The sequence below is a fragment of the Ostrea edulis genome, chromosome 8 (assembly GCF_947568905.1).
Source record: "Ostrea edulis chromosome 8, xbOstEdul1.1, whole genome shotgun sequence".
In the NCBI taxonomy this organism is placed as follows: domain Eukaryota; kingdom Metazoa; phylum Mollusca; class Bivalvia; order Ostreida; family Ostreidae; genus Ostrea; species Ostrea edulis.
In genome coordinates, this window is record NC_079171.1 from 73,511,991 (window position 1) to 73,584,079 (window position 72,089).

A 72,089-nucleotide genomic window follows, 5' to 3' on the forward strand; every position below is an offset into this window, starting at 1 on the left:
TAATGTAAATCGTTACATTAATTATCTAGGTGTATATATAACTAATTAAACGGATCATGCAGCTATTAATTCTAACACATCGAGTAACTATAGTGTGCTTCTTTTCAATTAGCCATGTCTCCAATAGCACTACAGGGAATCCAAGTTGACGTACATACTCAAACGCACTTTATTCGGAAGTCATCACACTACACACTTGTTTATAAGTGTTTAAATAATCCATTCAGATTATTACATGTGGTTCCCGTTGTTCGTTCTTATTTTGATGAATGGGTATAAGTAGGATGTATTTTAAAGGAAAAACCTTATACAGCCACTTTCATTGTTGAATGGTTAGGAATATTGCGTTCTATTAGGGTGTTGTGATATTCATCACAGTAATCCAACACTGATGCGTACTGTGGCTGTTTGACCGCCTTATGCTGTAAAATTTCACAATGTGGACATTGGTTCTTTTTTTTTTTTTTTTTAATCTTATTAATAAAAATAAACGTTCTCAAATGAAGATCGTGTGGCTGTGATAGAAATATTATGGTACTTAAGTTACAAATGACAGTGACTTTACCTGAATACTTATTGGTGGTAGAATGAATACCCATTTCTCACGGTTTTTTTTTTCTATTTCACTCCCTAATTGCGAAGAATGAGTATATCTGCACATGCATTTTTAAAGAAAGAATGCAATACAATATCCTAAACAAAGCAAACATTTGACTTAACACTCAAACACCAATAAAGCGCTTCGCTATTTTTACTTTTCCTTCAATCATTCCTTTTTTATTTTTTTTTTTTACCTATTGTTGCAGTGAGTTTATAAAAACATTTTGTCTTACTACTGTAGCATAGAACATAAAAAAGTAAGAACTTATTACGTTAAACATTAAGATAATATAGGCATAAACCGCTATTGTGATGGGTGGATAGATGAATAAAGTGAGTCATCTTCTAATTACAGGTACTTTTAAATGTCCATTCAGTCAAATTTACTATTGAACTACCTTTCAATTATCTTTCAGTAGTTATTCTGTCACAATTTAATTAGCAATCAATTAGTCTCATTTCGGACATCATTCAGTAACAATTCTGTCACATTTGAGTGAATATCTAGTTACCTTTTAGACATCGATGAGTTTGATTTATGGAACATTCAGTTCTATATGCATGTTGTCATATCTTAATGACCAATTCGCTATATCTCTTGTTTGAATATCTATCCAACAATTTCGATGACTTTATTTCCGTGCAAAATATCATTCAGTACCCTGTCTTGTCAACGTTTTACATTTTAGAAATAATTGTAGAGGTCTCTGCGACACCAAACAAATGTATATGTTGGTTTTTTTTTTAGTTTATGTAACCATTTATCTCCCTGTGATTAACATGTCGTCGAGTATACCATCAATCCATGTAATCGTATGTCGTCGTATGGAATCGCTTATACTTCCATTTTGATACAAACAGTGGATATAACGAAGTGTGATCAATACCGTATTTCCTATCAGAAATATAAAATATATATTAAGTCAACACCGGATATACCAGAGACGGGATCAAGTGCTTCAGACGGATACGCACCCCATTTTGACAGTTCGCACCTGTCGTGAGTCATGTATGCTTAATGAGTAAATGGATATACAATTTTATATAATTACTTCAATCTAGATTATGACGGTGTAACCGGGAATTTTTACTTCCCCTAGGTATCTGTTTTTATTCCTGATGTTTTCAGGGCATGCGACTGCTCTAACCTTAGTATTATATTCCTAGCGGAATGTGTGATATTAAGCATTTTTCGTTGTGGTAACCTTTTAGCCATTACATCACTATCAAATATATACACAGAAAAGTTTTTAAAAAATATCAACAGCGTATTCATGCAAACTAGTTTGAGTAAATCGGAGCTACACCAAACAAGGAACATAACTGTACAATCAGTGCGGTCTTATCCTCTGCAAAACTTGAAGGGCTGTTGTTCTTTGAGCAGATGAGGTTATCCATTTTATATTGATTTACCTCGAGTAATCTATTTATGCTTGTTGTGAAGGGTAAGCATCAGATAATTTACTGGAAATGTTATTTTAACCCAGACAACGTAAAATGTGTTCCCATTTCCTTAACCAATCTCATCTTATTCTCATATCATTTGTTTTAAGCAGTAAAGTAATATTAAAATACCAAAGGTACGTAACATATATTAATAGCAATTGAGTGTTCATAAATGTAACCTTTTCCTTCTTACATAATTTCCCTGTCTATCATGTCTATATAGGTATAAAAAGCCCATGTGAATCAATATCTTTGACCTAAATGTTCATATCAAAGTCATACAATTGTCTTCAATAATGTATACTCGTATATATGAAGCGGGTTTCATTAAAAATACTTTTGTTTATAATTCATAATTATTTCTAAGAAAGGGATTTATCAACATGAATAATACTGATAATCTCAATTAGGCTAATAGACATACGAACTGCTATATCTCATGTACCTTCTACGTCGAGCATATGCCCCTAAACAAAACTTGAATAACACTTTATCTGCTTTGCTCTAAGAATTCTAGCAACGCTAGTTGGCCAACTATCGCTCATGCTTTGTGAAATTGGTGACAAAAGTCAAAGACTTTTACTTCATTAATATATATCTGTTTTCACATCAAATTTCTTAATGGCTTCCTTCATGATTGAGGGTCCCTGGACACCGGCTGAGAGCCTCGATTTCGTTTCCAAACGGCCTCGGTGTGAATAACGCGTATTGTACCATGTCTACTATATTTGTAGATTTGTTAAACATCGAGAGTTAATATGAAGTCACAATACACTGTGGGTATCAATTGCGTTATATTTCCCGCATTCAATCAATAGGCGGACAAATATAATCTAAATTTGTGTAACAAGCTAAGGTACTTTGGTAGAGCTCGGTCCTCATAGGTTTGGCGCTTAGTATGTAATATGTGTACCCAATAATCAAATTGCAATACCCTTTCCTTCGCCTTTAAACACGGTCTCCCCTTAACATATATGTTATTTTCACAGAACATTTTTTCCGTTTGTATTGTAAAACTTATATGGTACCAATATTGATGCACCAGATGCGCATTTCGACAAATAATGTCTCTTCAGTGATGCCCATATTTCAAATAAATTCGATTCAACATTCTCTGTGGGACATTCAAAACGACAATTCAGTTGTGAATTACATTTTTGAAATTATTGCGTTAAAATCCCAGCAATATAATGTTGTCTGCTGAAATGTGTTTCAACGTTTATAACCATCATGCACTTAACTTTCAAAGCTTATATTGATTACAAAGTTATATTTAACACTACTGATTTGATCAAACAAATGTTACTTAAGGAAGTTAGCACCTGAGCTTTTGAGTATAACTGTGCAGGATGCTACAACTAAGTATTCACTGGGTCAATATTAATATCATTGGTGCCAACATATTACACATCTATTGATAAACCCTATCCAGTTGAAAAATGTTGTGTCGATTCAAATTTTGAAAGGGTTTGACAGGAACTATATCTTGTGACGGAAGGATTCACTAACCAACAAGTTTTAATTCTGCATGATATTACAGTTTCTGTTTCATCCAATGTATCGTCTATTTTTATACCTCTATACGTGTATTTCAGTTTTATAATTCATGATACAGGTCGTTGAGACTTAGAACTAGTTCAAATATTGCAATTTAGTAACTTGGTTGATATATTTTGTCCAAACAGAACACCGATTCTTAAAAAAAGTTCTAATTAATTTACTCAAAATTTTGTATAAAAATTCAGTATTTTAGCCGATAATTCAAAAAAAATATCTCCAACCCCCATGTTCTTTTTAGTTGCATTTTAAATTGGAAGACCAGACTTTGGGAATTATGTAAACTTTTAGAAATTGGCATTACTCCTAATATGTGTTTTAAAACTTTCAATTTTGATATCATGAAGTGTTTCGTATACCAAGTGCAAAAAGGTTATTATTTATTTCCTTTTCTAGTATTCATTTCTTTTTTTCGTCTGCAGTGTTAGAGGACATGATTATGTATCTATTTTATGTAATGCTTGATTTGTGTTACACATGTGGTGTTGGCACTAACAGATAAATCAAGTTTGATTGAATAAATGTTAAGTGCAGAAAGGTTATATTTAGAACACTATAGCTCAATAACAAGCGTTGCAACCCCATTTTTTCTTTTTAATTTACCAATTCTCCTTCAATGTAGAAATAAAAAATGCACTTCCCAAAAAATTGACATTACACCAAATGTCAGGTGCGAACCTCTTTAATTCAACTTAAATTAATTTGAAATTTAATCGGATTTTAATTCTAATTATTTATTTTTTTTTACAGTTTGCTGTATTCATTTATAAACTTCATGTATGTATATAAACTTTACTATAGCAATAATCAAATTCAACAAACCATGAAATAAAAATCATAATCACAACTTCATCATCATCAAACCATTTCAACATAGGGTGGATCATTTCTTATCCTTGAGGGATATGCTTTGGATCTTATCAACATCAACTTTGCAAGATCGTGGACCATATTTCAAATTCGATATTTTCTCTTGCGGTCTGATTCCCACTAACATCATAAATAAAAGCGATGAAAAAATCAGCTAGAGAATTAATAATATCGATATATCTGACCCACATGTTCATATCAAAATCATACAATTTTCATGGATCATGTTTACCTGTATATATGACGCGATATTGTCATTGAAATACTTTTGTTTATAATTCAAACAGTTTTATTAACATGAATGATATCGTTATTCTCAATTAGCGTAATACAGATACTACATTGTAACTGCTATGTTTTCACATACCTTCTTCGTCGAGTACGCATCCCTAAACAAAAGTTTCATAACACTTTATTTGCGTTGCTCTAGGAATTCTAACAACGCTCTTTGCACAACTATCGATCATATTTTGTGAAATTAGTGGCAAAAGTTTTAAGACTTTGACTACATTGATTTATAGCTGCTTTCACATCCAATTTCTGATTGGTTTCTATGATGACTGAGCGTCCCTAGATACCGGCTGAGAGCCTCGATTTCGTTTCAAAATGGCCGCGGTGTGAATAAGAAGTATTGTACAATGTGTCCTATGATTGTCGACGCTGAATATGACGTCACAATACACTGTTTGGATCAATTGCGTTATAGTTCCCGCGTTCAATGAATAGGCGGATCAAATGTCTAAATTCGTGTAACAACCTAGGGTACTTTGGTAGAGTTCTGTCCTCATACTTTAGGCGTTAAGTTTGGAATATTTTTATTATATAATAAAATTGCAATACCTTTTGCTTCGCCTACAAACACGGTCACGCCTGAAGACGTATTTTATATTTATAGAATTTTTTATCGTTTGTATGAAATTTATTGTACAGAGGGGCGTGGCAATCGAGTCCAGCAGCGACTGTCACGCCTTTCTGTACAATAAATTCCATACAGGCCAAAAAAAAAAAAAACACAGTAAATGTCACCTCTGTACAATAAATTTCATACAAATCCACAAAAAAAAAAAACAAAAAAAAAAAAATAGAAAAAGAAAAAAAGAAAATGTAAATGTTTTTTGTCATGATTATTATTTCCAACATCATAACAAACATTGCACGCAATGTGACTTCATCAATCTTGGGTTAATAAAATATTCGATATGGAGATCGGCGACACTGACTCTTTAAGATCAATTCTATGTAAAAATCAAAGAAATAAGATAGGGTCTGGCCACTCAATGTCACAGATTGTTTTTGATTTCCGCAGTATTAACTTTACTTGCACCATCTTACACAATTTCAACCCCATCACCAAATTTCTACCATCCGTTGCCATGGAAACCGACAGCAGTCTATGAGGGCTAATTGAACTGCAAAATTCAGCCCGTTTTGCCCATGTTTTGTCCTTGTGGTATATAAAAAATTTAAAAAAGACAATTAATTTTCGCCATAAATGTCGATTCCCCATAAAATTCCTTCCTTATCAATGATATCTATATCCACCTATGGTAAACAGTGTGTCACTGACCGCTGTACCAATGTATTATAATTTGGCACTTTCCCAAAAAGTGATTTTTTGTTGGATTTCATTGATGGATTTAGATAATTTGGAAAATACATACAGCATAATCAACTGTCATCAAAGGATGTCCATATCAAAGACTTTTAATATATGTAAAAAGATTAATGATGAAACGTAGTACAATTGATATATTGTAGTACGAAAACCGTAGATTTGGGCATTTTGCCAAAAATTCATACTAATGACAAATAATACAACATACACCATTTTCAGTTTAAAAAAACAATATGAGCAATTGATATTTCAAAAATAAACATGGAGAAGTTTAACATATTAATAAAAATCACTTAGAGTGATTAAAAAAAGCATGTTAACATACTGTAATCCAGTAATGCACCCCCTACCTCCCCAAACACCAAGTATATTTTGCAATCATTTCCATAAACGAGCTATATTACATGTACTGTATTGCCATGTAAACTATTATCAATGACTATAAAAACAAGAGGCCCATTGGCCACATCGCTCACCTGAGTCACCTTGGCCCATATCTGAAGACTTTCCATATATATTTGCATGTAAAACCTTAGTCCCTATTATGGCCCAAACTACCTTTTGCAAACTTGAATCTACACTATGTCAGAAAGCTTTCATGTAAATGTCAACTTCTTGAGAAGAAGATTTTTAAACCTTTTTTCTATATCTGTATGTAAAATTTTGAAACCCCCACTTGTGGCCCCATCCTACCCCCCGGGGGCTATGATTTGAACAAACTTGAATCTGCACTATGTCAGAAAGTTTTCTTGTAAAAATCTGCTTTTCTGGCTCAGTGGTTATTGAGAAAAAGATTTTAACTATATATTTGTATGTAAAACTTTGATCCCCTATTGTGGCCCCATCCAACCCCGGGGCCCATGATTTGAACAAACTTGAATCTGCATTATGCCAGGAAGCTTTCATGTATATCTCAGCTTTTCTGACTTAGTGGTTCTTGAGAAGAAGATTTTTAAAGTTTTTCCCTATATATTTGTGTGCAAAACTTTGATCCCCCCTTGTGGCCCCATCCTATCCCCGGGGGCCATAATTTGAACAAACTTGAATCTACACTATTTCAGAAAGTTTTCATGTAAAAATCAGCTTTTCTGGCTTAGTGGTTCTCGAGAAGAAGATTTTTAAAGATTTTTCCTTATATATTTGTATGTAAACATGAAGCTTTCGGGACTGGGTTGCTCAAAACCTTGGTTAAGCTTAACCAGTGGTTAAATCCCTTTTCCACCGGTTAACTTTTAGCCAATGGTTAAATTATGTTGCTCAAAAGTTAGCCAGTGGTTAAATTGCCTAACCAGTGGTTACGTTTTGTCCAAAGTTAGCCATTCTGCAGAGGTGGGTTAAGTCTTTTAACCAGTGGTTAAACATGGCTGCCCGCTTGCTGTTTGATGTTGACCTTGGCATACGACATAAGAAAACAAGAGTTTACAGACATTCTAATCACGATTTCAATGACAGTGAATACAAAGAAAGGTATAGGTTTAGTAAAGAGTCAGTTAATTCCATCACTGATCTACTAGAACCCGAGTTGTGCCGTCCAACATTGCGCTCATATTCCTTGTAAGCTCTCAGTCAGGCCGAGATGGCTCTACGATATTACGCTACAGGTGATAACATGAAAACTATAGGCGATACACTGGGTTTCCACAAGTCAAGTGTTTCTCGAAGTATCCACGATGTATCCCAAGCCCTGACCGATTTGGTCTCACGTTTTATAAAGTGGTCATCCACAGAAGGAGAGAAGTCCAACATCAAGAAGGGCTTTTATGCCATTGCCAAATTTCCTGGTGTGATTGGTGCTATCGATGGTACCCACGTCCGCATCATGGGCCCCAGTGAGCACGAGCCCGTGAATGTGAACCGGAAAGGCTTCCATTCAATAAACACACAGGCCATATGTAATCATGAAGGTGATTATACTTTATCCAAGTTTTTATCTTTCTTCAATATATTGTATTTAGTATTCCTAAAATAAATAATTCAATGATCATGAGATAATAAAGACAGATGATACACTTCATGATATTGAATTTGAATACCAATTATGTCACTCATAATAACTTTTGAAGTTAATATACCGGTATATCACCACTAAACATTGATATAAAAATTCATATCCACCAACATAATATTCAAAAATACACAATGACTCACATGAACTGTTAGCAGTGGAGAAACACAGTCTGTCCGTGTCGACAACTTGTAGACCTATGAAAGAGAGAATAGTGTTTCCAACTTCCGGTAAAAAATGAGCTTTCATTCCAACTGTAAATCCCCCCCCCCCACTTTTCTTCACTTACTTATGTATGTAAATACATAATTTGTCACATGTGTACTATATAGTTGGCGATAGTATCATCACTGAATAATTGCATTACTTGTATTTTCGGCACGTAGTAGCATCGTATGAGGAATGTTAACGTGCCTAAACCAGTGGCGGATTTAAGGGGGCGGGACAAAATCTTTTGATTTCTTGAATTACTTCATTGGGAGAACTTAATTTTTTTCCAAAAAGACCCCTTAAAATCTGCGTCATTTTATTAACCTCACCTTATCAGAAATGATAGAAAATAGTACAAATGACTAATTAGGAAACATATTTGAAACCTTATAAAATCTAGGGGGTGGGGGTGAATATTGCATAAACTTATACTGTCTAATTTTTGGGGGGTGGGTGGGCTCCTTCAGTACTGACATTACAATTCAGATCTTTCAAGCATATATTCTTGTTCTCATTCATACCTACTAGCAACTATAAAAAATAGTGGGCCACCCAATATACCTTTGTTTACATATGAAAAAACACATACGGTCATTATCAGTGGTGGCAGATTTTGAGAGGAGCCATGCAGTCTCCCTTACCCCTTTGGACACCCAAATTGGCTGAAAATTTTGGCTTGCACTTGACTTAATTTTATGAATATATATCATAATTACATAAATATATTTAAAAAAAAACAAAAAAACAAAAAAAAACCCAACTTTCTGTCCTGCTGGTAGTAAAATAATGAAACTTCATGCAAGCCCCACCTTTACTCCTGTTCCTTACTTACAGGCCGATTTATCAACATTGTTGCCAAGTGGCCAGGGTCCAACCATGATTCTTTTATTTTTCGAGAATCAAATATTGGAACATATTTCGAAGCGCATCATAAAGGGATCGATGTGGATGGACTACTGATTGGTGACAGTGGATATGCATGCAGCAAATATCTGGTGACTCCCTTTCTACGACCCACGACTGAGTAAGTGATTCAAGTTCCGGGGGGGTTAATTTAAGACCAAACCAAAATCAGATGCTGAGATCTCCTAATTCAATAGAGGAAATGTTATGGAGTGAATTCCGGAATTCAAATTATTGATTTCATATTTCAATACAATTACTTCACCAGAAAAGTTGTAATTGTCGTCAAATGTATTATGTAGGTCTCAGATGAAATAAATGATGCACATACACAAACAAGGGCGGTGATTGAGCGAAGTTTCGGGTTGCTGAAACGACGATTTATGGTCCTTCATGGAGAAATTAGGGTATTTCGATATACACATGCTATGTACTTTATTTGTTTGACAACTCTTCAATGATAAATCAAATTGTAAATAAAATTTATTATTTTTTCCAAATGCTTGCTTCACAAACTATTTGGAACTGCATTTAATTTCGAATTTATTTAAAAGTTGAAAGGTCAATGGTTTAAATTAATTTACATTGTATTATGAAATTGTGCATTTTTACATGTTAGATTTTCATGTGTTCTCTTTTCTAGTGTAAACCGGATCGTGCTGCAAAAATAATTGTAGCTTGTGCTGCACAACATTGCTTTAGAGAGGAACGATTGTATGGATGATTTGGAGTGTGGACATGCAGATGAGCCACATGTTCCAGATTATATTGTAGTGGAACCAAGAAACAACAATGTCAGACAGTTCATTGTTCAAAATTATTTTAATTATAGTCAGTATAATTGCTATCTTTAACTCCACCCCCAAGTGAGGTATCCCATGGGCCTCAATGCTCACCTGATTCACCTTCAACCTGTCATTGTTTACCTGTTGTGATTTTCAAGAAACCTTTTCATCAATATTTATTCCCATAACATGTTTACCCCCATATTGTGCCCTTAACCTAGCTCCAAAGGATCACAACATAACTGAAAATGAATTCACATAACAAAGAGATCCAGCAACACCAATATGACTAATATATATATATATATATATATATATATATATATATATATATATATATATATATATATATATACATGTGGACACTTTACAGACAAACAGATGACAGACAACATGATCAGAATAGCTTACTACAGGTGAATTTTACTGTGTATTGAGCAAGTTAATATACTACATCTCATTTTCTGTTGGCTTAGATGGTAATTCCATCTGCAGTTTTTTAATTTCTAATGCAACTTTTTCTTTCTGCATTTTAATAAGTTCTTTCATTAGTAAGATCCTCTCCCTATCCTCTCTCAATATACTTTTCTGAAGATCTTGCAGACTCTCCTGATCAATTTTCCTCTTCTTTGTTTTACCTAAAAAAATCAATATACATCAATCCAATAGTATACTTAAATGTTTATATTTGAAATATGTTTTTGAGTTTCCAAAGTTCTTTTTTCTTAAATATACTTATTACATTATATAGTTTTTTATTATTGTATAAATCAAATTTGTTTTCACTTAATTCTTTGCAGTGAGAGAAGTTGATTTGCAATTTTTCACTATAAAATAATTTTGGGATACAGTGAACCATTTTTTGTAAGTAGTGTTAGACTCGCACTATTGATGTCTTTAACATTAGACATTGCTTTATATAAAATATTGTTTCATTATTCTTTGAGCTGATCAAGGTCCCAGAACTTGATAATGTAACATCATATGTTACAGATGTCCCTAAAATAAAATTCAATTTTAAATACTGAATTATTTGACAGTTATAACCCTTGCTTTGCAATATATGCACATTTGAGAGCGCCCTTAGGGACCTCTCCCAATTGACCCAGTGCTAAAAATCTTTAACCTCCATTCTTACAGAAAAGTAATTATAGATCTGGTAATATGCACTACATTCATGTATTAAGTATTATGTATGTCATATGAGCTTACATATTTATCATTGTTAAACTTACCTTCCACATTTTCTGGGAGTTGAAGAATTGTCTCTGTACTACCTTGGCCTATGAATTTCAGATATTGCTAATTACTATATAAATATTGTTAATTTGTAATTATGTTTAATAATTTAATATAATGAATTGATGATGTAAAATTTTCTTTATGCTGGTAATAATATTTTTTTTAATTAATTTCATACAATCTAGGTTTTCAAACCACCAATGAAGAGACAGTCACCTTTGAAGGTAATGTAATATGTTTACAACAATTTTATTTTAGCATATAACATTTTTAACAAGATCAATGGTGATATAAATATAATGATCTTACCTTGGATTATGAGGCCTCCGACCTCAAGTCCTCCCCCGATCCCAATAAAGTTGGGGGAATCGTGGTGGATATCTAAGATTTTTTGCGACACCGGATCAATTGGCTGAGGAGGCGGACTGCCCCCGGTTTTGACACGGTGAGTCTTCTGGAGGTGTTTCTCCCCTGTTGCCTTTGAGCAGGCCTTTCTATATTTTTCCTTTACCTGGTCTATGGAACGCACTACCCCCGACCCCCTGGAATTGACAGCGTCCGTAATATGTCGCCACACAGCAGCTTTTTTAGCATTAGTAACCTGTTTTGTCTGTTAAGACTTGAGCAAACGTAAATGTTCTTCAACTAGTTTTACTAGAAATAGTGTCTCCTCTGGTGAGAAATTCTCACTTCGTTTCTTGTTTGTGTTGGTAGCCATTATTTTTTACATATACAGACGACATATGTTGCATTGTGGGATACTAACCACTGGTTAAAGTAGTAAACCGTTGGTTAGTAAGTCCTAGGGCTAAACTCACTTTGAGCAACATAATTTTCACCAAGGTTTTGAGCAACTGGGTCCAGGTAAATTTCAGCTCTTCTGGCCAAGTGGTTCTTGAGAAGATTTTTAAATGACCCCACCCTACTTTTGCATTATTGTGATTATCTCCCCTTTGAAAGGGGCAAGGCCCTTCATTTGAAAAAAAAAACTTGAAAGCCCTTCGCCCAATGATGCTTTTGGCCATGTTTGGTTAAAATTGGCATAGTGGTTCTGGAGAAGAAGTCGAAAACGTGAAAGGTTAAACAGACAGATGGACAGATATACAGACGGACGGACAGACAGTCAGACAGAGGACGGACAAAAAGCGATCAGAAAAGATCACTTGAATTTTCGGTTCAGGTGAGCTAAAAAGTCTTCTCAAGATATTGGGTAGATATCAATAAATTTTGTAGTGCAAAAACTGCATTAAACTTTATAATTTATTGAAGTTTGATCAGTGTTACTGTAATCTATGTTGACATACCAGTAATTAGTAAATTTATAATATTAGCACAGAACACCTCATTTTTGCAAAGTTGTTTATTCAACAAACATGGATCACAATGTTATTACAAACAACACAATGATCTTTTTTTTTTAAATCATTATAATAGTGATTTTCCTTCAACTGTTCAGTAATGAATCCGTATTCAGTAGCCTCACATAAGACACTTGCAGGTTAATTTTGCAATGGTTTAGTTACATTAGTCTTCTGACACCAAACTTGATCTTAACTAAGTCATGGTGTTTCCTTAGAGGAATAGACTACCAGTTTACTGAGTCAGGATGGACTTTTGTTGTGAGGAGTGCTCATTGACTGTAAAACTCGCAGGTTTTTTTTTTCCATTCTCAAGACCTCTTCTTTGTCTTCTATATCATGTAAGAGTCATGGAATGCATCTTCTGCTCTTCAAGTTCTAAAAAATGTGTTGAACAAATATTAAAAAGTTCATCTTATTTTTCACATTTCCATACAGTACACACCTAATTCAATTTGATTAAACTAAATGTACATGTACAAGATCATTCATGATGCTAGAATAGTCATTTTACCACTTAATTAATTACTTAATTCATATATTATCATGCCCGCCCCTAAAAAAATCATCTGTGAAATAAGCATATATTTATATATCTGGCATTAAATTATGCACTTCTGTTGACAAAAACTCGTTTGTCATTAATATATTTCTCAGAAAATAAAAATAAAAAAATAAAATCTTCCCACAGTCTGTCCCATACGTTTTGGTGACCCTGGATGATAATCTTACTAATTAAGTTGAATTGGCCTAAAGGATGTTATGTTTTGATACAGTTTGTATACATGTGGTTATGCTAAGTATCACTATAGCTCTAAGGGCTACAAAATCCATGTTATACACTATATGACTCTTTTGGACCCACATTCACAACCCTGTGATTTCGAAATTCTCAATACTGGTACCCCTTTCTGTTTTTCCTTCATAAGCATTCAGCTTTATTTAAGGTAGTTCCACCCTCCTGTGACGTCATAAGATTTTGCGGAGTCAATGATTTAATAAGATTTATGCATAACATGAACATAAATTGTGTTCGAGTCTTTTTCAATAGTTATTGTAAAAAATCTTGTATAACCATAAAGTATTTCAAATGCATATGCATAATCAATGAAATACATTTTTCACAATGCTATACGAGTTATTTCCCCCTGATTACAGAGAGCGCGCAACACATTGCTGTCCTAATTCGATGGTGTAAAGTAAGGAATAAATAGAAAATTTGCAATTTCTGATTGCAATCAATTGCCAGTTAGGGAATTTTTCTAAGAATTAAGTGTAATGACTTGAAAAAAAGTATAACTGACCAAAATGTCTTAGTCACTGATTACATGTATGTGGCCCTTGTGTGTTTTTCTTGCAAGCAATGTATGGTCATGATGTAACAAAGTATGTAAATATTAACTAGTCCTCAATTTCTTTAGATCAGAATCATGATGTCCTTAGTATATCAGTAATTCTTCATTATTAATTTTTATCAATATTTTCGACAATCATATACAACAAAACATGCAATGAAATATGCCTAAAACACATACATGTACAACCAACGCATATATGTACATTATCAATTTATCGTTTAACAATGAACAACACTACTTGTTGCTAAATGTACACCAGATGCCAATAAACAAAGCATGTTAATTATCTGGAATTGGCATCTCTAGTGTAAAATATTTGTTTAAATCTCTGTTTTGCATGTGATTCAATGTTTTGAAAGTTAAATTTTGTGTAAATCAACTTACAGCTCTTCTTGCACTTAAATTACACAAAAACAATCAGCAGGCACATAACACCATTTAAACAATGGAGCTGCCCCTTTTATATTATTACAAAGTTGGTTACATGCAGTTCTATAGATAGGCTGTTCCCCCATCTTTTTTAAAAAAAAAAAAGCATTGTCATGAATGTTAAAAGTTAACAGATGAATAGAAATGAAAAATCAACCTTTGCCACCTTCCTTCTTCAGCTTTGGATAAAAAAAATATTTCTAAAGAATTTTCAGGCAATATTATGAAGTCACACCCCCCTTCTTATCACATGTATGCTTTCATTGTGCTCTTAATTCTTGGTGTCTGTTGTTTTAAAAAACAGACTACTACTGAAATCATCAGTATTAATTGCATAATTTGGACATAAATAAATGTCAAATACACTTATAACCCCCTCCCCCTCCCTAACTCTACAATTTGACGAAGTGTATATATACATGTATCTTAAAAAAGTTTTCTCCATAAAATTGAAGCAATCAAACCCTGGTTCTAAAACAAAATTCTCAATTTTGGTATAGAGCATTTTCAAAAGTACCGTCAATCCAGAGTCCTAAGATTTACAATCTATGTTAATTCCCCTTGTCCCAAAGATGCTTAACAGAAATTTCAAAAGAATTGGAAGGGTGGTTATCAAGAAGAATATTAATGTTCAAATTAACGTCTTATGATGACTGACGTAGACAAATAGCAACATGTAGGTCACTTGAGTGATTCTCAACATTGATCTAATTAGAATTAATCATTTTTACAAATGATACTGAGCTCATACACATGTGTACATATATATTTGTGTCATTTGCAACAAAACAACTAGTTTTTTGGAGTATGCTGATTGAGTGAAGTAATACATTTTTTAGGAAGTTGTGATGAAAACGTTTTAAGTCATCATGTCGCATAAAACATGGTTGGTCTCATGTGATTATTCTAGAGAATTCAGTTTCCATGCAAGTTCTATAACCAAGAACTACACCTAATGTACCACATTTCCCACATCTATTAATTTGTCTTAGAATGTATAATACTGGGATTCAAATTTGAATTTCAAATTATATATCCAATGTGTATGTATTAATGCTGAATATATACCTCCTCAATGTCAGCAACTTGGTCAACCTCATCTTTAGGGGATTTGCACAGTATGATGCTCATACAGCTGAAACACAGAAAAGCACACATTAATTACATAAAATAGTGGTCATGTACTTTTGCCAAAATATGTGATTATTGGATGAAAAAGTAAGAATTCAAAAGTCTTTGAATATTTACAATTTAGATTTAATATTTTTATTTACTTCAGTTGACAGGACCTACATGTATTAAAATTTGAGGTCCCAGTTACAGGGCCCAATTCAAAATCATCAATTTTTCATCATTTAATTTTTCCAAACCATGTGTCCTAAATTTCATAATTACAGAGTTAAGAAAACTTTAAATCATTATAGTATTTGTGTGATTTCTTCTGTAGATTAGAACCATCACATATTAGTGGGGATAACCCGGTTACCACTGGTAAACAAACTTGAAGGTAGCCTGGCTCACCAATATATATGATTTTAACAATCTGTATCTAGAATACACACAGGACATTCACATGCTTGTTTTTATTGAAAACTTGGCAGTCAGAGAGAGAGAGAGAGAGAGAGAGAGAGAGAGAGAGAGAGAGAGAGAGAGAGAGAGAGAGAGATACAGGTCATCACTTAGGATTACATAAATTAAGCCTAGTCCTTTTGAAAATTTCCACATGAAACATGATTTTATAAGTATTCCCCAATTTTTGCAGATCCTGAACTCTGTGTAAATGTGATAGGAAACTCCCTGAGTGAATGTTAGGTAGGGGACATACTTAACGAGTATTCTATATTGTACACCCATGCAGTAAATGACAGGACTACTTACAATGTTCAGTCTACATGTCTACCACTATAACTGACTAGCCTGGCTGGCAGTATAAAATAAATTGGGGTTCTCATATGTTTACTAAAAGCCAAATTTTCAGATACATTTTATTCAGCCTTTACTTTAGAATTTGGATTATATATCAAATAGAATACTTACGTCAATACCAGTTCCAACACGGCAACAGACAGGGCTTTTTCATATTTTCTATGAATATGTCTGTCAGCTTTCTGTTTCCCTGGTCATTTTTTTAGTCGAATGTGATGCAATAAAGCGTTAAATTGCACAACATTTACTTTTTCTACGAATACGTAGACGATTGGATGCTAGATTCCGGTGACTATGGCAAAGATCAAACGGATTTGTATTCCACGAAATAAACCGAAATCCTTTAGCACAATTGAAGATAACGATCGTGGTAGTGAATTAAGTGAACAAAGATCATCTGATATTGATAAACTTCTGAAGAAAAAATTGAATAAAAACTCAAGTCCCACCTCCTGCCATACTGAAAACAAATGAAGGCTGTTTATATATCCAATACAAGAGAGTGTTACAAAGGGCAATAACTCTTTCTGGTGTATTTTGATTTGCGCACCAGAGGAAACTACTGGTTTATGTGTTCATCTTTGGTTTCTCCACAAATGTGTTCCTGTACTTTTTTAAAGTAAAATTCAATACATTTTACTAGCATGTGAGTTTACACCAAATGACTGGGCAAAGATATTGTATCCCTCTCTAAAAATTACATATATCCAACCTTTATACATCATAAAAATAAATATTTCTATTGTTTTCAAGAATTAAATAAATACCAAAAAAAAAATTCTAAAAGCAAAAACCTACCTCAAAATAATTTTTTACAATTGTGGTTTTTATAAACAATAGCATTTACTTTTTATTATTCAAGATATAACGTACATGTACATATCTTGTCCAGCTGTTGTTAGAGGATCGGTTTCCATAGCAACCGTTGCTAAGTCGGTTTTTTACATGTCCTTTTTGTTTTATAACTATCATTATAGTGTTACACACAATGTTTCATCAAAATCTGTGACATACCGTTGCCACTGAATTTTGATAGTTACATAGAATCAATCTTAAAGTGTCAAAATGAATTGGATGACGTTACGTAATCTCAAATATGCACGGTATTAGTGGATAATGATGAAAACAAAGTGGATGAGGGATTGGACTCAATACGTACATGTATGTCGCAAACTTTAGCTACATATAACACGTGCTTTTTGCAATTGAAAGCCATTGCTATTGTAGTATAGAGTCTGTTGATGTGTGAGTGCCGGATTGTGAGCCCCCCTCCCACCGTGTACCACAAACATACACGACATTTCTGCATGGCATATATAGATGTGCTAACCAAGTTATCAATTTATCAAAGTATAGTTTCAAATGTAGTTTCAAATTGGTGTGAGTATACTATGGCAAAAATAGCAGTGTGTTGTACACTAAAAAACGAGGAAAGAAAATAAGTTTAAGATACATGTACAAAAGTTATATTCAAATAACATATGAATAATCATGGAAATAATTGCACATATCATTACACATGGTCAAGGTATACAACTGACTGACCTTGATCAATCTTTACTTATAAACTAAAGCTTATCACCATCCTATGTACCAATGTAATTAGCATGCATAGCACATGTGTGTCACATTATTGCAAATAATATAAACTTACCCAAAATAGGGCCAAATATGCAAACTATGCAATTCTAGTACTCTAGACTGTCAACAGATACAGGGACACACGCTTGTATATATTGATTGATTGGATATTGTTTAACGTCTCTCTCGAGGATATTTAACTCATATGACGTCACCACTACCGGTATAGGGTTGCAAAATCCCAGCTTATGTTCGGCTCATATGGCCTTTGAACAGGGAGGAATCTTTATCGTGTCACACCTGCTGTGACACGGGGCCTCAGTTTTTTGCGGTCTCATCCGAATGACCGCCCCATCTAGTCGCCTTTTACGACAAGCAAAATGTACTGAGGACCTATTTTAACCCAGATCCTAACGGGATCACTTGTATATAAGCTAGCAAGAAATTGACTACCTGTGTAACCACACACTGAGCATTAAGCACATATTTGCACATAAGTCCGTGTTTGCCCAATTATCTATTTTGTATTGCATATAAGAGTTATCAGATTGATCACTGTTCGTTATCTTCACCTTTCATAATAGGAATTAATTTTCTAGTACAACCTTGAAAGACGATGATGCAACCATTACGTATTATTACGTATTATTTCTACTAAAAATAACATGAGTCTAACAATATCAGTCACAGGTGTCCACAGCATGTAAACATAACTTCTCTAGAACACCCCAGGTTAACTCAGTACAATTAGTACTATACACAACACCTCCCCCTTAAAATGTTTGAAAGACAAATAAAACTCAAATATGCAATGTACATCAATCAAAGCAACAACAAAAAATATACAACAAAACATACTCATGACACACTTGATAGAACATCTGCTACAACATTATCTCTGACTTTGATATGTTTGATATCAATATCATACTCTTGTAATGCTATACCTCATATTGTGAGTCTTTGGTTAGAGTTGAACGATACAAGGAAAGATGCTTTCTTCTAATGTAAAAACATTTGAATAAACCTTATACGATAAGAATATAAAAGAATCAGCTCCATATGTAACAAAGGAGTACAATTTGTGCCTGTGATAATTCCTACATGCTGTTTGAAGATATGATCACGAAAGACTACGAAGATACTGTCGCTCAGGAACTATTCCAGAATGCTTTTATCAAAGCGTCAGGGTACGTGTGTGTGGAATCAGAGTGGTGTTTATAAAAAGTAATAATATTGGATTGGTTGATTGATTGATTGCATATTGTTTGACGTGAATTTCGATTTTTTTACCATATAGAGCCGTCACCAACACCGGCGAAGGACTTCGAATTTAGGCCTATGTTCGGCGCTTAGAACCATTAAGCAGTGAGAGTTTTCAGCATACCACACGTACCGTAACACGGGACATCCATTTTAAATGTCATATCCGAAGAGACATGGTATTCACTCTTTATTCCGAGGGTTTCACGATGAAACTGTCACTACCTCTTTTAACGACTTAGGTCTGTCGCAACCAGGATTTAAGCCCTGAACGTTCCCATGCGGAGCTGAATGATCATTAGATATTAATATTTCCTTTTTCGTAAACGTTTGACATTTTAGAATATATTGTAAATGTTTGCACGATATACCTACGGTTTTGTTTTTGATTTTTGTAGTACTTTGCCTCGTTTTCTTTTTAGCTCTTAGAAGTTTATTGTTATTTCGAATTTCAAACACTTCGGCTTAAGCATCACTGAAGAAACAGTATTTGTCTAAATGCGCATCTGGTGCATCAAAAGTGGAACCGTATAAGTTGTACATCAAACACATACACAGAAAAGTTGAAATATCTATGAAGAACTTAGTCCTGTAGATCTTAGCTATATCAGACAAGGTAACGTAACGTTACAATCAATACGGTCTTATCTTCAGCAAAACGTGTTGTTATTCTTTGAGCTACTGATATAATCCATGTTTACATTGATTTACCTCGAGTAAACTAGTTGTGCTTTTTGTGAAGGGTAAGCATTGAATACATTACCGGATATATTGTAGGATAAGACACCCAGAAAAGTGAGACTGTATTATCATATCCTTACTCCACCCCTTATCTAATCTACATTTGTTTTAATTATTAAAGTAATACCAAAATACATAACATTTATCCATAGCAATAGCGTGCTTGTAAATTCAAACCTTTTCCCTGTTTGACAGTCTTCATGTTTATCGTGTATATAAAACACACATATGTATATCGATTTTGTATTGTTTGTAGGAGTTATGAGATTGATCACTGTTCGTTATCTTCACCTTACATATGTAAAAAAAAAAAATAATTTCCTAGATATTAGCATACATGTTAAATAAAATCAATTGAAGCACATGTGAATATGCACATTAATCATTTATATAACCAATAATTGGGATTATATTGTAATTAATTTTAACATATCGAGTAATTGATTTCGTTTTAGTTCAATTAGCCATATATTCTGAAGCAGTAATGGTAATTCATAATGATGTAGATACTTAAAACAACTTCTTCCGGAAGTCATCACACTGCGCGCATAACTATAATTGAGTTAAACAATCTCTTCAGAATACTACACCTTGTTCCGGTTCTTTCTTATTTCGACGAGTGAACATACGTAGAATGCATTCTAAACCATTATACGTTTACAGCCAGTTTAAGTATAACATGTTTAGTGATATTGATATTCTATTGGCGTATATTCAAATATATAAGTGTTGCCCAGCTCATCATAATAAAGCAACCCTCAACACTTTTTGACTGTCTGACCGCATCATGTTCTGCAATTTTCACAGTGCGGACAGTACGTTCTTTGGTTTTTAATCAGATCAATAAAACACAATCTATTCCAATCAAGATCGTGTGGCTTTCATAAAAGTATGACTATAGATAGTTGATATATCTACTTATCAATTTGGGGGAGTTTGATTTCCCTTTGTTTTCATATTGCAAATAACAATGACTTTACTTGAGTCATATATTGGTAAAATGACTACCCATTTCTACGCGTTTTTATTTTATTTCACTCCATAATCGCAAGATGTGGGTATCTCTGCACACAATATTTCATAAAATAATGAAATATCATATAAAAACACAAACAAATGATATAAAACTCAAACATCAAAAAAGTTTTACATAGTTTGCTTTCTTCTTTCATTTATTTATTTCTATTGTTGTTGTCGTTCTTATTGTTACAATGAGTTTATGGAAAACAATACTCCTTTGTTAATAACATCACAGTGCTTATTTCTTAACTTAACTTGGATAAATGAGCAACGTGTTTGAGGCAAATGAAAAGGCTTGCAAGTATCTTCTTTTTTCGTATATACAAGCCTACCGGGTCCCCCCAAGCACTTGCATGTAATAACTATGGTCACTAACCTTTTAATTAGATGAATGAGGGGTTTATATATTACCATTTTATTTCCGTGTTTTCAATAATGACTTTTCTTCATCTCATTCGAGGAATCACCGAGCTGAATCGTATCTAAGACAAAAGAAAATTTAAACGTACATATACAAATATCCCGACATACTATAATTTATGTACAGAGTTTTACCAACATAACCAGATATATGCATGGAGTGAGTAAAAATAAGCTTCGTTACAAAATATGTATATTATATTATTATTATGTTTATTCAGGGAAAACATAAGATATAATACAAATCTTAATCATATATATTGCAAAATACATTAATAATGTCAATTAAGGATCACAAATGAATTGTTGGCACATTGTTATCATTTGTATGCAATAGGGCTCCATATATTATCACAGCTTTAACCACCAACAACATCATTATCAAAAAATACATGGTTATTACAGTATCAGGTCTTATCCGAGACAATATAAAGTATATACTTTAAATAAATCTTTGTCTAGGATAACTCATGAAAGCAATTTAAAAATCTTGCTTATTTCCAATGGGGTCCTAAGATGATATGAGTTAACAATAGATTATGTATGACTAAGGCAGCATAGACAAAAATAAGATTGAGCATTATATGATTTTCCTCGACAAAATTAAGTACATTTATGTACATTGTATGATTATGTATTGATACAAAATGTTTTTGAAAATGTATATTTATACCCCATAAAAACATTATTTATAAAATGCGTTCTTCCCTCCTATAAGCTTCTTCTGCAATACGCTACTTGACAGCAGGTTTAGAACTAGCTCTATTAGCTATATGTTTTACTTTCAAAGGAAGATAATTCCAGTTTAAAATAACATGATGATATTTGAACTACTGTAGGCGCTAACTCTAGGGACACGATAAATAAAATTGGAGGCTCCCCTAGTAGCATTATGATTCCTGTCAAAGGACTAAGACCATGTTTATCAAAATTCGGCCTAACGTCCAAAGTGAATAATTTTTTGTTAGAAATATTCTCTAACATGTTCTTTTCCTATAATGTACTGGTTTTTATATGTAGAGTTCGTGAAAGAACACTATTTTTAGGTTTACACTACTAGTATAAATCCTATAATTTGCTCTACTTTGTAAGATTGCGTCATACAACGTCGCTATATATTATTAGAAGTGGTAACGTATTGTAAAACATAATTATGCAATGAGCTGTTTAATATATAATAAAATCTTGAAAAAGAAATTTTCTTTCAAAATACGCAATAAGGTTATTTTACTTATAGCCCGAATGGCACACCATATTTTTCAATCCTGCCTTCATTCGGCCATTTTCACACGCCGCGCCGTTAGCCTGTTTGTGCTGTTCGTGGAAGTTGCAGAGGATGTACTCATCGCATTTCAACGTAAGTTTTAGAAATATGAATATACTTCACCTCTACTTGTTAAACTGTATAACCAAATAGGTGTACCAATTGCTCTTAAAAATAATAAACAAGTCGCATGGAACGAATAGTATGGTGCGCCTGTGGTGTGTTGACAAACACATAATATTCACGCATTGGGCTGTTGGAAATCCCACAACAAATCTGTTAACTGTTGTCAACATATATTTATTGTTTATCTATTATAATTATATATTGTTAAGATTTAAAATTGTATGTATATCAGCTGATCAGAAAAATCAGCTGTTTCACGATCATGCCATTTTCAATTCCAAGTGCATGACCTTCTCGGGTCTATTTGAATTTTCTTACATGATGTTTGACTCACTTCACACTTTGAACTTTCCATGTATCATTGTATGGTCTAAAAAGTATTTGTATAGGTTAAAGAGACATATAATTGTATATAGATGTATATTTCCATAATGGTATATATGTCTCTGGGGTAACATGTAGGCCTGTGGGGGGTTATAGGTTGAATAATTTTCGAATGAGTATTCTACTATGTTTAAACTTAACTTAGTGATTATTTAGTAATCAAATAAAAGTTATATGATGAATCGATACATTTTTTCAATTTACTGTAAACAAAAACTGTTTCTATGGTTTGGAATCTGTCTGGTATTAGTGCATAATAAATAACTTCATATTAGTCAATAAATATATTCTTGTTGTAGTGATGACATTTGCAAAATCTGTGAGAATAGAAAAAAATGTGTTAGGGTCAACAGAAATTTTTAATTAGGGTAGTCGGGAAAGTGGAAACCAATTAACATATATATATTTTTTGGCCTTACGCAGAAACATGGATTAGAAAAGTCGGAATGATTTTTACATTCAATAATTTTTAAATACTTAAAAGCACCATTAAGCCAGGAAAATCATAAGAACAGTTTGGTTTTATAATTTAAATATGCCTTATTTCAAGATAAATTGTAAACATGTCAAACTTAATTTCAACAATTACACTTACAACTTACATGCCTGCATTGGGATTAGATATAGAATCACTCAGAGAATGTTGAATTTCATGGGTACTACCATGATTTAAGCATATATTTTTTTGTTAGCTTATCTCCTTTATATTATTGAATATTAAATTTTTCCATACATCTACCACAAGAAAGAGCATGAAAGATAAAAATATTTTGTGAATTTGCTGATAATTGTGAAGTAAGATACATGTAATATATCAACATTAGCTACAACAAAAAATTATTAGATGGGGAATCAAATTCAAATGAAATGTTTGTGTATATAATTATTTATGCAGAAATGTACATGTAACTAAACTGTTCTCTATTGTTTAGTTGGAGACATGTCAATCTCCCACCGAATACATAAATGTAATTTTTCTGAATTCTGTATCAATGAAAATACATGAGGGCATGAAAGTACAACTTTTATATGAATATTATAATACAGGGGTTCGTGTTTGCCCAACTATCTATTTTGTATTGCTTGTAGGGGTTATGAGATTGATCACTGTTTGTTATCTTCACCTTTCATTTATGATATAGTTTTGATAATGATATAATACTGGAGTAATTTGAATTTCAGGATGATATAATATGTACAGCAAAAATTGATGGCAAGGGTGACATGAATCAGATTGACAAGAATCCATATTCCTACTCATCAATGATAGTGGCATCAGTGACACATGCGGATAAGTGTTGGACATCACTGAAGGAATAGCTTCCTTGTTGTGCCTGCCAATAGCAAGGTACCAGATTATACAGCAGTTATGTGGAAACAGATTCCCACAATAGGGGGACCAGATTGACACCTACATTGTACAGTATCAGGCAGTTATATCAGAACTGGAAAAACTGGATCCAAACAAGACTATATTGCTTGGAAGAAACATGTCGACTCTAAAGTTTAACCCTTATTAACCCATGGCACTTCTATGTCATTTGAAATATACCTGTGGAGGTTTTTAAAGTGGGTTGTTTTTTTTTTTTTGGGGGGGGGGCTATTATTTGGAAGAATTCATATTTGATGATTCAAATGAAAATCTGCAGGTTGAATTATGAATGTCATAATGTACTTTTTGAATGATGAAAAGTGTAGAGTCAAAAGTTATCAAATTGTCAAAAACACTGGTCAGGTCTGAATTCATCATCTTGGACACCTTGCAGTTGGAATTATGATCTCTATGAAGAAATGCTGAAAATCTTGCAAAAGAGGAAATTACAATTTGGGTCCAAGGCACTTGCATATATGCATGAGAAGGTGTTCTATCCAGGCTTGAGGTCAATTACATAGCAATGTAACGCCTTACATTACCTAGAAAATTTCACATTACCATTACTCCTATTTTGAAATATAATGTATTACATTACTTGAGAGTGAATTTACATTACACATTTACATAACATACTGTCAGGTATTAAAGAAATGGCAGAAAAATTATTTCTGTATTATGATTTTTAATTATACATTAACATAAGAACACAAACTATTCAGCAATGTTAGGAAACATATCTATTAAGTTATTCATTGCATTTGATTGTCATCAATGTTTCAAATGCTTCAGTCAATCACTAATAAAATGAATTATTCTAAATCTTCGAAATATCATCAAATATTTGAAGTAGTGTAAATGTAATGAAAAATAATGTACAGTACAGTATGCATTACATTACCATTACTTGTAATGCAAAAATGGTCCATTACACCCCCATTACATTGAAACTGGTTGTCATTTAATTACCATTACCCCAGGCCTGGTTCTGTCGAGAGGTATTGAAATTCTCTGTAGAGACTTTGTCTCAGGAAGTGGCCGAGATTGATTGTGACAATTTTGTTGGATGTGAATTTACTGACACACATGTCTACACTTGCTACACAATATAGCATGTGGTGGTTTCAACAAGAAAGTTCTTACTCTGCAGGAAATGACGAATAGCTAATGGATTCACATTTTTTCTGACTTTTCTTCTGTACATTAGATGCATTGGAAAAACTTTCCTTTCCATTATCTTTTGCTGGTTCATTCTTTGAAATAAAATCAAGTCCGAAAATAAAGTATTTTGGTTTGGTTTTTTTCAATGAATTTTAAAAATGTAATCTGTAATCCTTGCATATTTCCTTGGTGTTCTGTGATTGTTATTTTTATTTGTATTCAGGTATAATTTCATCTTCAGTGTCTTGAAAGAAATTAATTTTTCAATAACGCCAAAAAAAATGTAGTTAACAGTATGAATTAAAAAAAAAAATATTGACACGGGTAGGAATTGAACCCGGATCTCCCGATTGAAGGACGGGCTCTCTACCACTAAGCCACGACATCTATGACGTCACACCCTTAAAAATCTTTTATATGTTTACTTGCCCTAGTTAACGTTATACTTTCGATATATCGGCAATAGTTTTAGTTATATCAATGCATGTTCTATAAATTCTTTTCATTTTGATCTTAGTAATTCTGTTGGTGTCGTCTAAATAAAAACGTTCTATAGCATTGAAGGTCCGATTTGTCGGACAGCAGATTCGTTTGTTTACGCATCAAAATTCTATAGCTTTTGATAAAAACACCACATAGGGGTGTATTCTGCATGGAAATGATGTAGACTCCACATAAGTATGTTGTTTTAATTTTTCAAAGCAACATAATTAATAAAATACCCACAACTCTCACAAAAATAAATAATTCCGGATTGCTCTCGATTTAATTCAAAGTTGATATTCATCAACAGCACACCTTTCGATCCAAAAAATCGTTCGTGCAAAATTTATTTGTATTGATAGATTTTGATAGACTACAGTCAGTTTCTGGATCGAAGGTCGTGTTTTATAGGAATTATATTACTAAATTTGAAAAAAGTGGAGATTTCTGCAGAAAACCAGACCGATACCGGTTTTGTCTTGTATAGAATTCCACAAGCTGACGTTTTGGCGGGGAAATCTTGGCACGTCGCGATGGTATAAAGATTATATTATCAAATGATAACAATTTTATTTCAATTAATTCTGCTTTATTTTTTAACACACCACAGGGCCGATATAGCTAAACATGGTCTTAGTCCTTTCTCATGTAAATGATTTGGTGCAAATCCATGGCTTATGTTAAAGGCATGGTTGAATCTTAATTGTTTAATACGATCTTCTACACAGAGTGTGTTTATTGAATCTAAAATATCACAATTTATACTAGTTCTGGGGTTCAGGTTTAAGGCGAATCTTATTGTTTTGTTTTGAAGTACTTTGAATACAAAGAGGAAGATACGGAACAGTGATCAATATCATAACTCTTATACTGAATGCAAAATGCAGAGCTGAACAAACGCAGAACATGAATACACAAGAGGTTGAACCAGAGGCCTAGGAGTTGTAGGTGTCCCCTGTCGACCGATCATACCCACCGTGAGCCCTATATATTGACTAGGTAAATGGAGTTATCCGCATTTATCCGTTATCTAGTGCAAATCAACATACAAAACAACGTAACAGTTGGTATTAACCACGAAAGAGCAATTTAGCCAGTGATAGGTTGTCTTTCCAAACTATATCATTATGACAACCGCAAATCTTCCGAAATGCTTATTTCATGTACAACTCTTGAAACCCCTGTACAGTCCCGGAGACGTTCTACTTTATCATTAGTTCTATTCGCTCACCCGACCTTTACCGTGCGTTATCCGTGTGTTCACTATCCGCTCTCCGTGCATTCACCGTGTGTTATATATTTACAGGTTTGAACTCACCGTGCGTTCAACGTTCATAACGCATTCACTGTTTACTGCCATTCGGGATTTAAAAGTGCAATTATTTATTTTCGTAGCAAAGCAAACATGAAAAAGGAACGCATGGGTAAGATTGAAAGTAAACGTTCTTATTATATCAGAAATTTAATATATAAAGTACAAATATCGGATTATCAGCTGCGAAAAGTGAAGGGAAACTACCGATCGGTCATCAATATCAAAGACTATAATAAATTATTGTTATTAGCATTAAACAAACACCAGTATAATTTAATTAAAGAGTGGTAGTAATTCTAAATAATAGAAAAATGTAAGAGCCTGTAGTAATGAATACAACCCTTATTCAAATACAGGTAGAGAAGAACGAGCAACGATCACTGGTACGAGGAACAGAATGATACAGATTCATTAATATACCCCCACACACAAATTATCATTTTAACATTTTAAAGTTTGGGCAAAAGAACAATTTACTATATATGTGTTGGTCTCACTTGACAATAATTGTATGTAAGTCAGTTGATTCCCTTAAGCTTCACTCCCATTTCTCTTTTACTTAAAAAACGATGTTATATCCCAATGCACATTCGTGTTCAAATGTCAAATTGATTTGACAAGTATTTCTGATTACTGTGTGCCTATATTGATGGCATGTATTGTCAATGAATGTAGTTATTCCTCTCCCCAAATTATATATCTTGGTATCGTTTGTCTCTAATATAAAGATGCAATTGTTCTCGTACATTTCTGCCCCACATTTGATTTACGTACATGAATAGTTCATTACAACAAACAATTAAGTTTCTGCATTTAATATATGTATTGCACAATCTAAATGTAAATTTGTGGTTACACCATTTTCATCGTACGCACATTGATTCCAAAATTATTTCCTCAGGTCGATGTTTTATACATATAGTTCCAATAAAGTGAATTACGAAAAATCTACATGGGAAGAAACATTCCACACTATTTAGAAGCGTTCGGATGCCACTACGAGGTACCTGTTCTACCGTGTAGATTGTTTACTGTATTTATATTGACTCTTTTCTGACATGATTTTTTGTTTTAATTGCGTGTAATTCAAACGACATCACTGATACATTTTGAAGTCGTGTTTGTGCACCTGTAAGTTCCTGGCGCTAATTACTAGACTATCTTTATTGTACATGCATCGTTTATACTCATGTAATAAGAAATTAAATACTATGTATCTTAAGTCAAAATATAAAATACATGCAGTATACAGTATAAGGAGATGACGCATCAATATTCATGATTTATGAAAAAGTAAACAATTCTTTATATTATAGTATGAAAAACATATGTACTTGCACAAACATTAACAATCAGATGCATTTATGTATATATATTATCTACCTGATTATAAAGTAAGTACAATCCAAGGAAAACATCCGAAATATACCGACTGAATAGACCATTTTGCATTCACCGTGTACTCACCAATCGCATTGCGTTAATCGTGCGCTCACTGTTCACCAAACTGTGCTCACAATTTGATCTGCGTGTGTTCATTGTTTTGCTCTGGGTGCGTTCTTCGTTCAAGTAGGCAATCATACCGTTTCAGGGACTGCAGCATTAACTTTTATGTCGGTAGCCTGACTCGATTTACAAAAACAATAATCATAACGTAGAATATGGTGCGTATGGTATCAGCTATTAGATAGAAACACTATATCAAAGGTTAATGGGAAATTGATTAACAATAAGCTTCATTCCATGAAGATCAATGTGTTGGGTTATTGGTTATGAGATTGATCATTGTTCGTTATCTTCACCTTGCATTAATGAGACATATCATAACGTTTTTGTAAAAGCTCTAAGCTGTTGGTGTGGGGGAAACGTGAGTACTCGGTAGAAACCCATGGATCAAAAATGATCGGTCACAATACCCTATGCCATATAACCACTGTCGATACTGACTATCAAGCTAGGGTTCCAGTGGTGAGAAGCGAGTGTATTAACCACTACGATACCCGGACACCCGACCTCTATCAAACCAATTGGAAGATAGTTTGCGTTCACTCATGTAGATATTATCATTTGGCAAATTTGCAAATTAGTTACATTTAACATGATATGTTTAAATCTTAAAAAGGTACCTCTCCTGTGCTTGTTAGGCACATACTTGTTTTACTTTAAACACTTCGTAAGGAATTACTGATATTTCTCCAGTCTTGAAACATGACGATGTGTTGCAACAAACAAGGTCTACCCTCTTCACTGTGCCATGATTTATCACAAGTCTAACACCTTCAACAAACATTGTAGGAATCTAAATTTGTGTCACCCAATGCTTTAAATTTCCGTATAAAGCCTACCCTAAATTTGCTACATATTCTCTTAAGAATGCATTGAAGTTGGTCAATTGCCTCTTAACTTACTTGTACATGTGTAGAAATCATAATCTTTTGATGATGGTGGTGGTTATAAACATTCCTTTTTTTCGCGAGGAGAATAACATTTTGTATGCAAGGCAAGTTTCCGCGCTAATTTCTCTAAAATGCATATCCTGAAACTGAACCTCCGTGGGGAAATAGTCTACCCTGTTTTATTTACTTGGTGCTTCCTATCAAGTTCAATCGACCATATCATTCTTCGCGTGTGACTTAAGGTCATGTTTAAGAATTATTAAAAAAAATGAAGCTTAATATCCTATTGTTTTGGGTGTAAGTCATTTATTAATATTAAAAAACTAAAGACAGTGTTCAAGTACCACAACATATATACGCCTCCTGTAATTTCACTTCGCATGTTTACTTAAGATGTCAAGAGTCATATGACGTCATTTGACCAGATTATACAAGACGCAAATAGATGATCATGAATCGACACGGCGCACAGCCAGCTGTACATAAATCAATAAAAACATGACATGATAAAAAATAATAAGTTTCACAGAATCGAGTATTCACTGTCCAATTTGGATCATCCGCTTGCAAATAAGTTAAAAATGGCCCGCAAGATGAAAACCTACCCCTGCACTTTGTTTATTTGTGTTTTTTCTCGAGTTCAGTGTATTGTTCAAGAATATTTCAAGATTTGGACAGTGATTTCTAGATAAAGCCTTGTTCAAAGCTTTCAAATAATCTCATGGTATCACAATACATTTATTTTCCTCTTACCGCCGTCCAGTTTTATCTTCGATATGCATGTAAACACGCTATCTAATTAATATTCAAACGCAGCACTGATGTAGAATATTGATCCAAAATTAGATACTGGAAAGGGAAGTAACACGACTGGGAAATTACAATTTATTAAGTAAATGTATTCTAACCAAGAAACATTTACTTTAGATTTAATCTTTTAACTCTCTCTATATATTTTTTATCGCCAATCAAGGTTCCTTGGGAAGGGGGGGGGGTGTACAGTAATGAAAATAAGAAAACAATTATTCAGAATTACTAATACTATCAGAGTTGACACGTCTGCACTGCACATATCTATAACTATATATGAAATACTGATTGCAGACAAGATTTAAATTAACAACATGATATATACAATAAAATAACCCAACTGCCTCACACATCAGTTTCTGAGACAGTGGATAGGTCCAAGTGTGTTGTGTGAATACATATAAAATTGTAATCAAATCAGTATTATTATAGTTTAGTAAGTACAGTATGTAAGTATAAAACACATGTACATGTAGGATCCAGTTGTTCTGAATGTTTTATGCTAATGCAGAGAGGTTAGAATATAATGATTGATATATAAATGAAAACAATTAAGTGTATGAAGTGTTCAGTGAAGAAAGTATGAATTGTTGACTTGATTACAGGGGACACCAAGAGACAGTGCCTGTTAACAGTCTGATATTAAATGTATTGTACCGGACTGTTGGTCTTGTATTCCCATTAACCAAGACAGTTATATTTAACAACTAATTTCAGATACATTTTAAACTCTAGTTTGTATTCAAACATTGTACGTTTGTAACGACATAATGATAACGAAGCGGATAAAAGATCTGTTTACAATCAGATTATTTAAATTCCAATCTCAAACCTCATGAATGAATGACAGTCTGATTACCCCCCCCCCCCTTTTTTTTTCCCTATCGTCGTCAGGGACCATTAGAAGGGAGCTGGTTTTAATCAGACTACACACATAAATATACATGCACTATCTACCTTCGATCTAGGCCTAAAACGAAATAATTCCTTGAATGTGTTAAACAAGCAAATGTGTAATATATGTATTACATATATTCAAATAATATTTCTTCGCTTTGGTATGAATACAACACACCAGTACCTGTATATTTTTTTTGAAAATTAATCTGATGCAAAGAAGTATGCATTTAATTTCACAGAGATCGGTGCGGTGTTGAATTATCTGCATTACCTCGAACACATCATACGTGATGGCCATTAGTACAGCCAGTTTTTATATTTCTGAACTTAATAACAGATCGAACTCAGTGCGTAATTTGTAACTGACGATTCGCGGTGCAAATTATGCGCTGATCCAGGAATATAGTCTCGGGTGTCAATCCCTGCATTGGGGGTGGGGGTGTCTAAACAAGGTTACAAATATGCAGTATCTACTAAATAGATGTAGAATATATACAAAAATATGATACACTACATGTATGTTTTCATGAAACACTGTTGAAGGGTGGTTGTCTATATCTGGACCAATGCTGCTCTTGCAATGAAACCACATTAGGGAAGGGGATAACTTAATTTGATAGTTTTAAAAAACGATTAAAATGTCATGGAGTTATTACTTTTCGAATTGAGTGGGTTTGGGTAGGAGTCTGGACCCATGCAGCATCTGCTCTTGCAATGAAACATACATAATGAGGTGGGGGGTATATGTATCTTGTTCTACAATGAATATGTGTATTATATCACTGTGTATATAAAAAAAATCCGTGGGAATACTTAATGACTCGAGTTGGATTTCTTTTAGAAATAGTTTAAGGTGACAACTTGAAAATCAAAATTGCTTTCAACAAAATATGTATCTAGAATACAGCCATCATACAAGCTACTGGAAAACCAGAAGTGACACATATTCCTCCACTACTTGGGGAGGGGTATATTTTCCCAGTTTTTAGAAATATTCTTAATTCATTATTGAAAATAAAGACAAGTGGTTGCAGTGTGTAAAATATCTAGTTTATCAAATGAGTGCCAATCTTTTTACTTCATATGACCCCCTCCCCCCTTCACTCTCAAATACTTTTTATCACTTGACCATGAAAATGTAGAAATATTAAAATTTGAAGTACTCAGTCAATGCAAAGTAATTCAAAATGAATTTCAATTAAGTTTCAATAAAACTATTTCTCATTTTGTTTTGTGTTTAATTGAAAACATTCATAAAACACAAGATTAGATGCTTTTTCAGCAGTCATTTTCTTCATATTAAAACTTCACAGTTTACTAAAGTTCATAAGCACAAATGTAGATGACAATTCACATCACTGAATGCAATTAGTGGATATCCTGGTTTGACCACTATATCCAGTAGTAACCAGCTGTTGGAGATGAATATTATCTACTGGAGTCAATATGGCTGTCATCTGTGGGTACTAAATGAAAAAAAGATGAAAGTTACCAGTCAAAAATATTTAAAACACAATACTGTAGGTCTAAGTGTTCAAGTTTATATGTGCATTATAACATAAAACATTCAAATTTCATACCATACAGCAATATCAAAACATGTTTCATATGAATTTTCTCTTATTTATCATTTTGAAGAAATTAATATTAACTAGATGTAAATAATGCCTATATTTATGTATATCCAGTGCCTGATTGGATTATTTAAAGTTTGTAAAAATTACCTAGAGATGTGGAAAATTGGAAATATCATGCTCTTTGAAAAGTTCGCATTCTTGTTGGTATCATGCACATCTGTAAATAGCATTATCTCATATTATAAATACATATGTCGCAAACATTCAATGTATTAAAGAAGGGTCTCAAATAAACATAAAAATGTGGGCAATCAGTATGCATTCAGGGTTTTTTATTTGTCTTCCATTTATTCAAACTGTAATGTAAACGAAAACATCCCAAGTTTATTTTTTTTCTCGTATGTCACTTGATAAAATCAAATGTGACTGTAAATCTAGAGCATCACAATTAATGTAATTACACACGCATGTGTGAAAGATTTTACCACAGATACCTGATGCACTGATACTAGCGCCACCCCCCTCCCCACCCCCACCCCCATTTTTGAAAATATTTTTTGCAGCGATAAATCTGAAATGTGTTGATTCCCGGTCTAACTCATTTCTTTTGATTTTTAAAGTACTGTAATCGTTTCACACTTTTTGTAAGCTTTAGAGATTGGCCTTGTCCGGGTATAAGAAAAAAATGAGCACACATTTTTTAATAAATTATAGGTTGCTAATGTTATACATGTACTACTAAATTATATATACAGTTAGATGTCATATGTACATGCCAAATATATATACACGTTTTTACATATATGCATATGAACTGTTAGTATTTAGTTTGTCATCATTATACATATCTCATCATTGTGTAAAATGATTGTATGCCAACATGCTTGGTGGATCAATAAATAAATTAAATCCTACCGGTAGAAGCTTACAAAAAGCGTGAAAGGATTACTTGAATCGAAAGAAGGATGAGGTAGATAGGAAATTTACTTATTTCAGAGAAATTATAGCAAGGAAAAAATCAAAAGAAAGAGGAGGGAAGGGGGGGGGGTAAGTACATGATTGTAATATCCATACTTTTAGGTGCCTGTGGATTTTACTGCCAAGATACCCGCCTGTACTCATGTAAATCATGTTTATATAAACAAACAACAACTGGTACCATTTGAGCATCAGTTCTCTAACATATAGGCCTATTTTGCGTGTGTGCACCTAATTTGCTACACATCGGCTACGTGTGACGTGTTCAGTATGTAAACAAAGAACATCAAACTATGTATATACTACCTCTAAAGTATTGAGTCAATGTATAAAACACAGTAAATATTGCCTACTTTCATAGTTGACAACTTTGGTTTCAGGTATTCATACATCATTATTTCAATTACAAGAATTTACCTCGATTTTTCCGATTTCAAAGTTGTACAGCTGACATCTTCTGAACGTCGCGTCGTCTTTGGCATGTGCCTAGTAAGCGCATTTTCGACGCTGATTCCAACCATACGACAAACTTCACCGGGGTATTTCTTATCATAATGCCTTGTGATGTGTTGTCAAATCAGGGAAATTTGACTTATTGTAAGCGTAGAATAAAGGCAATATTCCGATATATTTTTATATGATCCTAAAATTAGAGTTTGTGTATGTGTGTCCAAATATGGATTGATTAAGGCGGAGCAACTGTCATGACGTATCAGCTCATTATGATCTCATTATGATACCGAGTTCATTCGTTACCTTAAGTGTCCTGCGTTGATATCCCACGCGTCCTTAATGACACCATGATAATTTCATTAAAATGTGCAGCCGTTGATAGGTAAATGACTTATACTTATCGTCTGTGCACTATTGGGGCAAATAAAGCGTTATATCTGGTGTGTCCAGGGGTCCGTGTTTGCCCAACTATCTATTTTGTATTGCTTGTAGGAGTTATGAGATTGATCACCGTTCGTTATCTTCACCTTGTAATAGGGACTTCGATTTCAATATAATTGTTTTAAAAAAAAATAACTGATCGGTATGATTATGTATGATATCTGTTTTAAGACAGCAAATTAAGACAGTTTGAAATTATCGTCAATTGATAATGCAATGTTGATAAGATACTACAGGAATATCTTAAATGGCTGTACATTTGGAAAATGTGGATATAGCGAACAATGATCAATTCCATAACTCCTATAAGCAATGCAAACTAGAGAGCTGAGGAAACATGAACCTCTTGATATACCAAATATGAGATCAGTTGTCTCTGAGGAGTAAGCATTCCCTGTCGATCGGTCAAACCCGTCATGAGCATTACAAGTGTACTTTTATCAGGTAACAGAGCTATCCGTAGTCAAAATTAGTCTGCCAAGCACGATTTAACAATTGTTATGAAACACACTTGACAGGATTTGACCCAATGATAGGCTGTTTTGACAAACTAGATCGTTATAACAACCAAATAATAAACGGATTGCTGACTTTAAACGATATTGTTGAAATTCATGCGCCATCAATTTGTTTATCACTAGCCTACTTCGATTTAGAAACCGACCATAAACAGAACAAGCTCTTGCTCATTGAATCACTGGAGATATATAAACACTAAATACAGATGATGGTACAATAATATGGGAAGTTGCAATTATCACGTTCGGGTCGTTAGTTTGCCGTTTATATGTTTTTCAATAAAATATCCAAGTATGAAGCAGAAAAGGACAACTCCGTGATGTATTTTACAGAGATATATTGAATCAACACATTAATGACAGTTATTATTTTAATAGATAAAAGCTCACCCATGCAAGGCGAAGATAAAGAACAGCGATCAATCTCACAACTCACACAATCAACACATAATAGATAGTTAGACAAACATGGCCCCTGAATACACCAGAGGTGGGATCAGTTGCCCAGAAGGAGTAATCATTCCCTGTTAACCGGTCACACCCGCCGTGAGCCCTCCATCCTGATCAGGTAAACTGAGTTATACGCAGTCAAAATCAGAATGCCAAGAACGGCTTAATAATCGGTATGAAACACGTCAGACAGCATTTGACCCAATGATAGGTTGTATTGACGAACTATCTATCTAAATGTTGAATTGAAGGCCACATCAGCAGATTTTCTTCTCACGTAGAAAGGTTCGAATTAATTCCGCTTCACATGAATATAAAAACAGGTCAGCTAACAAAGGAAATCAATTTACGTCCCTAGAAATTTCAACATATTGTTGGACGATCTGATAAACAAAGCCACCAATATATTAAATGTTTATAAAACTGAACCATGGTTTTGAAGAGTGTTATCCTTTGAACAGGCAGATGGAGTAGAAGTACGATAACCAACAGTAGAAGTGATCCCATATCCCCTATTAAGAATGCAAAACCCCGAGTAACCCAATGTTTGCGTCGGATACCATGACATAGTAAACGACTACTGTCAATAGACAACAATGTTGTTTTTTTTCCCCTCACATTCGATTTTTTATGTTATAACTTATGTATTGTTTTCATTACTTTATTAGGACGTCTCAGTAGAGTTGTTCAAATGAAAAAAAAATGTGTCAAATGATAAATTATGCCCCATATTATGTTACTATCATGCAATATAACAGGTGTCATATGTTATATGATGCCCATATTGTGTTAATACCGTGTAATGGAAAAGTTGTCAGATGATAAATAATGCCTCATATTATTCGTGTATTCCAATTTATTTCAATTTCAAGTCTACACCCTGTGTTTCCTACAGCTATACTTCTACTATTGCATCCAAACTTTTTAATTATAAACACACTTTGCAGTGCTTATATATAGACCATCTTATACGTAATCCACCAACATGTTCTTGTTCTGCATCTTCTTTCAACTATAGTCCAGCTGGACATGCCATTACTGGTGATGTTGATAGAGTTGAGAATGAGGACCTCAAATCACTTATTCTTCAAGGTCCTAAATACAGAGAATCTCGGTCTTTTAATTGGCGATATAACTTCATTATGCCAGACGATGGGCTAAATATGAAAAAAACAAGATTTTGATACATTGTCAGAATGAGTTAAAAGCATCAGAGGGATATTAAAATCCCGCATTAGACACATGAAAACAAAAGTACGTACCATCTATTCTTTTGTGTTTAGTAAACCAGAAGTGATAAAAGAATTAGATAGGTTACATGAGGAATATGTTTTTGGTTCCAGCTGACAAAGCTAGTAACAACATTGTCTTTGTCTGTAAGGCTCATTATTACAACTGTATTTTAAACGAACTTGGCATTAATTCCACTTTTGGTAATCATACTTATACTCTAACTGCCTTTTCAAAAGATGAAATCCTTCAAAACAATGCTTCAGTTTTAGACACATCTAATATTCCAGTCAATGGGTCGAGTGGATATGAGTTACCGTACCTATACTGGATTCCTAAACTACATAAAAACCCTTACAAACAAAGATACATTGCTGGATCCAGTAAGTGCTCTACCAAGCCCCTATCTTTGCTCCTCACGAACATGTTAACAGCTGTGAAGGAGAAACTTCAAACGTGCTGTGCGACTACATATACCAGAAGTGGTGTTAATCAAGTGTGGATTCTAAAAATATCTAAAGAACTTTTAGTAAATTTGAAATCACAGATTTTTTTCACAAATCAATAGCATTAAAACCTATGACTTTTCAACACTATACCCGACCATTCCTCGCGCTAAATTAAAGACTAGACTTTTTGACATCACAGACAGTTGCTTCTTCAACAAAAACGGAAAACGTAAATATTCATATTTAGTGATCAGTCATTTAAAAACTTACTTTGTTAAACACCGCTCTGATTCCACGCACAAGTACTCTGAAGTTGAAATAAAAAAAATATGCTAGAGTTCCTCATTGACAATATCTTCGTGGTCTTTGGTGATCAGGTCTTCCAACAGTCTGTTGGAATTCCCATGGGCACGACTTGTGCTCCTTTGTTAGCTGACCTGTTTTATATTCATATGAAGCAGAATTTATTCAAAAACTTCTACGTGAGAAGAAAAATATCTCGCTGTGACCCTCAATTCGACTTTTAGATATATCGATGACGTTTTATCTATTAACAATGATAGCTTTCATTCACACATCGATTTGATATATCCCTGTGAGCTCGAAATAAAGGACACCACAGAGTCGTCCACTTATGCTTCATACTTAGATAGTGTATTGGAAGCAGACATTAACGGCAAACTGACAACTCAACTGTATGACAAACGAGATGATTTCAGCTTCACCATCGTCAACTTCCCACATTTATGTAGCATTCCATTATCACCTACATATGGTGTTTATATATCTCAACTCATTCGATATGCAAGAGCTTGGTCTGGTATAGTCAGTTTTTAAATCGAGGTAAGCTACTGACAAACAAGTTGATGGTACAGGGATTTCAACAGTCTCGATTGAAGTCAGCATTTCGCAAATTATATGGTCGTTATAACGATCTAGTTCGTCAATACAACCTCGCATTGGGTCAAATGCTGTCTGACGTGTTTCATACCGATTGTTAAGCTGTTCTTGACACACTGATTTTGACTGCGGATAACTTCGTTTACCTGATCGGGATATGGGGTTCACGGCGGGTGTGATCGGTCGGCAGGGGATGCTTACTCCTCCTAGGCACCTTATCCCACCTCTGGTGTGTTCAGGGGTCCGTGTTTGCCCAACTATATATTTTATATTGCTTGTAGGAGTTATGAGATTGATCACTGTTCGTTATCTTTACCTTGAATTATGTTTAATAGAAAACCGTTTACAAGGTGCAGGTAAATCCCTGGTCAGATCAATCTTCAATCACAATACCATTGTCATAAGCATACTACAAAGTATGCTGCTACATAGCACTACAAAACGACTACCACATACTACCCAAAACAAAGGTACGTATATACTGGGGGATTCCCCTTATTGGTAGGACTTCTAGTATTCATATTTTTAGTACAAATTGAGCACATCGATAAGTTGGTGTGGTGTCATACAATATGTTAAAACATGGTGCAATATTTATTCAGTAGCTGCTTCATTCATTCTTACCACATTCAAACAATCTAAAATGTCAAAAGAAATTATGGCTATAGGAACTAGATTTTAAAATGCATTTGACATGTATGTTGTGTTGAACACGCCAGTACCACTATCCCTTGATTAACACGGTGAATTACAATAGTAGTGTATTATAACACAACATGAATTGTTTCTTGTCTTAAAAATAGGAAATATGCATCTCTTTATGGACAATTAAGCCTAGTGTTTACCTTTCGAATGAGGCTTAAATCATTACTTTCTTTAAAAAAAATATCTTTACGTGAGGGAAACGTATCAATACATATAATTGGATATTTAGCACGTGGATGTCTTATAATTTCATGATCATTGCATAACCTTGAATAACTCGTGACATTTGTGTCGGTTTTCGTAATGATTCAGATAAAATTGTGTCGGTTTGCCGAGATGAGGTGGCAGTTTTTTTTTTTATCTCTAAGCAACGAAGAAGATTTTTCCAGAATATATCCTAGTTTGTATGTGGTGCCATTTTATTCGCTATGAACATAACATATTGCACTACCATCGGTATATCAAATCATCTTGCAGTCTCTGTTAATTCTTATAGACATATTATTACCATAATTAAGATAAGAAAGGGACGATAATTCCCACCCGAGGCACGCGACACTCCATTTGATTGGAAGTACATGCTACAGTACTGAAATAAACGTGGTACCTCCTAGCATATGTATGTGACACCCAGTGGATAACATTCCTGAAACCTCTAGTTTACCACATTAAATTTTATGATTGATGGTGTTAAATAATGTTGGCACATCCAACATCACCATGCCAGTGAACATCTCTTTTGAAATATCGCTTCTTATATGCAGGGTCCGTGTTTTCCCAACAATCTATTTTGTCTTGCTTATGAGATTTATGAGTTTTGGTTATCTGATACATTCGATGTTATTTTCTGTGTTTTGGTTATCTGATACATATGGTGTTATTTTCTGTGTTTTGGTTATCTGATATATACGGTGTTATTTTCTGTGTTTTGGTTATCTGATATATACGGTGTTATTTTCTGTGTTTTGGTTATCTGATACATACGGTGTTATTTTCTGTGTTTTGGTTATCTGATACATTCGGAGTTGTTTTCTGTGTTTTGGTTATCTGATACATACGGTGTTATTTTCTGTGTTTTGGTTATCTGATACATACGGCGTTATTTTCTGTGTTTTGGTTATCTGATACATACGGCGTTATTTTCTGTGTTTTGGTTATCTGATACATACGGCGCTATTTTCTGTGTTTTGGTTATCTGATACATACGGCATTGTTTTCTGTGTTTTGGCTATCTGATACATTCGGAGTTGTTTTCTGTGTTTTGGTTATCTGATACATACGGTGTTATTTTCTGTGTTTTGGTTAGCTGATACATACGGCGTTATTTTCTGTGTTTGGGTTATCTGCTACATACGGCGCTATTTTCTGTCTTTTGGTTATCTGATACATTCGGCGTTAGTCTCTGTGCTAAAGTTGAATGTGTCGGCTCGCATGTCCCTAAACAAAGATGAACGAATCTTGACGTAAATTCTTAAGTCACATGTACAGTTATGCAAATTATTGTGTAACAAGGCGATGAATTCACGTTCGTAATCACTGATCAATGTGCCACAGACACCAGATGCTGTAAATAATTGAAAAATTACATTATCTACCGTCAAAACCTTCTTATTTTTGATTGGAAGTGCGTATAGTTATTTTGAAATCATATCTACAACGGTAAACACATATGCGAAACCACCCATAGGGAGGTTGTAATTTTTTGTATAAATCCATTCCCCACACGTCAGAAGTTCCAGAAGGAGTGGGATGTGCAGTATTCTGTGTTTTTGTTACTTCCTGTTTAAGTTTCCGTTCTGACAATGGTCACTGTAACACGAAGAGAAACAACGTCTATATATCCTTTATCAGACTGACTGTTATATACACACTCAGTAGAGGTAATTCTATCTTTATGGATACTCAACAATGAAGGGTATAAAAGGTCAGTATAAGTAGTATCTGTTCGCACAGTTATTTCATCATTGGATGTAGTTGTCGAAACGAACCTTTATGTGTGTTGTGATTGACGGTGTGCTATATAGAACTCGAATACGTTCGTTGTGCAGGAATCATTGTGTACGAGGTGCTTCAATAGCAACGACAGGAAAGTCAATGTTATCCTATGTGTCCGCATCATACACATCACCGACATCTATGATATCTGCGCAAATTTCTTTGTCATTTAAGAGAGACGAAAGTTATTATCTATTTGGTAATGTAATATGAAATTGGAAATTCATCGACATAGGGGAAGGATGGGTCCTCTTCATCTGAATTATCTATTAACAATTTTGGAAATCCTGGGTTCCGCGACAAAGCTTCTGCAACAATCATTTGAGCAGCTGACTTGAAATCAATCGAAAATTCGTATCATTTTAAAAGTGCAAGCCATCACTCATAGGTAGCAGCTTGCAATTGCTTTTAGAATAGCGGTTTAATATTGATTATCACAAAAAACGCTAATATCCTTTCCATATAGTAGGAAGAAGAATATATTATGGTAGTGACCATACCAAGAAGTTCTAATTTTGTCGAATCATAAGAGTTCTGCCATTTTATCAATCCTTCGGATCCAAGCCGCACGACACGAAACGTTCCATCAGGGTCTATTTCGTACAACAATTTTCCCGATTCCTTTACTGGAAGTATCTACGGCAAGATGAAGCTCAACAACACCATGGTAAAACACGAAAACAGAACTTCCCTATAGAAGATGTTTCAATTTTCAGAATGCGTGTTCTTGTCCATCGTTCCGCAAATATTTAACTTTATATTCTAACATTTTGTTTTGAGGTGGGAGACGACATGGTTGACGATGCTTTGATAGTACGTTTAGTTTAAGGTAATTTGTGTATTACATCACTTTGATTACATCATTACCAGGATCCATAGACATTTCTGAAATGTTTAAAGCCATCAGGTTTCAATTCTAGGTGAACACAAATGCTGTCAAGGAACTGTTGCACTTTTGTTTGGTAACTACTCAAAGTAAACAATCGTTTACTATATGCATTATCTACATTTAGACATTCTTCAACAATAGATTTTACGTGATCAAACAATAATTAAAAAAAATAATTCAAAATATGCCATTACGTTATTTATACCAACATTGACCAATTTCTCCGACAAATTAAAAGCTTCACAGATACGTGGTGACCATTGTCTAAATAAACATGCAAAATTTTCGAGAGAAAGTTAAAACAATATACATCACACTTGTATGGATATATAAAAACACCAGATAAATTGATGAAGAGGTCTTCCGTTAAACATAAAGTTTGTATATACATACGCACATTGGTGATATTTATTTAAAGATATATTGCAATTGAATCCTCTTTCAATTTGAATTTTGAGACGTATCATTGTCAGATGTTTTTATCTGTTATTCATAACACCTCTATCAAAAACATGCATATGAAAATTAAAATATTTAAAAGCAGCTGCTATATTATCTACAAAACAGTGTGAAAAAATCGTAGCGAAACCAGACAAGGTAACCCAACTTTACAATCGATGCGGTCTTATCTTCAGCAACACTTGAAGAGTTGTTGTTCTTTGAGCTATAGCGATTGCAAATGCTTACATCAATTCCCCATCGAATAAGCATGGTATGTTATTTTTATGAAGGTACAATATCAAATACATTACCTGTTAAGGGCAACAAATCCAGAAAGACGATACTGTACAAACAGTTCCGTTATCTACGTTTCTCTACCATTTGTTTCAGTTGATAAAGTAAGACCAATCTCCACAATTCATACCATGCTTCAAGAGCAATACATATTATTTCTCTTCAATTAACAATGTATCCGATAACACTACAGGGAATTCAAAATGACGTACACACTCAAAAGCACTTTATTCGGAAGTCATTACACTACACGCGTGTTTATAAGTGTTTGAATACTCCATTCAGATCACTACATGTGGTTCCGGTTGCTCGTTCTTATATGGGTGACTTGGTCTAAGTAGGGTGTATTTTAGAAGAAGACCCTTATACACTTTAGTTGTTGAATGGTTAGGGATACTGTGTTGTATTAGGATGTTGCGATGTTCATCATACTAATCTAACACTGATACGCAATGTGGCTGGTTGGTCACCTGATGCTGTACTATCTTCACAATGTGGACATTGGTTCTTTGTTGTGTTTTTAATCTGATTGATAAAACAAACATTCTCAAATGAAGATCGTGTGGTTGTCTAAGAAATACCATTGCAGTTAACTTAAATATCTGTTTATTGATATAGGGGATTTATATTCCTTTTGATCATATTCCAAATATCAATGACTTTACCGGAATACGTAGCGATGGTAGAGTGAATACCTATTTCTACACGTGTTTTATCCCACTCCCTAATTGCGAAGAATGGGTATATCTGCACACGCATTTTAAAAGAAAGAATGTAATACAATATCCCAAACAGAGCAAACATTTGACTTAACACTCAAACACCAATAAAGCGTTTCGCTATTTTCATTTTCCTTCATTCATTCCTTTTCCTAGTTTTTGTTCTTATTGTTGCTGTGGGTTTATAAAAACATTTTTTGCTACTGTCTCATAAAACACAACAAGTAAGAATTTCTTAAGTTAAACATTAAGATAAAATAGGCATAGCACGTTCTCGTGATAGGTATTTAGATGAATAAAGCAAGTTATATTTTCATTACATGTACTTTGAAATGTCCATTCAGCCAGATGTTAATTACTATTGAACTACCTTCCAAACATCTCTCAGTAGTCATTCAGTCACGATTTAATTACCATTAAATCATTCTCATTTCTGATACCATTCAGTCGCCTTTCAGTAATAATTTCGTTATATTCCAGTGAATATCTAGATACGTTTCATGCATCAATGAGTTGAATTTATTGAGCGTTCAGTCTCCGTTCTATACTCATGTTGTCATCTTCTAATGATCAGTTCATCATATCTCCTTTTTGAATAATTATTCAACAATTTGGATGACTTCATTTCGTGCACAGGACCATTCAGTAGTCTGTTTCTTAAACGTTTTACATTTTAGAAATACTTTTAGAGGTTTGTGCGACACCAAGTAAACTTTTATGGTTTCGTGTTTAAGTTTATGTAAGCATTTGTCTCCATGTGATTAACATTTCGTCGAATATTAGCAACAATCCATACCGTATGGAATCCCTTATACTTCCATTTTGATATGAAAGGTGGATATAACGAACTGTTATCAACATCGTACCTCCTATAAGAAATATAAGATATATAGTAAGCCAATACCGGATATACCAGAGGTGGGATCAAGTGTTTAAGACGGATACGCCCCCCATTTTGATAGTTTGCACCTGCCGTGTGTCTTATATGCTGAATGAGTAAACGGATATATAATTTTTAAAGAATTACTTCAATCTAGATTATATTTCATATTATTCCTATCAATGTTTACATTATTTTCAACATTCCAATTTTAGTACTATGAAGAAAAACGCAATGATCGTTAATTTCACCCGATACATTTCACATGTGCTCATGTTTTTTTTTGCTAAAAAATGATGCGCATTTCCTGCACGTACCCTGGGTTAAGGTTAGAAAAGCAAAAAAACACAGGTATGTAAAGCAGATCATCACCAGATGTATGTCATTAAGGTGCTCTATCAATAACTGTTTTCCCTCCTGATGTGTCCGGGGATATCCGACTCCTCTATCCTTAGCATTATATTCCTAATGCATGAAACTAATCACCTTTCGTTGTGGTAACCTTATAACCATTACATCACTATCAATCACATACACAGAAAACTTTAAACATTTATGAACAGGTATGCATGGAAACTAGTTTCAGTAAATCAGAGCTCTACCAGACAAGGCAACGTAACTTTACTATAAGTGCAGTCTTATCTTCTGCAAAACATCAAGAATTATTGTTCTTTGAGCTACTGAGGATATCCATGTTTATATTGATTTGCCTCGAGTAAACTATTTATACTTTCTGTGAAGGGTAAGCATCAAACACATTAATGGATATATTGTTGTAGAATAAGAAACCCAGAAAAAGAATGCTGTATTCCCATTTTTTTTACCCCATCTTATATCATTCCCATATCATTTGTTTTAAGCATTAAAGTAATATCAAACTAACAAAGATACGTAGCATATACCAATAGCAATTGAGTGTTAACAAATTTAACCCTCCCCTTCTTAGATAATTTCCCTGTCAATCATTTATATATAGGTACAAAAAGCACATGTGTATAGTGATATATCTAAAATGATATTAATTCCATAGATTCTAGCATATATGTTAAATAAGATCAATATAATGTAATGTAGAACTGCACATTAAACATGTATATGACAAATCTATTGGATTATACAGTGGTTAGTTTTAAAACAACGAGTAACTTGATTTAGTTTCAGCTCAATTGACCATACCTCACGCGGAAGTCATCACACTGCGTGTGTAACTATAGTTCAGTTAAAGAATGTTTTCGGATTAATACGTCTAGTTCTCGTTGTACTTTCTTATTTGGACATATATGCATAAGGAAGATGTATTCTGGAACAATACGTATTTACAGCCTGTTTAAGTATTGCACGTTTAGAACTGTCATGTCACTGTTCGTTATCTTCAGCTTCCATATACAAGGTGAAGATAACCAACATTGATCAATCTCATAACTCCTACAAGCAATACAAAATAGACAGTTGGACAAACACGGACCCTTGGACACACCAGGTTTGGGATCAGGTGCCTAGGAGGAGTAAGCATCCCCTGTTGACCGGTCATATCCGCCGTGAGACCTATATCCCGACCAGGTAAATGGTGTTATCCGTAGTCCAAATCATATGCCAATTCCATTTATCCGAGTGAACTCCAAATAAAAGACACCACACAGTCGTCCACTTCTGCTTCATATTCAAATACTTTGTTGAAAATATATATTAACGGCAAACTAACAACTTAACTTTATGACAAAAAGGACAAAAAGGACGATTTCAACTTATCCGTCGTCAACTTTCCATATTTTGTAGCAATGTTCCATTGCCACCTGCACATGGTCTTTACATCTCTCAACTGATTTGATACACAAAAGCTTGCTCTGTGTATGTTCAGTTTTTAAATCGAAGCGGCTACTGACAAACAAGATGATGGCGCAAGAGTTCCTACAGTCTCGTTTAAAATCAGCATTATGCAAATCATACGGTCGTTATAACGACCTAGTTTGCCAATACAACCTATCATCGCTTCAAATGTTATATGACGTGTTTGCTTTCGTTATGAGTCAGAACAAACCCTTAATAGCTCAGCAAAACTTGCTAACAAAAACAAATTAAAGATTAAAAATATGTATTTACAGTTAATAATTGAAAGATAATTGTAGCAATAACAAAATACTAGCTTACGGTAGGTGAACAATAAATCCAAACAGAAAATAGTAACTCCAAATCCGGAAATCCCAGTATAATCCAAAATGTATAGAAAGTATTTAAATCAGGAAAATTTAAGTGTATATGTGCTAGGAATGAATTTTCTAGAACAATCTTAAAAGACAGTGATACAGCCATAACGGAATCTTTCTACCAAATATAACATGAGCTAGAACATTATCAGTCACAGGTGTCAACGACAAATAAACATCACTTCTCTAGATCACTCCAGGTCAGCTCAGTGCAAATAATATTATACGCAACACCCCCCCCCCTTAAAAAGTTTGAAAGATAATGAAAACTCATATATACAATATACATCAATTAAACAACAACAACAAAACAAACAACAACGACAAAACAAACAACAACGACAAAACATATTCATGACACACTTGATAGACTATCTGCTAAAACATTATCTCTGACTCTGATGTGTTTGATAGCAATATATAAAAATATACTCCATGTTGTGAGTCTTTAATTCGAGTTGAACGATGCAAGGAAGGTGTTTTCTTCTCATGTAGAAACTTTTGAATAAACTATGTATGATAAGAATATGAAAATTTCAGCTGGATATGTAACAAAGGAGCATAAGCTGTGCCTGTGTGAATTCCTACATGTTGTTGGAATACATGATCACTGAATACGAATATATTGTCGCTCAGGAACTATTCCAGCATGTTTTATTTTAATGTCGGAGTACGTGTGCGTGGTGTTTAAAAAAATAATAGTTTGGATTGATTGATTGATTGTACGCAAGGTAAAGATAACTATCAGTGATCAATCTCATAACTCCTATAAGCAATGCAAAATAAATAGTTGGGCAAACAGGGACCCCTTATCACACCAGAGGTGGAGTCAGGTGCCTATGAGGAGTAAGCATCCCCTGTATATTGTTTATTCTTCTTTTCGATTATTTTAACTCTTATGGAGACGTCACCGATACCGATGAAGGGCTTTGCATTTAAGCCTACGCTTGGCGCTTACGGCCAAAGAACAGTGGGAGTCTTTTTTAGCATACAACACCTACTGTGTCACGGGACATCCGTTTTTGGGGTGATCTCAGAGGAGGCATGATATTCACTCTTGATTCCGAGGGACCTGCGAGGGAGCTGGTTCTACGTGTTTTCTCCACTTATGTCTGTCGCGACCAGGATTTGAATCCTGGTCGTCTGCATGCGGAGCTGAAAGATCATTAAATACGAATATTTCCTTTTTCGTAACCGTTTGGCATTTTAGAATATATTGTAGATGTTGAAAGGATGTACATGCGTATTTTTTATTGTTTTATTTCTAATGTTGGTGGTAATTTGTCTCGTTGAAATCAACATATCATCGATTATTAGCACCACTTCATACCTTATATATTTGCTTATATTACCAGTTTGATATGATGAAGGTTACAAGCAATGATGAATTTCATAGATCCCTTTAGGAATACAAAATTGAAGGTTGTGCAAACATGTATCCCTCGATATACAAGAGGTAAGATTAAGTACCTTAGAGGAATGAGCACCCCCTTTCCACCAGAAAAGGTAACCTGACTTTGTAATACGTACAACTTAACACAGTTTTACAATACGTGCGGTCTTACTCGCCACGCGGGTATGCTAAGGTGAGACATGGAATTTGCTTTGGTGAAAATTCCACGAAAAGATGGTACAGTGACGCTACAATGAGAAGGCAGCTGAAGTCTGCCTACATGTTATACGGATTAGGTTATATTATCAGTTTAACTTGTATTTTCATTGTCCATACAAGACTGATTGTAGGATGTTCGATGAGACAACCAAATAAAAAATCCTTTCCCTACCAGTGGCTCAGACAAAAAAGGAGACCTGTTCAAATTTCGCCGCATTAGGAAGATATTTAAACTATAAAGCATGTTATGTCGGTTTACTGTTTTAGCAATTGCATTTCACTCGTATTTGTATTATTTCCTTATCCTAATCTTTCCAAATATTATATAATAAATACATATCATGTGTGTTACAAGCACTGTAAGGGGAAGGAATGTGATGGGATTTGCCCTTTTCGCTAATATTAAAGCTGTATGATCTGATGTCCGTGTGCTATCTTTGTGCAGAATTACTTTAAAGCATATTAATTAATGTTCCAAGTTATCAACTTCCCCTTATAAGCACATGCCTGAAAGCATTTACAAGTAAAATGGAAAGGAGATTATTTGAATGATAAATATAATAGGTACACACACATTCTAAAAATAAATCAACTGATGATCTGAAAGTCTGAACTGAACAAGTGACTGTTATTTGAAATGGTCGAATGACGTTTGTTTGTAAACACCAATTTAAATTCAATAATTTTGCTAAACAGATAAAATAATGCATGACATGTCGTACAGCTTCGTGAATAAGTACGTGCGATGATTTAATTAGTGGTGTTCTACAAGGTGGGTACAATTGTTGATGTTTGGACTATGCAAGGTGAAGATAACGAACAGTGATCAATCTCATAACTCATACTATACCATTTTTTTTTTAATTTCGACAATTTCTCCCAATTTCGGAAGCCATAAGACCCATGTAAATATTTTAGAAAAATCACCGAATGTTAAAAATTATTGTGATTATGGTGACGTTAAAAACAACTATGTACAGTGAACTCAATGGTAATACTTCATATCACTAGAGAAATATTTGGTAATAAAGTAAAGGGCCCCAAAGAAAATTGAATATAGGTGTGATTTAAGTCTAGGGCGTGTAGTCCTACCCCCAGTGAATGGAATCTTGTAAAATTTCTCGAGGCAACAGTATGCTCCATTTGCATTCATGAACGAACGAATTTCAGCATGCAACAATCCAGTCATATTGACCATGAACGCATCATGAACTTGTGGAAAGCACGCAACTGAAAATTTGAAAGCATAATATTTTAAAAACTGCGACATGTGTTATCTAAATTGTGCATAGTCACACATTAGATTAACATTGTAAACTTTAGGAAATTATTATGCCAATATTGTGGTATCCCAGCTCCAAAACCCAGTGCACCATTAGAGTTAATGTGTAACAAAGTGCAATGTGGATAGACGTTATGTGACGTCATGTCTACGTTTCGACGTACCTCATTATACAAATGTGCGAATCTTAGGAGTTCATGTTATGCAACATTTTTTTTTAAATTTTGTTTTCGCGTCACATGATGAAAACTACACAGATATATTTACCAGTTACGTTATTCAAACGGAATAGCTGTGCCCCCGCAGTACCCACATGTCACTTAAATTCAAGATGAAATGTTAAAGTTACTTTTATTGGTAAGTTTCATTTCTAAAATTATACTCCTTAGATTTAAGAAATCACTTCTTCGTTGAATTTGTTGAATTAAAAATGCATTTTGTTCATTTTTTGCACTATCTTTTTATGTGTAAGTTTGCATTCCAAAACACTGTTCCAATAAGCAAGCCCACTGAGGAATATTTCATGATTTATACAAGCAATGTAATTAAATGGTGATTCAATAAATGAATATACATTTGCCTCAAATACAAATCAATTGATATTGACCACGGACAACTCTTAAGTGTTGTTCAATTCTTAATGAAATGTAACTAAGTATTAAAAGTGTTAAATGGATTTTTATTGATCAATGCAAATAAAAACGTTGATCAAATTAATTACACATGTACATGTGTGCAACAAAGGTGTTCAATAAATCTGTCAAGCAATTTGACTCTAGTACAGACCTATATTATTATTATATATATATATATATATATATGTATATATATATATATATATATATATATATATATATATATATATATATATATATAAATATATATATAAATATAGAATCTGATAACTATCCATAAAAGGTCATGTTCTGGTGAACTTTGTATTTGCATATTGCATCATAATTTGATCCAATCAGATAACGCGTTTCAAATGAAGCGCGACGTTTCAACAAAAATGGCAGACATTGAACAAGTAGTGGAAGGAGTTTTGAAACAATTTGGTGTTAAGTGTTTAAAGGGTGAACAACGGGTTATTTTGGACTGCATGTTTGATAAAAAGGACTGTCGCCGTGTTCCTAACAGGTTTTGGGAAATCGCTCCCATTTCAAGCGTATTTACCAGTGAAGAGAGCTTTACTCCGTGATGATAGCTTCGGGAAAGTAATTGTTTGCTGTCCTCTCTTGTCTCTTATGCAAGACCAATTTAGAAAATTAACTTCCATAGGATTAGTAACTGCTGCTTTTTAAAGGCATGCATATATTTATTCGTTTTTACTTATATAATTTAACTGAAATTGGATCGCATGGTCGGTCTTAAATCGAAGTTCACTGAGGATCATCTAAATAATGATGGATAGGCATCATACATATAGATTATTCTGACAAGCAGTAGACCGTTAACAACAGATAAGAAATAATTGCTTGAAATGTGTTACCCACTATATGTTGCACTGCACCGCCACGATTTTATTCCAAGTTCACTGTTGAGCTGGTTCATTTATTGTTATCATTTTATTCTTTAAATATTGTGTTGGAAATGTTAAGTATTTATAAGCACATTCACTCTTGAATGCTCCAGGCACAGACAAGGAGACCGATGAAGTGATAGAGGCAGGAAAAGTAGACATAATTCATGTATCTCCCGAGTCATTAGTTGGAGGCGGCCAATGGAGATCAACAATACAAAGACTTAATGAAACCGTTATCGTAGTAGATGAATTCCACACAGTTATCACATGGTAATATCTTCCTATTCATGTATTTTACATTTATGACAGCTTTTTTAAACAACATATGAGTTAATAACTCAAATGAGATATTGTATACTGTCAGTGCTATTTTTTCATCGATATATTGATATTATTTTTTTTATTGACAAACAAGTTGCTCACACATTATTGACACAATATTTTGCTCCAAAGATGCCTAAGGTCTTTATGCAAAATATGTAATCATATTACAGAACCAACTATCAGCATTGTAAACCCCTAAACTATAATTATCTAAACTCTCACATGTTGTTGATTTTGATAGACATACTTGGATGTCTTGAATTTAGAGTAGGAACAAAAAATAACCAGCATTAAACACGGTTACTTGGTGTACTTCAACACATTTTGTGAAAAAGTGGAAGGAATATCGGTAGTTACATTTTTTAAAACTCGTTTAAATGGTTTTAATTTAGGTTCTTATTCATAACCTTTATTATCAAATTTAGTGATGGTCTAGAAGCAGATAAGGAGGATAAAGTGTTCCGAAAGTGGTTCCGGCGTGTTGGAGAGATCCGATCGTACTTTCCTGAGGCATCATTATTAGCACTAAGCGTGACTTGCACAAAGACAATTAAAAAGAGAGTGATAGAAGTTTTGGGACTGAAGGACTACACGAACATTACAGTTTCCCCAAATATAGAAAACAGCAAGTACATTGTGAAGAAAGTGGACCCGAACATTGAAAGTTCTTTGTTGTGGATTTTGGACTCATTTCGTGATTTAAAAGAGGAGTTCCCGCGGACATTATTTTAATGCAACTCAATAAGAGATGTTGGGTGTGTGTACAACTTCATAGTGTCTGAACTATCAGATGTTACTAACATTGAAAACATGGAAGAGATGTTTCATTCTGAAACAACAGAAAATTAAAAAAAGAAAACCCTTGAAAAATTGACTAAGGACAGTGTTTTGCGCATTACTGTTGCTACCAGTGCACTGGAAATGGGTGTAAATGTTTTTGCATGTCACAATGTTATAATATATGGACCTCGTAAGTGTTTAATAGACTTTGTCCAGAAAACAGGGCGAGTGGGAAGGGATGGAGAACAATAATGTGCCATTTTGATGTATTATGATCAACAACTACGGAATGGTGACCAGGACGTCAACGACTTCCTCACTTCAACTGATTGCCGAAAATTGCAACTGCTTAAGGCATTTCTTTCGGATAATGAGTTAAAGCTGGTAAAAAGTACCATAATACATACTTGTTGTGGCATTTGCGTTTGTTTGATATTCGTAGGATTGGTTAACTATATATCGTTAACCGAATGGTGACTGTATTATCTGCCGTAATACTAGCCATCTCATTGCGATCCAGCCTCACCCTCCAACACCTCCCAAATACACCAACATAGTGAAGTTGAAGTGTGTTGTAGTAACATACATATGCTCCGTATGGGACGTATGGGTTGTCCCATAGTTTAAAAAAAATAAATATAAATAAATAAGGACCATCGTGTACCAACACGTCTAATGACTGTGGTACTGTCTTTTGATGGCCGGACACATACATGTGGTCATATGTCATAAATCATAATGAATTAAAGAAGTAACTTCTAAATGAGTAATAAAATTGTTCAAGAAAATTTAATATAATAATTTTTATTTGATTTGATTTATTTAATAATTATAATAATAATTTATGTTTAATATATTATACTTTTTTTTTAAATAACAGAATAATTCATATTTATTTTGATTTGGATTTTAATAGAAGGTAATAATTAGTAATATTAGTAACAGGTAATAGTAACAGGGATGTAGGTATGTAGGTATGTATATGCATGTGAAATAACTATAATATATACAGAACAAAATTAGGGTAGGGTCGCCAAAGAAAATGTTCATAAAAGAGTGCTATTAGTTATTAGTTATTAATCATAAATTATGCCATAAAACAATTTTGATATCGTCATTAGGCAAGAATTTTGAGGTCGTAATCAGGTGCTATACCTCATACCCTGTACCATGTTTTTGTAGCCAGATTCAGCTTATAGCACCACATGGCTCCCCAACTCTTATTCGATAGTATGCATTATGTATGTAAACTAAAGATGTATATCGAAATAAAATAAAAAAGTTAAAAAGGTTAGTGAGTTAGTACATATAACATATTAGTATGACATAGACTAAATTAATGACTAGATTAATGGCTATACTAATTAGTATGACATAGACTAAATTAATGACTAGATTAATGGCTATACTAATTAGTATGACATAGACTAAATTAATGACTAAATTAATGACTAGATTAATGGCTATACTAATTGATTTTAAAAATAGTATATACCCGTGATATTACAGCATAATAATTTACATATAAACACATAGACATACATTTATATACTCACAGAAAGAAGCCATTGAAAAATATAATAACTTTTAAGCAATCATAAGATAGTTTGTTTTGTGGGTCTTGTTGTACAGCGGGGTCTCGTACTTAGCGGAGTGAATAGATCTATAGGCATCAGCCATATCCACTGCCGTATCAATATTTCGATGTAATGCTGACGGACAGAAAAGGGCTATCACATGATCAAAAAGTTCATCTTGCAATAGGTTTGCTTGTTTACTTTTTTCGTAATGCTGGTTTGGAATAGCCATGAACTTTTTTTTTTCATGAAATTCTGCACTTTTGATGTAACAGTAAGTTTTTTTCACAGTAGTGGCAGGAAAACCGATCATCCTTAACGTTCCCGAACCAGTAATTTTCTTCATGATCTGGATCAGACATTACTTGTCGCAACTCTTCAAACAAGTCACTGTTTCAAAAAAAAAAAAAAAAACACTTCTTCACAATTCGTTCAGAAATGTTATTCATCCACTGTATTTTTTTCCTTTTCGGTCCATCTGGAGAATCCATCAGACAGTGGTATGCTGTCTGTTAACTTAAGAAGTCCAACCTCTTTCAAGAAGAATGCATAACACATAACATCAAATATAGTACGGTATAGTGTTTTATATCCTCTGTAAGAGTTCTTTACTTTCCCTTTCACATCACGTGCCTTTAATATGTTCTTATAATAATACACTGTTCATCTGTCATTTGCGGATTGGGTGCTGTATGTTTGCAACACAATTGCCTTAAAAAAATAATTAGTATATTTTTACCTATATTAATATCAAGTTCAACATTATTAACAAGTTCATACCATATCGCTCACCTGATATAATATGAACAAACGAGGTCGATTGATTACCTTGCATATTCGCATGTAAAATGTTGATCCCTATTGTGGTCCCACCCTACCCCTGGGGACTATGATGTTAAGAGATTCGAATATGCACTATGTCAGGAAGCTTACATGTAATGTTAACTTTTCTGGCCCATTGATTCGTGTGAAGATTGTTGAATGACCCCACCCTATTTTTGTGATTATCTCCCCTTTGAAAGAGGCATGATCCTTCATTTTAATCAACTTGAATCCCCTTCACCCAAGGATGTTTTGTGGCAAGTTTGGTTGAAATTGACTGAGTGGTTCTAGAGAATATTTTTAAAATTTGTTAATGTATTTTCACTATTTTACTATTAACTCCCCTTGGACAAGGATGTTTCCCTTCAGTTGAGTAAATTTGAATCCCCTTGCTCCAAGAATGATTTATGCCAAGTTTTAATTGAAATTAACCCAGTGGTTCTGGAGAAGTCACATATGTGAAAGTTTACAGACAGACGGACGATGGACAGCAGGTGAGCTAAAAAGTGAACCTCACTTTATGAAAAAGGAAATCTTAGTTGATAAATATATGTTATATATTTTATTGTTTAGTGTACATAAGAAACTGTTTGACTTATTTTACCTCAAGGAAGTTCATGAGCCGATGAAAATCTTCTATGTTAGAAATGAATCCTTCGAACTTATCCAATGAATTTTAAGTATTGGTCATGGCTTATTGTATCTGTATTCTCTCATCAGTCAATCTATATTCTTTAAAGTGAAAAAAAATACTACAATGAGTTAATTTTCACTGTTTCTTTTTCAATATTTCATTTCAAATAAAAATCGAATTAACTCTAGCAAATTTATATCACTGTAATCTAGGCTAGAAACTAACATTTTATATCACCAGTTTAGCCGGACTGATACGATTTATTTTAAACAAGTCTGCAGAAAAATCTATCAGTCCACCGGGGTTTTCCAGATATAATTAATTATATTTCGTTAATGTCATTCAAAAAAATAATGGTATTCAACTCTATGCCTTGGACAATTTTGCAACGCTAATCAGGTTTGTATGATATCTACAAAGGAATGCCAAAAGCAGGTTTAAGGTTAAAACAAGTTTTTCAAAATGACATTTTAGAAAATTAACCAGTCCCATCGGACTTACTAAAACAGATGTCAATCAGTCTGCCATACTTTTAACAAGTCAGTAATAAGCATGTTAATTTTGAGCCCTGCTGTTGATGTTCCTCTTGAAATTTTCCCCGTATTAATTTTTACTTGCCTCCAAAAAACACTTCCTCAACTATTTCCCCATCAATGGGCACATACTTCTTGTATAGGTCGTTCAGTAGCCTGATCACATCTTGGGTAACCATTTCATTACAATCAAAAAGTCCAAAAGAATACTGTAAAACAAATGTATATGCATGTATTTGAACTGGATTTGTTGGAGATAAAAACATACCTTAGATAAGAATTGTCTAGACATTTAGTATACACGTGTCTTACTTGTTCTGTTTTCATTCCTGAGAATTCACTATATTTGTGCTTCAAGTGTTTTTGGGTATATATATCCAAATGCTCCGTTCAGCTGCTCAATATTTGCAATCATTGTATTGGCCACTAAAATGTCAACCCATGGAGAAGAATGTCCTGATCAGCTACTGAGGGAATAAAATCCACAGGAGTTAATTCTAAAATATCTAGGAGCTGTGAATCAAAAGCACAATTCAGAGAATCCACCAATTTTAAAAATTCAGAAAATCCACCATATCAACAGCTCCAATAACCTGAAACAGGCGCAAAAACAATGTCTTGTCTTGTCTTGAGAGGTACGATAAGATGGAAGAATATTTCTATCCCAATTGTCTCCAGTTAGTTGATATCCCTTGTTTCCTCCTCGACTCCATTCTGTTTTGTACTTTTAGTTCTTCGTCCAAGTATTTGTACCATGAATTCAGCTTTCTTTGCAATCTTTCTGGGTGAATTAAAGCACAAAATTTGGTAATCCTCTCGATATCCTCAAGAAACATGTAAAATCAATTTTATTAAAGCAAATATCACATTTCAAGTAATATATTATATCAATCATACTAAATATCATCCAAATGTATATACATGTATGTGTAAGAATGCTGAATATAAAATTTAAAATATCCAATACTAGTCCTCACAAGTACTGTACTAAATACATTTCTTGAGATCTGGTATGCAGAATCTGGGACAAAGTCTACATTACATGTTGAAATTGTTTGTTATTCACTTCGATTGGAATGTCATTGACCATTGCTGATACTATCTTCAGGACATTAGGGGCACGTATTTGTAGTTCTGTTTAAAGTTTGTCCCAAGTGAATTCCATAACATTTTGAATTGATTTGTCTTGAAGCACACTTCCAGAATGGTTTGCATTCATCACCTGTAAAACATGACAAAAATTGCAAGGCATGCTATTTGAAAAATACAAAATGTAATCAATAAAATATATCAACATACATTTTTACACAGAAGCTTACAAATATGCTGATAACTGCTACCATATTTTTCATACATGTATTTCTTAAATAAAATTTAAAAACAGTTAATCACTATACTATCAAGTTCATACCTAAAATTGCTACAGAATCCTCAATTAGTTCTTCTGGATGACTTGTCTTTAAAAAAGTCCCTCAATCCACTGCCTATGTCTTTTCCACGAAAAAAAAAAAACAATTTTGCAGACCTTCTTCTCCATTCCATTGGTGATGAACCTACATTTACGACCACTTGGATAATACATTACAAAATTGCCATTTTCAATGAAAATATCAACAAATGCAGGTGGTTTTCCTTTCAGAAATCGTACAGCGCATGCGTCGAGCAAATTCATCTTCAAGCCTATTTTACATCGTAAAATAATACACAATATATATCATTTTCATTTTGCTGGACAATTGTGCACATCTTTTCCTGAGCAATAATCTGTTTGACATTCGACAGTTTCCAGTCTTATTTTGAGAAAGAGAGGAGAAATGTCTTATTCGCGATGCCATAATGCTATCCATTGAGGAATATCATTCTGATTTTGTAGACATAGTATATCTGGCATATAGTTTACTTTCTTAAAACGCTGATTAAGGTTAATTCCAGAAACATTTTATAGAGAGAAAAATGTTGGGCCTTTTTTATATATACAATCGTACCTTGTTCTTTCTCAAACTATTGGTCTGGATCTGAGAAGGGGTTTTAAGCTAAAGTTTGCCTTAAATGAACACCGTAATGACTAGGAAAAGTTGTTAATTCTTGCAATTAGTTATGCAGAAATAACTACAGGTATGCAGAAACTATACAATGGATTGAACACATTGACATACTTATGTAGTTGGCTAAAAATAAGGAATGTATAATTTTGATTTCCAATCACTTACAGCATAGCTGAATGAAAGATGTGAGTGTCAGGTGAGCAGTTGTGGTCAATTTGTTTTTTGTTTTTTGTTGCAATTTATATGAAAATACTAATTTTGGTGTGAACTGTACTGTAATGAGGTGCTTCGTGGAGAACTTTCATGTGGAATCTTGACTATTAACATGAGCATTTATATTTGAGTCTCTTTTTTTTTCTTGTACTGTATGTATAGGCCTATAATTCCAATGTTATCTCTTGTAATTGTTTTGATTGGATAAAATTAGACCTTCTGTTTAAGACAATGTACTTAAAATTTTGTCTATTGGAAATACTCCAAACACATCGACGTTTTACATTGCATTGTTATGCAGTTACACATATTGGACACAGTCTACTTTATGACTATAATACTGCACCATACACTGAACACTTGTTTCAATTAGTACCATTTTGATACAAATGAAAATCACATGTATGCGTTTAAGTTAACACTAAGGACCTCCATAACTGATGTTTTAGGACTGTTAAAATAACATAAAACAATAAACATATCGCTAAGTAGTAAATAAAGCACCTTACCTCAGAAAACCTGCACCATATGCAGCATCACGTTTTTGCCGTGTATAGAACTGGAAAGTTTGCTGATTATATTAATCTGATATGCAGAGAAGTATAAAAACGCCCTTCCTGCTAGACTGTCGTGCCCAAAATGAATTCAGCATGGACTGGCGGTTTAAATTCCAGTGAAGTGAGGTTCCAATTAGGGCACAGGAAAAAGAGGCTCCGAACAGGATTTGGAGTGTGTTCGATATATACACAAAATAAAAGCATATTATTTACAATACATACAAAATGAAAATAAGGGAAATTTAATGTGACCTCCAATATAATCCAAAACGTATAGAAAATAATCCAATCAGGATAAGTTAAGTATATGTGTAATATAAATAGATTTTCTAGAAGAATCTTGGAAGACAATCTTTTTACAAAAAATCTAGAACAATATCGGTTTCAGGTGTCAATGACAAGTAAACATCACTTCTCTAAAAGACTCCAGGTCAACCCAGTGCAAATATTAATATATGCTACAACTCCCACCCCACCCCCTTAGATAGTTTGAAAGACAATGAAAACGCAAATATGCAAAACACATTAATCAAAGCAACTACAAAAAAAAAAACCACCCAACAACAACAAAGCATATTCATGTCACTCTTGATAGACCATCTGACACAGCATTATCTCTACCTTATATATTTTTGATATATCATACCCTTGCAAAAATATACCCAGTCTTGTGAGTCTTTAATTCAAGTTGAACAGGGGGGGGGGGGGGGTGTTTTCCTCTCATGTAGAAACGTTTGAATAAACTCGATGATAAGAATGTAAAAAATATCAGCTCCATATGTAACAAAGGAGCACAACTCGTGCCCGTGGGAATCCCTACATGCTGTTGGAATATCTGATCACTAAAGACTACGAATATATTGTCGCTCAGGAACTATTCCAGCATGTTTCTATTTAAACGTCAGAGTACGTGTGCTTGGATTCAGAGTGGTGTTTAAAAAAGTAATAATTTTGGATTGATTGTACATTGAAAATATGTTTCTCTCGATTTTTAACCCATATGGAAACGTCACCAATACCGGTGAAGGGTTTCAAATTTAGACCTATGCTCGGCGCTTACGGCCAATGAGCTGCGAGGGTTTTTTAGCATCTCACACCTACTGTGACACGGGACATCCGTTTTTGAGGTCATCTCCGAGGAGGCATGATATTCACTCTTGATTCCAAGGAGCTGGCGAGGGAACTGTCACTACTTCTTTTAAGGATTTAGGTCTGTTGCGACCAGGATTTGCATCCCGCCCGTCTGCATGCAGAGCTGAAAGATCTTTAGAATCGAATATTTCCTTTTTTCATAACCGTTTGGCATTTTAGAATACATTGTACATGTTCGTAAGAAAAACATGCGGATTTTTAATGGTTTTATCTTTAATTTTGGTAGTAATTGTTCTCGTTGCAATAAACATATCATCGGTTATTACATACACAGTAACACAATTTTACAATAAGTGCGGTCTTATGCATCACATTTCGACAGGTCGCACTCGCGTGAGTCCAATATGTTGATGAGTAAACAGACATATTTTTTTCAAAGAATTATTCAATCTCCATTGTATTTCATAATATAGTTATCATTCATATGCATGTTCTGCATTATTTTCAACATTCCAATTTTATCACTACAACGAAAAACGCAATGATCCTTAATTTCACCCGATACATTCCACATGTTTTCATATTTTCTGTTAACAATAACAAAGTATACTCATGTCATGAACGTACCCTGGGTTAGGTTTAGTGAGACAAAGATTCAGGTGTGTAGAGCAGATCATCACTAGATGTGTATCATTAAGGTGCTCTATTAATGGATATACCAGGTCCATACACACACATCTCTGACTTCCGAAAATCCACCGCTGTGACGGTCTAGCCAGGAATGCTTACTTCTCTTCGATATCTGTTTTCACTCCTGATGTTTCCATGATTATGTGACTGATCTAACGTTAGTATTGTATTCCTAATGGAATGTATGAGATTACTCATCTTTCATTGTGGTAACCTTTTAGCCATTATAGCACTATGAAACACATATACAGATACGTTTAAATATATTTATGAACAGCGTATTCATGGGCACTAGTTAAAGTAGATCGGAGTTATACCAGACAGTGTAACGTAAGTTTACAATAAGTGCGATCTTATCTTCAGCAACACGTGAAGAGTTGTTGTTCTTTGAGTTGCTAAGGTTATACGTGTTGATATTGATTTACCTCGAGTAAACTATATATACTTTTTGGGAAGGGTAAGTGTTAAATACATTACTGGATATATTGTTGTAGGAAAACAAACCCAGAAAAGCGAGACTGTATTATCATACCCTTACTCCACCCCTTATCTGATCTCCATATCATTTGTTTAATTGAGTTAAGCAATATCTTCAGACTACTACATCTTGTTCCGGTTGTACTTTCTTATTTAGACGAATGAACATAAGTAGGATGTAATATATAGCAATACACGCTTACAACCGGTTTAAGTTTTGCATATTTAGTAATATTGATATTCTAGTGACGTAGCGTCAAACATTGCAATGCGAATTCACCCTTTGATCTTGACGACGCTCCATATTGTGTAATTATTTCGCGTACACGTGGTGTTCAATACGTGTTCAAGGAACATGCGCAATGTACATGTTGTTTTCATTGTCGACGATGAAAGTACTATCAATTTCAAAGAAATATAAGAGAAAAGATTCAGTGAATGGAAATGCATTTTATATTTCCCGCGGTACAGAGATTACCGGAAAGTAATGTTGTCTTTTATTGATTGAAAATTGTTTAATGTTCCGCTTGATAATACTTCACTCATGTGGAGACGTTACGAATGCCGATGAAGGGCTGCAAAACATAGGCCTATGCTCGGTACTTACGGCCTTTGAGCAGGGAGGGGTCTTTATCTTGCGACACCTGTTGTGACAGGGGACCTCGGTTTTTACGGTCTCAACGGAATGACCGCCCCTTTTAGTCGCCGTTTACGACAAGCAAATGGTACGGATGCCCTATTTTAACCCGGATCGGTGGGGGGGGGGGGACTGAGGACCTATTCTAACAACCTTCGGAATTGTTGTATTTTAGATTCAGAAATGAATGATCCAATGGGTTGTATCTATATGCCACGTTGTGACGAATTTGTTTTCGAAAAGTGCTCCTTTGGTGCGAAATATCAGTTCTAGCCCGTCCTCTCACAAAGAAATACATTTTTTCTTTATTTTGAAATGTGTCACACATTTTCAGATATTTGTATACTATTTCTCAAACTTAATACTTCAAAGCAACGTCCCTGCAGTTTCCTGCGATTTTGACACGGCATGGGACACTATTTTCCTGTTTTTTCTCATATAAGATAGTTTATTTTACTTGTGTTTTTTTTTTTTTCATGTAAGAAAGTTTATTTTACTTCTGTTTCTTTTTTCTCATATAAGAAAGTTTATTTTACTTCTGTTTTTTTTTCTCATGTAAGAAAGTTTATTTCACTTTTTTTTTTCTCATGTAAAAAAGTTTATTTTACTTCTGTTTTTTCCCTGGCCGGTCACGTCGTTAACGTTGATTTTGTTATCAGTCAACAATCCCTGCCCTATTAGTTTTCACACAGTACATCCCAATCTGTCTTTGTTACAGTTTTCATTGCTGCATGCATGTATTTCGTGTGGATATAATAAACCCCTGGACCCAGTTGCTCAAAACCTTGGTTAAATTTAACCACTGGTTAAGCTAACCAGTGGGTAAATTTACTATCCACTGGGTATCTAAACACTGGTCAAAATTATGTTGCTCAAAGTGAGTTTAGCCCTAGGACTTACTAACCAACGGTTTAGTACTTTAACCAGTGGTTAGTATCCCACAATGCAACATCTGTCGTCTGTATATGTAAACAATAATGGCTACTAATACAAACAAAAAACGAGGTGAGAATTTCTCACCAGAGGAGACACTATTTCTAGTGGAACTAGTTGAAGAACATTTAAGTTTGCTCAAGTCTAAACAGACAAACCAAGTTACTAATGCTAAAAAAGCTGCTGTGTGGCGACATATTACGGACGCTGTCAATTCCAGAGGGTCGGGGGTAGTGCGTTCGATAGACCAGGTAAAGGAAAAATATAGAAAGGCCTGCTCGAAGGCAAAAGTGGAGAAACACCTCCAGAAGACTCACCGTGTCAAAACCGGGGGCGGTCCGCCTCCTCAGCCAATTGATCCGGTGTCGCAAAAAATATTAGATATCCACCACGATTCCCCCAACTTTATTGGGATCGGGGGAGGAGTTGAGGTCGGAGGCCTCATAATCCAAGGTAAGATTATTATTCGCTTAACCACTCTTTTGTAATTTGCCCAAGAACATTATCCAAGAACATTGAGTAACTATGGCAGAGGAAATTCGTAACTTGTGTTCGTCTGCAATACACGTCTTCCATGGGCTATCCGACGATAGACCGAACTTCAGAGTTGTAATTCACTGATAATATTCAGGAAAAAACTCATCATTAACAACAGTTGAAGTATATTCCATACACGTACATCCTATCTAATTTTAAAACTGAAATTTACAGTCCATATAACCGACTGCTGCCGAGTAATCGTACTTGATGCATTAGCAATGTGAAGGTCACGGAAACTTCTTTTTTCGCCCCATGAGTGTTTTGCACCTAGTATCATAATTTCCTATAATGTATAAACTACAATATCCCAACGAACAATGTTCAAATATAGTACTTCGTGTAAATTTAATTTAGAAACATACACACGAAATATATTTCAATCAGATATTTAAATGTTTTGTTATTTACACACTTTTGTTTTTTATTTAATCCAGAAGTACCAGCTATACCTACATGTATGTTAGAGAAAGCTGAAAGTTCAGGTAAGATTTTTACTCTGAAATGGCTTTTTTGAGTTATAAGTAATTTAATTGTTCCTTTTGACAAAGGAAAGCGGGAGTGGGGGGGGGGCACATTTTTAAAACATGTTCAACAATTGACCCTTATTGTGGCCCCTAAACTTTGAACAGCATGAAAAAGGGCCAACAAATAGGTGATTCAAACATGTAAACTCCTTCCCATTGACTTCACCTATTTCTCTTGTTTATTGTCAGTTTCTGTTATAACATACCAATTGCTTGTAAAGTTATCCATTGATGATGTAAAAGTTTCTTTATGATGGTAATACATTTTCTTTATCAATTTCACACAATCTAGGTTTTCAAACCATCAATGAAGAGACAGTCACCTTTGAAGGTAATGCAATATGTTTACAACAAGTTTATTTTAGCATATAACATTTTAACAAGACCAATGGTGATATAAATATAATAAAAACATTGTACATCTATATATATATATATATATATATATATATATATATATAAAATTATTAAACATAATTACAAATTAACAATATTTATATAGTAATTAGCAATATTTGAAATTCATAGGCCAAGGTAGTACAGAGACAATTCTTCAACTCCCAGAAAATTTGGAAGGTAAGTTTAACAATGATAAATATGTAAGATCATATGACATACATAATACTTAATACATGAATGTAGTGCATAATACCAGATCTATATTCACTTTTCTGTAAGAATGGAGGTTAAAGATTTATAGCACTGGGGCAATTGGGAGAGGTTACTAAGGACGCTCTCAAGTGTGCATGTATTGCAAAGCAAAGGTTATAACTGTCAAATAATTCAGTATTTAAAATTGAATTTTATTTTAGGGACATCTGTAACATATGATGTTACATTATCAAGTTCTGGGACCTTGATCAGCTCAAAGAATAATGAAACAGGTATTGTATATAAAGCAATGTCTAATGTTAAAGACATCAATAGTGCAAGTCTAACACTACTTACAAAAATGGTTCACTGTATCCCAAAATTATTTTATAGTGAAAAATTGCAAATCAAATTGTCTCACTGCAAAGAATTAAGTGAAAACAAATTTGAATTATACAATAATAAAAAAAAATACATAATGTAATAAGTATATTTAACAAAAACGAAATTTGGAAACTTGAAAACATATTTCAAATATAAACAATTAATGAACATCTAAGTATACTATTGGATTGATGTACATTGATTTTTTTAGGTAAAACAAAGAAGAGGAAAATTGGTCAGGAAAGTCTGCAAGATCTTCAGAAAAGTGTATTGAGAGAGGATAGGGAGAGGATCTTGCTAATGAAAGAACTTATTATATTGCAGAAAGAAAAAGTTGCATTAGAAATTAAAAAACTGCAGATGGAATTACCATCTAAGCCAACAGAAAATGAGATGTAGTATATTAAGTGGCTCGACACACAGTAAAATTCACCTGTAGTAAGCTATTCTGATCATGTTGTCTGTCATCTGTTTGTCTGTAAAATTGCCACATGTATATATATATATATGTTAGTCATATTGGTGTTGCTGGATCTCTTTGTTATGTGAATTCATTTTCAGTTATGTTGTGATCCTCTGGGGCTAGGTTAAGGGCACAATATGGGGGTAAAAATGTTATGGGAATAAATATTGATGAAAAAAAGTTTTTTGAAAATCACAACAGGTAAACAATGACAGGTTGAAGGTGAATCAGGTGAGCAATGAGGCCCATGGGATACCTCACTTGGGGGTGGAGTTAAAAGTAGCAATTATACTGACTATAATTAAAAATAATTTTGAACAATGGACTGTCTGACATTGTTGTTTCTTGGTTCCACTACAATATTATCTGAAACATGTGGCTCATCTGAATGTTCACACTCCAAATCATCCATACAATCTTTCCTCTCTAAAGCAATGTTGTGCAGCACAGCACAAGCTACAATTATTTTTGCAGCACGATCCGGTTTACACTAGAAAAGAGAACACATGAAAATCTAACATGTAAAAATGCACAATTTCACAATACAATGTAAATTAATTTAAAACATTGATCTCTCAACTTTTAAATAAATTCGAAATTGAATGCAGTTCCAAATAGTTTGTGAAGCAAGCATTTGGAAAAAATAGTAAATTTTATTTACAATTTGATTTATCATTGAAGAGTTGTCAAACAAATAAAGTACATAGCATGTGCATATCGAAATACCCTAATTTCTCCATGAAGGACCATAAATCGTCGCTTCAGCCACCCGAAACTTCGCTCAATCACTGCCCCTGTGTGTGTATGTGCATCATTGTATTTCATCTGAGACCTACATAATACATTTGACGACAAATACAACTTTTCTCGTGAGGTAATTGTATTGAAATATGAAATCGATAATTTGAATTGAGGAATTGACTCCATAACATTTCCTCTCTTGAATTAGGAAATCTCAGCATCTGATTCTGGTTTGGTCTTAAATTAACCCCCACCCCCCCACCGGAACTTGAATCACTTACTCAGTCGTGGGTCGTAGAAAGGGAGTCACCAGATATTTGCTGCATGCATATCCACTGTCACCAATCAGTAGTCCATCCACATCAATCCCTTTATGATGCGCTTCGAAATATGTTCCAATATTTGATTCTCGAAAAATAAAAGAATCATGGTTGGACCCTGGCCACTTGGCAGCAATGTTGATAAATCGGCCTGTAAGTAAGGAAAAGGAGTAAAGGTGGGGCTTGCTTGAAGTTTCATTATTTTACTACCAGTAGGACAGAAAGTTGGGTTTTGTTGTTGTTGTTTTTGGTTTTTTTTTTAAAAATATATATTTATGTAATTATGATATATATGCATAAAATTAAGTCAAGTGAAAGCCAAAATTTTCAGCCAATTTGGGTGTCCAAAGGGGTAAGGGGGACTGCATGGCTCCTCTCAAAATCTGCCACCACTGATAATGACCGTATGTGGTTTTTCATATGTAAGCAAAGGTATATTGGGTGACCCACTATTTTTTATAGTTGCTAGTAGGTATGAATGAGAACAAGAATATATGCTTGAAAGTTCTGAATTGTAATGTCAGTAATGAAGGAGCACACCCACCCACCCAACCAAAAATTAGACAGTATAAGTTGATGAAATATTCACCTTAAATCCGCCACTGGTTTAGGCACATTAACATTCCTCATACGATGCTACTACATGTACGTGCCGAAAATACAAGTAATGCAATTATTCAGTGATGATACTATCGCCAACTATATAGTACACATGTGACAAATTATGTATTTACATATATAAGTAAGTGAAGTAAAGTGGGGGGGATTTACAGTTGGAGTGAAAGCTCATTTTTTACCGGAAGTGGGAAACACTATTCTCTCTTTCATAGGCCTACAAGTTGTCGACACGGATAGACTGTGTTTCTCCACTGCTAACAGGTTATGTGAGTCATTGTGTATTTTTGAATATTATGTTGGTGAATATGAATTTTTATATCAATGTTTAGTGGTGATATACCGGTATATTAACTTCAAAAGTTAGTATGAGTGACATAATTGATATTCAAATTCAATATCATGAAGTGTATGACCTGTCTTCATTATCTCATGAACATTTAATTATTTATTTTAGGAATACTAAATACAATATATTGAAGAAAGATAAAAACTTGGATAAACTATAATCACCTTCATGATTACATATGGCCTGTGTGTTTATTGAATGGAAGCCTTTCCGGTTCACATACACGGGCTCATGCTCACTGGGGCCCATGATGCGGACGTGGGTACCATCGATAGCACCAATCACACCAGGAAATTTGGCAATGGCATAAAAGCCCTTCTTGATGTTGGACTTCTCTCCTTCTGTGGATGGCCACTTTATAAAACGTGAGGCCAAATCGGTCAGGGCTTGGGATACATCCTGGATACTTCGAGAAACACTTGACTTGTGGAAACCCAGTGTATCGCCTATAGTTTTCATGTTATCACCTGTAGCGTAATATCGTAGAGCCATCTCGACCTGACTGAGAGCTGACAAGGAATATGAGCGCAATGTTGGACGGCACAACTCGGGTTCTAGTAGATCAGTGATGAAATTAACTGACTCTTTACTAAACCTATACCTTTCTTTGTATTCACTGTCATTGAAATCGTGATTAAAATGTCTGTAAACTCTTGTTTTCTTGTGTCGTCTGCCAAGGTTAACATCAAACAGCAAGCGGGCAGCCATGTTTAACTACTGGTTAAAAGACTTAACCCACCTCTGCAGAATGGCTAACTTTGGCCAAAACTTAACCACTGGTTAGGCAACTTAACCACTGGCTAACTTTTGAGCAACTGAATTTAACCATTGGCTAAAAGTTAACCGGTGGACAAGGGATTTAACCACTGGTTAAGCTTAACCAAGCTTTTGAGCAACCCAGTGCTGGCTTCTCCGTATCCTTCCTGGGCTAGTCAGCAAATGCATGTGCATACCACTTTTTTAAAGAATAGAATGGACGCGTGTTAACATCGCGGTAACAAACACTGAGCGACAAGAAAGATGTGTACATATAAATGAGGCAAATATTTAACATGTGCATGCCACTTTTTTAAAGAATAGAATGGACGCGTGTTAACATCAGTTTACTGAATAAGTGTTGTTTCAATATTAAATACAAATGTACTATCTATGTTAAGGGAGGGGTTTATTATAGGGTCAACCTGCTGGCAAGTCCCATCAATTTACTGAATAAGTGTTGTTTAAACAACAAATACAAAATATTGTCTATGTTTAGCATTTTTAGTGAACTGTTAATGAAATTACCACTGCATACATTCTGGTTAAGGGAGGGGGTTATGACTTTGATGGGGAGGGGATATGTGTTGCAACCTACTATTCTGTTAAAAGCGGGTATCACTTTCAACGGAAGAGGGGGTGCATGAATTTGTTTTAGCAGACATGACTAGTCATGCACGTTTGTTTTGTCATTGTGTTGAGATCCCCCTTTTATTATTTAAGCGAGGGAGGTGGAACCTGTGGTCGCGCCCCTTATGATATTTTTTCCTGATCCGCCCCTATATTTCAATGAATGAATTGCAACCTCAAGCGAGCCTTCTCACGCGACCAATGACTGTATATCAAGTAGACCAATGTCATAGATTATACTCAAGGTAAATATTTTTGAGGTGGGGGTGGGGGGTGGGGTGGGGGTGGATTGGTGGGGATCTTCGTACTGATGCCTTTGTACTGCTAATTAAAAAACTACCGTGACTTTGTATGCGAAAGATATAATTCAAAAGAAACTTTAACAATAAAGGCAAATGCCATGTGGCAGTTTAGCATGGGTCTCCGGATAGCGCAGAGTTAGTACTTGTATTGATATTAACAAGATATACATGAATTATCTGTTTTAACAGTTATGGTACTGAATAAAATGTAATTACTTTATATGTGTAATGATAAAAATCAATAAAAGATAAAAAAAAAAAAAAAAAAAAAAAAACGTTCTCGCTTATTACCGCTGCGACCCAAGTTTGATCCCCGTGAACGGCAGTGGTTGTATGTGAGAGGGTATGGCGGTCAACCACTCGGACACATGGGTTTCCTCCGGGTACTCCGGTTTTCTCCCACATAAATGACCCCCTAGTAGAAACATTCGTGCATCAAAGGATCCCATTGGAAATAAGCTTTCGAACTTGCATGGGTTATCTTTGGTATTTATGCATGTATGTTTGTGTGCATGTATATACCGAATATACATTTATTTTTATTTTTTATGATGGAGATTCAATTCAACTTTCAATTTCGAGTATGAAGATATTGAGCGTAATGAAACTAAAGGACTTATTCTTTTAATTCCAATTATTAGGCTACCCCCTTACCTACAAAGAAAGACATTTATGCGCTGTAAATTTGAAGACGTGGTCACGGCAGAAAAACGTTAGTCATCCCAAAAGAAAAAGTAAAAAAAAAATATTTTCTATATCAATTTCGTTTTTTAGAATTATATTGTCATCTTCGACACACAACGGACACATACGTTACTCTCTTTGAAAATATATAATCAGCAATTTAATTTACCTTGGATCTATGAAAATATATGATTTCCGTGGTCCATCTTACGCAACACCAATTGCAAATTAAAAAAAAACAACCCAAAGAACAATTAAGATGAGATATCACCAAAAAAATGCAAGTTCTCGTTATTATTTTTTAAAGATAAAATAAATATTCCTCACCTATACACGTCCAATAGAAAACGAAGCACTTAACGAGGTCCGACATGTCGTAAGGTTTAAAGGGATGGAGAAATACCCGTGAATGAAGTCATTGGGGACTGGGTGAAATCTACACGCGGATGGTGACGGCGTGCTATTGACTGTCGGTGCGGGCTGCACGATCACGCCCTCCGGCGATCAGTTATTGTACAGTACATGACAAATTATCAATAAAGCGTGTGTATGTGTGTTTTTTTTTTATCATGTGTCTAATGGTGATCTGGTGATAAATGTTTTATTAAGAAGGCGAGGACGTTCACACAGAATTAAAAAAAAAATGGTGCTTTGTTTCATCATGCTTACATAAATACACACACATACAAAAAATGCATTTAGACAGACGAAAAATTTGTCTATCAAATGAAAGCAAAGCTAGACTACATATTGATGTATTGGAAATTTTGAAATGAAGGGTTTCAAAATATTTCTAATGAATTAGATGTGAAGTGAATTTTATTCTATTAGGCGTATTATAATTCAAGAATGAAACATTTTTCATAAATTTTATACGATATGAAATAAGTTTGGGTAGTATACACATTGTAATCCGTGAAGCAGTTTATGAAATAATAATTGTCCCAACTTACTTTATCTCGTATAGAATGAGTAAACACTTGGAAAATGTCTTATAATTCAATTTAATAATCCGCGTTTGATTTCATTTTAAGAGTAATTCTAAAGAAAACATGAATTCTAAATGACGCCAACAAATAGCACCGTAACAGTAAAATAGCCATCGAAATTCCTCGAGTGTCTCGCGCAGTCGTTTACCTGATATAGGGCTCACGGCGGATGTGATCGATCGACAGGGGATGCATACTCCCCCTAGGCACCTATCCGACCTCTGGTGTGTACAGGGGCCCGTCTTTGCCCAACTATCTATTTTGTATTGGTTATAAGATTTATGAGACTGATCACTGTTCGCAATCTTCACCTTTCATATACATATTTTGAAAAGCAGATTCATTGTCAAGTTTTTGAAAGAGTTGAATTGTTGGTCATATGTATAATTCATTTTCTAATATCAACTTTGTCTTTCATGAATTATGTAGTGATGCTTCACTACAGCGAAAACGATCCAGTATCTCGTAACCGTTTTGTTTTGTTTTCATCTCATGATTTGGTTGATAACCAGGCCCAATAATAAAAGGATATGTAGTGATGACAAACTCCCCGTCGAGGCTTCATTACGTCACCTACGAATAAGTAAGTAGACGAACTCTGGTGGAAGTCTGGTAGAGATGAGTGTGATTTTTTTGTTTTTAATTTCAATGACGTTGTACCTGTTTTCCCAGATTTTGTTTTCATAAATTCTAGTATTGATTAATTAGCAATTACAAAGACAGTAAAATTGTAATTGAGATCATAGCACGCACTCCGACTAAATACACCTTCGTGCGCGGTGGTTATTAGTTATTTTATTATTTTCATTTTTTATTCTTCTTAGAAAATCAGATTTAGTGTGGACAATCAGAACTCCTTGATGAGTGCAATGTCCTTTCTTCGGACGTTGACGAAGGTGACAGGGTGTATTTCATCTGTCATTCCTTAATGCTGGTGGTATCTGTCTATCTATAAAGCTGACAAAAATATAAAAGTTATTTTTTAAAAAACGGTTGAAAATAAACTTTTTAAATATTGCTCTCCCTTACTGTGAAGCTTTTTACTGAGTACAAGTGGTTTTTTTTTCAATGACCGATTTCAATTCATATTTCTAAATTTTCAGTTGATTTCACCCCCCCCCCCCCCCCCCAAAGAAAAGAAAAAAAAAAACTTTAGCTAGTCTGCCAGTTTCAAAGCATATCAACCTAAAATATCATATCGCAAAAAACACCATTAGAATGGCGATCGATGTCCGCAGCAGGTCCTGGGGGTTATACTTAAATTTTCTCAAAATGGTTAATTGGTTTTTATATTTCTGTTATTAATCAGGTATGATTTAAATCAAAACGCAGGTTCTAAAGTGGAGCTTCTGTAAATTCCCAAAGTATGCATGTAAATAATTGACATTGCTAAACTATATAGGGATAATTTCATTTTATTTTTTACTTAACATATCACAGTGCATGTAGTTCTATCTACATATTTGTATGACTAATTAATAGACTATCACAGCCCTATCCACTTACACAGAAACACATTCAACAAAAACAATGATCTTACTGATAAAATATTTACATAAATTTGTAGATCATGTCATGCTGGTTAGAAAAAAAAATGAACTCATAACATTTTGTTCCATGTTCCGTACCGCGATTCAATAACACCCACTAACTAGCTACGTTCCTTTCTGACAAGTCTGACCAAACAATATATAAACACCTTTTATATTTATTTTTTGGATATATTTATTTTGCATTGAAGACGTGGAATAACTATGCTTAGAAGGAACATGGATGCTAGCGTGCATAAGTAAGCCGCCATTTTA

The 72,089-nt window shown here is 34.1% G+C and overlaps 3 protein-coding genes and 3 long non-coding RNA genes across 6 annotated transcripts; 4 read left to right on the top strand and 2 right to left on the bottom strand.

The window, feature by feature from the left end:
- Positions 1-9,142: 9,142 nt before the first annotated feature.
- On the top strand, positions 9,143-10,245 carry LOC125677939 (uncharacterized). The gene is made up of 3 exons (XR_007371340.2): positions 9,143-9,327; positions 9,509-9,613; positions 9,850-10,245. It is a non-coding gene; the product is annotated as an uncharacterized LOC125677939 (long non-coding RNA).
- A 1,162-nt stretch (positions 10,246-11,407) lies between these two features.
- On the top strand, positions 11,408-51,945 carry LOC130049306 (uncharacterized). Its single transcript, XR_008797809.1, has 3 exons — positions 11,408-11,457; positions 51,193-51,352; positions 51,832-51,945. It is a non-coding gene; the product is annotated as an uncharacterized LOC130049306 (long non-coding RNA).
- On the top strand, positions 22,550-25,758 carry LOC130049305 (uncharacterized). The gene is made up of 2 exons (XR_008797808.1): positions 22,550-22,686; positions 24,286-25,758. It is a non-coding gene; the product is annotated as an uncharacterized LOC130049305 (long non-coding RNA).
- A 10,495-nt stretch (positions 51,946-62,440) lies between the features above and the next one.
- Positions 62,441-65,221, top strand: LOC125680377 (uncharacterized). The gene is made up of 6 exons (XM_056147793.1): positions 62,441-62,849; positions 63,371-63,418; positions 63,753-63,791; positions 63,989-64,036; positions 64,273-64,344; positions 64,647-65,221. Exons 1-6 carry the CDS (start codon positions 62,441-62,443, stop codon positions 64,832-64,834), a joined length of 804 nt encoding a protein of 267 aa, XP_056003768.1. The 3' UTR covers positions 64,835-65,221.
- LOC125680370 (putative nuclease HARBI1) lies at positions 65,200-66,749 on the bottom strand. The gene is made up of 4 exons (XM_056147794.1): positions 66,731-66,749; positions 65,921-66,110; positions 65,625-65,730; positions 65,200-65,388 (listed from the first exon to the last, which is right to left on the bottom strand). The coding sequence occupies exons 1-4, from the start codon at positions 66,747-66,749 to the stop codon at positions 65,200-65,202; spliced, it is 504 nt and encodes a 167-aa protein (XP_056003769.1).
- Positions 66,750-66,993: 244 nt separating this feature from the next.
- LOC130049304 (putative nuclease HARBI1) lies at positions 66,994-67,646 on the bottom strand. The gene has a single exon (XM_056146711.1). The coding sequence runs from the start codon at positions 67,629-67,631 to the stop codon at positions 67,023-67,025; it is 609 nt and encodes a 202-aa protein (XP_056002686.1). The 5' UTR covers positions 67,632-67,646; the 3' UTR covers positions 66,994-67,022.
- Positions 67,647-72,089: the final 4,443 nt, after the last annotated feature.

Excerpts from the sequence above, each read along its gene's own strand:
- LOC125680377 (XM_056147793.1), top strand. The coding sequence starts at position 62,441 with ATGGCTACTAATACAAACAAAAAACGAGGTGAGAATTTCTCACCAGAG. Across the intron at positions 62,850-63,370 it reads CGGAGGCCTCATAATCCAAG|AAGTACCAGCTATACCTACA; the intron begins GTAAGATTATTA and ends TATTTAATCCAG. Across the intron at positions 64,037-64,272 it reads ACTCCCAGAAAATTTGGAAG|GGACATCTGTAACATATGAT; the intron begins GTAAGTTTAACA and ends ATTTTATTTTAG.
- LOC125680370 (XM_056147794.1), bottom strand. Across the intron at positions 65,731-65,920 it reads TTTCTACGACCCACGACTGA|GTCTCAGATGAAATACAATG; the intron begins GTAAGTGATTCA and ends TGTATTATGTAG. Across the intron at positions 65,389-65,624 it reads TCCTTCATGGAGAAATTAGG|TGTAAACCGGATCGTGCTGC; the intron begins GTATTTCGATAT and ends TCTCTTTTCTAG.
- LOC130049304 (XM_056146711.1), bottom strand. The coding sequence starts at position 67,631 with ATGGCTGCCCGCTTGCTGTTTGATGTTAACCTTGGCAGACGACACAAG.